Source organism: Schistocerca americana, chromosome 5 (assembly GCF_021461395.2).
Source record: "Schistocerca americana isolate TAMUIC-IGC-003095 chromosome 5, iqSchAmer2.1, whole genome shotgun sequence".
NCBI lineage: Eukaryota > Metazoa > Arthropoda > Insecta > Orthoptera > Acrididae > Schistocerca > Schistocerca americana.
The window spans coordinates 47478678-47550766 of NC_060123.1; the positions used below are offsets into that span (position 1 = coordinate 47478678).

The 72089-nt window shown below is 41.3% G+C and overlaps 1 protein-coding gene and 1 non-coding gene across 2 annotated transcripts; both read left to right on the plus strand.

Moving 5' to 3' along the window:
• The first annotated feature begins 20829 nt into the window (after positions 1-20829).
• On the plus strand, positions 20830-43439 carry LOC124615637 (craniofacial development protein 2-like). The gene is made up of 2 exons (XM_047143647.1): positions 20830-22150; positions 43369-43439. The coding sequence occupies exons 1-2, from the start codon at positions 20830-20832 to the stop codon at positions 43437-43439; spliced, it is 1392 nt and encodes a 463-aa protein (XP_046999603.1).
• Positions 29106-29180, plus strand: Trnat-ugu. Its single transcript has one exon. It is a non-coding gene; the product is annotated as a tRNA-Thr (tRNA).
• Positions 43440-72089: the final 28650 nt, after the last annotated feature.

Sequence of the window (72089 nt, forward strand, 5' to 3'; positions counted from 1 at the left end):
TGTCCTTTCTGTAATGTTTTTCCTGCTTGTGCTTTGTCATGTTTAGGTTAAGTTATTGCATTTGCTACTGTTATTTTTCAGGCATTGTCTTACTGAACTTTACGTTGTACTACTGTGTTAAGCCAAATTTACCACTGGTTTACCTTTCTTGGTTACTGCATATTGCTTGATATTGGTGGTAATGTCGAAACGTTCCCTTAGAGAAATTATACAAGACTGTGCTTTAACTGACACACAATATTTTTAGCGCAACGCAATCTGACTTTCAAAAAATCCCTACGAAAGAATGGCCCTGACTAACATTAACCTATGCGTTTCACAAATCGCTTACCCCACAAAAATCTTGGTTACTCGAACTACTGCAATACAGCAAGCGCCACTACTGCCACCTAAATAAAAGATTCAAACTATGGAAGGCACTAACTACTGATAGGGATAGTTAGCAAACGAAAGATATTAATGGAGAACAAACCATGTATTTACCTTAATAGTCATAATATATATAACAGTTCTTGTTAAATTACAAAACTCCCCCATCTCTCTCCCCACATCCACCACTGCTGGCGGCTCACCTCCAACTGCGCAACGCTACGCGCTGTTCACAGCCAGCTGCCTAACACTACAATGGCGAGTATTACAACAATGCAAAGCAGCCACAGACTGCACACAGCACAGCCAGTGATTTTCATGCAGAGGTGGCGTTACCAATAAAAAAACCTAAACAGCCTACTTACATAGCCCCCATGCTCCTTACAAGAAATTTTACAAATTGGATTGGGCAGTGGCCAATACAGATTTGAAAAAGTTTTTCATATTTACAATAACAAAGAAATCAAATGCACACACTTATTGATACTATGTTGGTCAAAAGCTCAAATTTTCTCACAGTCTATAAAGACAGTCCTGATCGTTCATCACGGTAAAATAGTAGTGTTCTTCTCAAATTCTGAGCAGTAGAAGAAAATGCACATGGAACGGAAGCAGTGGATTTCCATGCAATCTTGAAGAAGAAGTGTTGTCCTTCCAATGGAAAGACAATGCTGACTCTTGACATGCATACAGGTAATGGGCCACAACAGAGCAAACCCACTGCAGAGTCAGTCAAAATTTTGAAGAGTATTGGTAGGTAGGTCATCACAGAGCAGACCCACTGTAGTCCTGGTAGAGATTACGGTATTGGTGGGCCACCAGAGGTGCAGACCCACTGCAGTCCTTGTAGAAATAATGGTATTGATGGATCATCAAAGATGTAGACCCACTGTAGTCCTTGTAGAGATAATGGTACTGGTGGGTCATCAAAGATGCAGACCCGCTGTAGTCCTTGTAGAGACGCCAGCAGCCATCTGTTGCGACTGTGCAGGTGCACAATCACCATCAAAGAGTCTTGCGGACAATATAGCAAGTCCATAAACCACCATTTGTGCACTCACAATGTTTTTGAAATTGTCCTTAGAACGAGCAATGCTGTTATTCAGTCCTTGCTGAATTATTAACACACGTGGAAACACTAACAGTCCCAACTTCTCACATACTGTGCATATATTATGGCCAACAGAAACGTGTGTAGTGAAATGATACTTAATTTGAAGAACTGGTAACAATTACAATTTGATAACATAAAAATACAATAACAAAGGTACAAAATACATCATTAAAGAACATAACAATACAGAGAACATTTGTAGTACAGGCTTTACAAAAGAATCGAAATAAGATATACGTCAGTGTTCCAGGAATTATGACATGAGCATCAGAATAACTTTCGAAACACCACCTTCACACATGAACATTAAGACAGAACAGAATGAATAATGTATAAACATCTTTACAAAGAAAATAACATAGTATTGGAAAAATTCTACGACATAAATCTTATTAGCTAAACACATAAAGACAGGAAAAAGACAAATACACAAGGGTACATAAACATATAGCGAAATAATACAAAAGGAAAGGACAGGGTTTGTTGTACTGCAGTATTTTACAAACAAAACTTTCTTTACTTCTTGGAGATCTCCCTTCATTCATCATTATTCCCAAAAAGTCCTATCTATACCTCTTTTCTGTATTCTAACCATATTTCTTTCAAAATAATTTTGGCTCATTGTACAATACTCATTTTGGCCCAAATCGTTTTCATATAACTTCTCAATGCATTCTTTCCCTATTCTCCATAGTTAGGTTCTTATATAGTCTACCCCCTCTTAAGCTAACTTAAATCTACTGAGCTCAGATGCTAAACTAAGGGATGAGGCAATGCAGCAGCACAAAACAATTAATACAAACAGCAATGACAAAAAATTTAAATAGGCAAAGCAAGCAGCATAAATTACAACTAATATAAGGCAATGAGGAGCAAACAAGAAAAATAAATCAGTAGTAAACTGGCTTAACAGAGTAATGCAACGTGAAATTTCGTAGCACTACGCCTGGCAAACAGCAGCAGCATCTAAACATGACAAAGCTCAAGCAGAAAAAATATTACACTAAAAATGGCCATGTCTAATACCTATGTCACATCTTAACACTAGAGTGATGCATCACGAGAACTTACACTAGCAGATAAGTTACCAAATCGTAAAGAAATTATTTATGCAATTCCTGTGAAGAGAAATGTCTATTTATGTACCCTCGTTTTCTTGGAAGTAGATCATTAATTTCTTATTGACTGGATCTGTAGGCATAATATGACTATATTAGTACATATATTAAATTTTATTTTAACCAACGCTGCAGTGCAGCTAGGAACCAGATATTAAAGAAAATGAGCAAATATGTACAAAGGACGGCATGAAACATCATTCATTAACCATATGGCATTTCATAAGGCAGTAAAAATTCTCTCAATTCTCGAGAGAAACGCTTGTCATAATCAGGTGTGCAGATGTAAGTATCTTTCCAAGTAATGAGCGTGTCGTATTTGCAGTGCTTTCTACAAAGGAATGTCGATAGCGAGGATAATGGGCTCCCCTTTTTTTTCTTCCTGTGCTCTGAAAAGGCACGCGCTAATGGCTTTTTCTCCAGGTGTCTGACACAGCTGGGTGCCCACGACGCATTACGTGCATGTGGTCACTTAATTTTCTTACGGAAATATTTACGACAGCAGTTTCCGCTACAGTGACAGTCCCATATAAAAAAATTCACAGGTTAAGAATTTGCGTTACAAATCTGTAGAAACAAAATCCTGTAAATATAACAGAGTCCAAAAATTTTCGCCAGCATTGTGATACATTCACGCATTTACACACATTTCATAACTCTTAAAGTACGATTCTTGGTTTCCAACAACCTTTTCCACAAATCAGAGTCCCTAAACACTGCTCATTATTCCTTACCTCATTATACATATACATATTCATCGACACTTCTTCAATATTTCATCATGAGAAATACGTAGCATAATAAACATTCCTCAACAACATAATACACATCATCGTCGTAATAATAACATCATAACACCTCAGTCAAATCTCAAAAACGTCGTAGCTTTCTGCAATAATTTTAAACCCTAAAAAATATTCTCTGCTCATTTCAATAATGTCATCTACCTCAAACGTACTTTAAAAATCGTGATCTCATACCAAATACATCATTCAAAGCTCTCGTAGTCTGACAATGGTTCCAACAAATATGAACATTTCTCAAAGCACAGACAAAATACAATTTCGTAAGTGTGAAGTTATCCAACTGTGTAATTATGTAAACATCTGTCACTGATGTAGTAAAAAAAAAATGTTTATCTCTCAGTTAAATGATCAGATAGCTGTGTAATTCTGTGTTAGAGAAATATGGTACCGATGTGTTAAGTTGTATAAGCAAATACCATATTAGCTAGGGCTCCTTGTGCTTGCCAAACACATGATACACGAAGTAAGCGTGTACCCCCCTGAGGATTAATGTAATTATACCCTCAGGTGTTACAGATTACAGCAATGGAATGAAATGTGTAACGGAAAACCTTTCTATCATTGTACTTGAAATATCTTTAAAAATAAATGATTTAAGTGCAAAATTAATCACTCAAATACGTGTCCTGTAGCGCTAAATGTGCGTCTTGCTGTAAGATAATCTCTGTGGAAGTGTCGTAGTTATTGTCCTCCGAAAGCTAAGTTCTGCAGAAGTCAATGTACTTACCTCATGATAAACAAAAGTGAAATGCTTTGCGTATAGATATCGTAGTTATTACAAACCTTACCGTAATCAAGAAAGTACTATAATGTAACGTATTGTTGTGCTACGGAAAAGGCTGTCTCATTGTAGCTATACCACAAAAGTTACTACTAAAACATGTTTTACTTTCCAGAATAATACATAAAACTGTGCAGATATAAAACAGATACAGCGCAAAAGCAATAATATAAATTGTGTCACTCATTAGTAGCGTCGTGATATAATCGTGTAGCTGTCAAATAAACTAACCACTGTGTCATCTGGTATCTCACAGAAAGTACTTTAAATCCAGAATGTATTTTAAAGTAAACCAAAATGTTGCATTAAAATCTCATTAGCAGTACTGGCAAATGTTCTAAGTATGTGGGCCTTATAGTCGTTATGTAATCGTGCAACTAACAAGCAAGAATGTACAAATAACAACATTGTGTCGTGTGTTCACTATAACAATGCATTCATAATTTCTGTTGAAATAAGATCTCTTGGTTCTTGACTGGATATTTAACTTCAAACATTGTTGCATGTTAACAGTTTCTTAAGTCTGACAGAGCCTACTAGCAATGTAAAGTGAAAAGTTATATGGCAAAGACTAAGTTAAAAAGCAGATTATCTTTCTATAAGCGGTTTTACATGTGAAATGTGGTGTAACCTTTACTCGTCCTAGTGCACAGAGTTTCAACTTCAAAGCAATTATCAAGTTGTATACATCGGTAAAGAATGCTAAAATTTTTCTCAAGGCTAACGTCCTATGTTTTAATTTTCTCGGAGCTAGCGGGCGCACGCGGCTGCTTGCTGTGCGAGTGATTGTCTGTCTCTTTGTTGGCGCGCGCCTTTATTGGGATTAGGAGACCTAACTTCTACAAATTCACTCTGACGAGAAGGCCCTACCCTGTTTGAATCCCGCCAGTTCTGATGCATTTCAGGTCTGTCGTTACGATCATATCGTCTGTCGTCATGTCGGTAGATTCCATAGTTTCTTTCTTGTCGGTCACGTGGTGGAGAATTTCTCCCTGAATCGTAACTGCGCGCTGGACCGTTGCATCTGAAGTTATTTTGTCTCCCTTGATAATAATTATTTTGGTTCCCATATTGTCTGTGTCTCTGATTGTCTCTGTGATAGTCATTACTGCGGAGAGGTGATCTTTCCCTGTAATTATTACTACTCTGCCAACGGTTGTCGTATGGGTGGTGTCTATTTTGGTCACGATTTGCGTTGTAAGAACAGACCTGTCTTGTCCAGTTATTGTTTCTGTCATCACGGAATTGTGACGGATGTGACCTGTAGTGATTGTTTTCCTGTTTTCGCATCCCGTGACTGTCTGTGTCAATTTCTAATTCTTGTAAGAGTCCCTGAAAAGCTTCAATGTCGTCTTTGCAACGTTCTGGCAAAATTATATGCCGTAAATGTTCAGGTAATTTGATTAAGCAAATGCGGATGAGTTCTGAAGGGCTGTATGGGTTTGAAAGATATTGATTCTTATGCAACATGTCTTCAAAATATTTGACAAGACTGGAAAATTCAGATTGTTCAAAGTGTTTCATCATCATGATGCTATGTTTTACTCGGTCTTGTGTAGCTTGAGACCAATATGATGAGAGGAAGGCATGGTAAAACTCTCCTTCACTGTGGCAATCGTGAATGACCGATCGCATTCTTACAGCTGGTTCATTCTCTAAATAGCCACACATAAATTCTAATCTGTGTTCTAACGACCAGTTGGGAGGAAAACAATGAGAGAATTGATGGAGCCATGCTTGTGGATGGATGTCGTTGCCAGAATTCTTAAATGTTTTAAATTTACGTGTAGTAATGAACAGCTTATAGTCAAAGTCATCATGCCGGCGAGTCGCATATCGGTCATTGTTACGTCGTTTCGGCGGTTCCATTTCAAAATTCGGTGCACCTTGCCAATTTCTTTCATAATTTCCGAAATGCGCTGTGTTATTATTTTGTGGCTGTTCCGTATTTGTATGTCCCTCTTCCCGCATTGGGGCGCGAGTGTCCTCTGAAATACGTCATTCTTGTATTACCTGTGTCAGCTGATCTTGTACATCCCGGATTTCTCTTTGGTGTTGCGTATTAATTTGATTCTGGCTTTGTTTGAATTTCCTAATTTGTTTGCACTCTTCTGTGCCATTCAGATTATCATCTACCTTCGTAGATAAATTAGTGACCTGATCCGAAAGTTCGGCTACTTTCTCCGATAGTGAACACATTTCCTCAGTGTGTTTTTCTGAACCAAGTTTCAGAGTGTCCATTTGTGTTGAAATCGAATCTACTGTGTCCTTTAAGTTTTCTTGAGTTTTTGCAAGTTGCGTAACCGATTCGGTAGATGCAACTGTGTCAATTTTAGCTTGCAAGGTGTAGTGATTTTCATGAACAATAGTTTGCAGTTCTTTTATGGCTGCTTCGTGATTCTGTAATGCATTTTCATGACGCGAAAAAATAGGTTGGAAGTGCTCACAAATTTGTGTTTTTACGTCATTACAGACTTTTTGACATTTCGATTCGATGTTATGTAACTCAGTAGTTAAATCTTCACGTGTGTGTTCAAGCGTGGTGTCCAACTTTTGAAGATTTAGTTCCATTGTGTCTAACTTTTTAGGATTTTGTCCCATTGTGTCTAACTTTTGAAAATTTTGTTCCATTGTGTCTAACTGTTGCTGTGTTTGTCTCTGATTTTGTTTCATTTGCTGCATTAATTGCAATAATAATGTGTTAGTGTCTGAAATCGGTTCCTCTATGCTTTCGGCACTGCATTTGCACCGGCAACATTTACATTTTGACAAGCGGAAAATGTATCTTGACTCATTTGAGAAAACGGTGAGGACGCAAAACCTGGATCTACAGTATTTGCAAAATTGTGTCCTGTCATTTCGGATTCCTGAGGCGAGCTGTTGCCGAGCGATCAATCGATAATGCTTCCCTGTTCACTACCTGTTTCACTGTCTACGCCATTGTTTGCAGCCCTCTCCATTTCCCTATGCATAGTTACCAAATTACTACTTTGAACGTCTGTTAATTCATTACACAGTGGTGCTGGCAAGCTACGCTCGTCGTCACTATTACTTCTCAGTTTACTTTGGAGCCTAGTGTTACGTTCTTCACACGCCATTATTGTCACAATATTTCACACGATAACACAGAAAGCACAATTTGAAGAGCAAAAATAAGAGAACACATTAACATAGCACTGAAAATAATATGTAGTTAATTGCAAGCGCAGCTGCGAAACAATTGGAGCAAATCTACATGCATGCCACAACTGTTTTACTGTACAACAATGAAAGACTGAAACTACAAAGGAGTTTCTTTCTACAATTACGCGCTAGCAATAAACAAAAGCAACACTAATTACACAAACTACAAGAAAAAAATCAGAAGATTCCAGTGAGGTATCCTCGGCTAAGGGTTGACATATGAAACGTCCCCTCATAGAAATTATACAAGACTGTGCTTTAACTGACACACAATATTTTTAGCGCAACGCAATCTGACTTTCAAAAAATCCCTACGAAAGAATGGCCCTGACTAACATTAACCTATGCGTTTCACAAATCGCTTACCTCACATAAATCTTGGTTACTCGAACTACTGCAATACAGCTAGCGCCACTACTGCCACCTAATTAAAAGGTTCAAACTATGGAAGGCACTAACTACTGATAGGGATAGTTAGCAAATGAAAGATATTAATAGAGAACAAACAATGTATTTACCTTAATAGTCATAATATATATAGCAGTTCATGATAAATTACAAAACTCCGCCATCTCTCTCCCCACATCCACCACTGCTGGCGGCTCACCTCCAACTGCGCAACGCTACGCGCTGTTCACAGCCAGCTGCCTAACACTACAATGGCGAGTACTACAACAATGCAAAGCAGCCACAGACTGCACACAGCACAGCCAGTGATTTTCATACAGAGGTGGCGTTACCAATAAAAAAACCTAAACGGCCTACTTACAATGTTACATTGTCTTTGCTAATGTAGATATGCTACTTATTGCTTTGCCAATTTTATTTTTGTAATTATTGGTTGTTTTAATTATTTTGTGTTGCATTGCCTCGTTCTCTAATTTATATATCTGAGCTCAGTAGATTTAAGTTTGTTCGAGAGGGGGTATGCCATATAAGAAAATGAGTCGTGATGAGTTGGGAAGAAATCCATTGAGAAGCTTTAAGAAATAGGTTTGGTCAAAGAGTATTGTACAATGAGGAATAATTAGTTTGGAATTGGAAATGAACAGATATAAGTAGGGAATAGTGATAAGAGGTTTAGGTAGGATTTTGTAGGCAACAAATGATGTAAGAAATATAAATACAGATGGACAGACTTTTCTGTGGGAATAAATGTTGAAATAGGAAGAAAGGACTCTGGTAATTAAATGAAGTTTTGTTTCGACGGGAGTACCAAATGTTAAACTGAAACAGAACCTGTCTTTTAATTTTAAGTTATTCTGAAATGTGTCTGTGTGTACCTTTGTGTGTCTGTGTTCTTTCTGTCTCTGTGTGTTACCTGATAAGATAAATCTGGTAGAATTTTTCTCCTTCTAATACTAAGCTGCATTCACTATGATGAGTAATACTGTTATCCTCAAATCTAACTTGTTTTTGTTGCATATTCTACACTCCAGAAAGATTTTCAGACATTTAACGTGTTATGTTTTCTTTTAATGCTAATGTGTCAGTTTAATGTAGCTAAGGATATGATCATTCTTCATTTATTAACTTATGTCATAATGCCTGTAATACTCATGAATACGTTAATTTTTATTCTTTTTGTAAGGCCTGTGTTACTATAAATGTTAATATTATCATGTTCTATCCTGTAATGATGTTTTTTTTACCTTTGTAATTGTATTCGTATGCTGTAAAATTGTAATTGTATAGACACCAGCTCTGCTAGTTAAGTAATTCGTAGGGATTCATTTCATTGCCCAAATTTTTCTGTTTGTCATGCTATATTTATAAAGTCCCAGCGGTTATGTGACTCTGTTAGTAGGTGCAATATTAAATTTTCGATCTGAATTTAAAACAGAGATAGGAACAATTAAAACAGAGATGGGAACTTTGGGATCTGAATTAAAAACTGATATGGAAGCAATGGCAACACAATTAAGCTCACGAATAGGGACATGTTTCAACAACATGAAAGACGAATCAAAGAAAGAAATTAGAGAAGAAGTACAACCGATTTTGAATGCTCACAATAATAGTTTAATTTCAACAGAAATTAGACAAGAGGAACAGGACAGAGAACAGGAAAAAAAAGATCGCGTGATAGTACAGAAATTTTCAGAGTTAAATTTACAACGTGCACACGATAAGGAAGAAATATTTGAAAGAATCGAGGAATCAGTACCAAATGACAGGACAAATAACTTAATGCAACAATATGAACAGTTAACTACTAAATGTGTCAGCACTGAAACCCGAGTCGCGTCACTTACAGAAGACGTAAATAAACAGAAAGTGCAAATAGGTGATTTATCGGAAAGAGTAGAGGAGATTTCAGATAAATTGACGAGTCTTAGTTTGAATGGGGACAGAGATTCAGATGATACAGCTCCATTGCTATTATCAGAACCCGAAGAGTACCAGAACATAAATAAGCATGTTGAAAAACAGGGAAAATTTAATGAACGCATTGAAAGGGAATTTGAGGCGTTAGGAAAGCAAGTCAAACAAATTGAAAGCGAAATCGTAAGAAAAGACAGCAAAAGAAATTTGGAATCACAGATAGCAGAAGGGTTTGAAGAAAGTAATTTATTTCATTTACGAGAAGCAACAAGAGAGCGCCAGGCGCACGAACTTGACAATAATCGACGTTTGGACTGGGACAGACGCGGTAGGTCTTTGTCGCCACGAGGAGAAAACTTTGACTATAAACTCTTCTTAACTGTTCGGAAATTTAAGATCTTTCGCAATTCTAAGAATGACATACATCCATATGCATGGTTAGATCAACTTACGTACGCACTTCCGCCAAGTTTGCCACTAAGTCACAAACTGGAAATTATGTGTGGCTATTAATGTCCTCAGGGTATTCACTACACTAAGTGAATATGTGCCGTAGCGTGCATAGGGCCCCGAGCTGTAGTGGTGCTATTTCCCTTTTAGTTGTCTGCACCACAGCCTACTCTTTTACTATTCTTTGCATCTATTAAAACAACTCTTCGACTATCAGTCTATCTAGAGAGTCAGTAAAGAATAACCGGATATGACTATGTTACCCAAAAGTGATTTCGGAAATTACCGTTTGGACTTTATACTGTATCTTCAGCAGCGGTCATTCGTAGTTTAAACGAAATTTTACCTGTTTATCTTCGTGACAATATTACTTCATATGTTGCCAATATTCTTATTGCTAAACATTCTTGGAGTGAGCACAAAAAATTTTTGGATTCATTATTACGTATTTTTGCAAGAATTGGCATTACAGTGAACTTGGAAAAATCTGAATTTGGTCGTTCTCAGGTGAAATTTCTCGGTCACATTATTTCTACAGAAGGTATTCTTCCTGATCCAGAAAAACTAGACGCTATTCGTAATAATGCTGTTCCTACTACAAAACGTGATGTTCGTAGTTTCCTTGGTGTCAGTAATTTTCTTAGACGCCGTGTTAGATTGGACAATTTGGCCACACCTCGTTTTTGCAAACTATCTGGAAAGTTCTCTTTAATCGAAAATCGGTAGACAACTCTTTTTGGATAGTTTGTATTCCTGATGAGTGGGTTAATAAATTGATTTGGTACACACATTTCAGTTATGCACACTTTGGTCCCAGAAAATGCTTTCATAAATTACGAGAAAATTGCTACTTCAGTTATATGGAAAAACGTATTCGATCTGTTCTTGCCAATTGCAAATTATGTCAAAAGGCTAAGCCACCAAGTATTTCTCATAGAGCACCATTGTTTCCTATCATTCCAGCGGAATTAAAGGACATGGCTGCAGTTGATTTGTTCGGTTCAGTGGTTCGTTCTACTAATGGTTTCGCGTACATTTTCGTAGCAGTGGAATTGACATCAAAATATGTGTGTTTTACACCTTTACGCAAAGCAACAGCTCGTTCAGTATCTAATGCTTTCATCAAACATTTTCTTAAGGAAGTGGGTCAGTTGATAAGGTTTTATCAGATAATGGATCACAGTTTCGCTCTAAAATTTGGCTTCATACTGTACGGCGTCGTAAGATTAAACCAATTTTCATTTCACTTTTTCACCCTCAATCTAATGATTCAGAGAGATGGATGAAGGAAATCAATAAATTGTGTCGTCTTTATTGTCATCAGAATCACAGAACTTGGGGTCAGTATCCTCATATTTTTCTAAACATTCTGAATGAACTTCCTAATGACTCAACTTCTTTCAGCCTATACTGATATTAAAAAACAAAGCACCGACAAATCGAATTTCTGAAATCGTTCCTTTTCCGCCTGCACGGAAACTGCGGCATTCTGAAGTTGTGAACCTGGCTCTGCAAAATATTGCATCTGCGGCTGCTAGAAGAGAGAAATCAGCTAAACATTCTGGTCGTTTAAAAATCTTGTCAGTTGGTCAGAAGGTGTTAATTAAGTCTCATCGTTTGTCTCACAAAGGAAAGAGCTTGAGTCGCAAATTTTTTCTGCTTTATAACGGTCCATATAGAGTTCGCAAAATTATACTTGATAACACTGTTGAAGTAGAAACTCTTGAATCTCGGCGCTCTAAGGGAATACATCATATATCGAACGTTAAAATTTTTGTGGAATGACATACTTTCGAGAAACCAACAGTTATACGTAGACATGCAGAGAATACAAGGATACCGCGCTGTGTTTTCGCGGCGGCACAGACTCAAAGCCACAGTCAAGTCTGCGCGCCGCACAAGGCTGTTGTTGACCGCAAACAATTACTTCCTACGTCACGCGCCTACAGCTGATCGAGCGGTCTGTGCGAATGCACTGACAGCCGTAAACAAATACACAGTCTAAATTCTCCGAATAAATCCAGTATAAAGCTATAGTGACTTGATAAATTATGTTATTAACGTTCAGTATTTTTCAGGATACGGTTGTATAAAATATTTAAGAACTTCAGGTAAATTCTGTGTGTCTCCGACGTTAAGAGGACTTGCTATCGAGAAATTTTCAGGAAGAATGTAATTTCGAAGAAGAAACTAATAAACTAAAAAGGTAACTATTAATTGAGTTTATTTTTCAGGTAACATATTTCCACTTAGGTACGTACTTTAAGACGTAATTTGCTGCTCGCGATTATGTGATTCATACTTCGTCCTAAATTTCATGTTCTATGAATTTACTTGTGAAGCGACGTGCTTGCATACATTAACTGATTTTGACAATGATTGATTAATGAACAGGGTTGTTAATTATGTATATTATGCATCGCTTGGCTGCCATTCTTTTTCACTGATGTCACATTATTTTTTTATGTGCCTGCTGTGCTTATTTATTTAAATTACAATTGTCACCTGATTAATTGTGCTGACTATGGTTATGTGTGTAAGTTATACTTTGTGATTTATCTGCTTGCGCCTTCATGTTTACTAATTAAGATTACATATTAACATTTATTTGCTTATACTGATATGATGCTAATGACCTGTTTATTATGTTAGATAACATATTTGTTGCCTTGCTTATGGATTGCATTTTTACACATTTCTGTTTTGTTGTCATAACTACTCTTTAATTTGGTACATAGAAATGCTGATGTACTGTGTACGAACATAGAGTGTAAGTCACACTATTGTAATAATTATAGATTGTTCGCTTGGCAGAGTCTCGTTGTAAGAATTGTGCTGTATCCACTTGTCAACATTCTGTTCTCCACTGGTATATTTACTCACTATTGCATGTTTTGCTTACGCTCAGTGCCTTATATTTTTAAGATAAGAAAATGAACTGCTATAATTCGACGAACGACATTAGTACAAGAAACTTCATAGAAGTCACATGAGCTGAGGTTTTATGGAAGCTGTATAAATTTATGCTAATAGGAAGGAAGCTAACGACATGACATACCAACACTAGGGTTAGACCATTGACAGTTATTACACTGCATTCTTCGTGAGCAATTGAAATAGCAAGTGACACTTGACACAAAAAATACTCCACATGTTTGCTTCTGCCATGATTCTTGAAGTGGTGTACACACTGTGAAATATTATGATCATTCACACTCTGTAATCGTACTTAATTGCTGAGAGTTATTCGATCTAAAGGCTGTTAGAGGTCATGTATGCATTCCTTTTGTTTAATGATGGACAAGGTAACCAAAATGTATTTTATAATTCATAATGAGTAGAAGATTTGGCTCAGGTGGACTACACAGAGGTTGTGTGTGGACATTGTGTCTTCGGATTGTATGGGATGATGAACTGAAGTTTGCACTAGGATTTTATCTGTACTTGTTCGAGGAGACTGACTAGAGGAAGGAGTTGTTATGGAAGTGAAATGATATTGGTAATAAGGTTTATATGTATCGACGTATTGAAGAGGTATTATTGAGGTATTGAGATTATGTGAAGTTGATGATTATTGGAGTTTTGGTGGACAAGAGGTAAGGTAAATGATATTGATGATAAGGTTTATATGTATCGACGTAAGAGGTATTATGGAAGTATTAAGATTATGTAATGCTAAAGATTATTGGAGTTTTGGTGGATAATAGGTAAAGTAAGTGAGGTGCATATTTTTTTTGTTGGTCTATATGGAACAAGGAGGATGAAGATAGCAGACTAGAACACTAAAGTGGAAGGAAGATTGTCTACACACACTTTGTTAAATCAATAAGCCGTACATATCTTTTTTTTTTTTTTTTTTTTTTTTGGAGAGAGGAAGTATTTGCATATCTTAGCACACTGACAGTTGTTCAGCAACCGTACATTTGATTTGGCTTGGCAAACATTGGTCTTGACATGATGACTATGACGTTGACTAACTATTATTGACTGTTATACATTGCTGCCACTACTACTTGATACACATGATGAACATCAAATTCTGACAGAATTGCATTTACACAGTTAACACTATTCAATTACACAGTAGTACTTTATGTGGATGAAAGATGAGTGAGTGTGTTTTGTGTGTTTTCCCTTCCAAATCCCAGATAAGTGGTACCGACTTATCTCCTAAATATTATTTTACTTGCTTGTCGTGGCTTGCACTGACACCCATAAATATTATAGGTTTACTGATATTTGTGCATTTGTAATAGTTAATATGACAATTATCTGATATCATTTGTGTGTTTCTTATAATTTGTATGTTTAGTGTAAGAGCATTGATAATAATTTTGTAAAAGCAATTGTGTGTGCATTGAAACTGTTGTTCACACCTGCACCTGTTCAACATTGATGTGTGACACTTAGAAATGTTTAATTTCTGCTTATAAACTCTGATGAACGGTGTGATTAGTGATAGTGAATATTATGGACTGCTGTCTGGACCTGCTCATCATTGCTGGGTGCCACTAATGGAACTGCTTCTACTGAGATAATGTCACTTGTTGGTGTCTGCACCTGTTCAACATTGCTGGGTGCAACTGATGGAACTGCTTCTATTGAAATGATGTCACTTGTTGGTGTCTGCACCTGTTCAACATTGCTGGGTGCCACTAATGGACTGCTTCTACTGACATAATGTCACCTGTTGGTATTTGCACCTGTTGACCATTGATGGGTGCTACTGCTGGAACTAATCATTGAAAGCATTTTATGTGAACATTTGTATAAACTGATTTTTTGTGTATTGTGTAAACTATTATGTAAAGTCACATGTATGAAAGAATCTGTATTGCTTACTGTATTAAATATATTAGCTTATTGAAAGGTCAGTGCAAAGCCAAAATTTAATCTAATTATGTGATATTTACGTATTGATATTATCTTTTATTTTTGTCTCTATTTTTGTGGACGAATTTGGTGGTATTTTCACCTCCAAAGCTGGCAAAAATACCATCAAATTCTGGCCCGTGGAGGAGGGGCATATGAAAGGTGGGTACACTGAGCCACAGCGCCAGAGATTGCGCCAAAGAGTATTATTCCGCCGCCTCCACCGGCACTGCTTGTCGAGAACTCGTAGTAGTCGGTGCTTGCTGAGATGTCGTAGTGAAATGTTCTTGTCGAGAAGTCGTAGTGGAGAGTGCTTGTTCCATGTTTTATGCAGTTGTTTGATGGGCTAGTCAGCAGATGTTGTTCGAATGGAGATATTGTAATGATCAGAGTGCTTTTCGTCAATATACATGAAGGTAAAATATTCCCTGTCTTTTTCATTATTTCAGTGTCTTAAATAATGCGTCAACAAAGCATCTGGCTCGTGTTCTTGTATCAGAGTGTAATTCTGGTTTCCTTGCGCAATTATAGTATTTATATTTTTTTAATTACTTCAGTATAAATGATATTTAAAATTTCTTGTCTTATTGAAGAAGAACCGTGCCAGATGTGTACGTTGAATCACACTTTCACACACAGAACAGTTACACTTGTGCTTTGTTGTTGCGTTGGTTTTATAGCTGCTGGGGTCTTAATTAATTAATTGTGTTAACGGAAAATTTCATTCCATTCTTTGTTGTTATTCTATGCAGTCAGATTGCGTACTAAAACTAGTCAGGGCCAACCGTTTACGAGACTTCGTAATCGGACATACAGCGACTAAAAATTTAAAAAGTATTTGCATTTCATATTTATATAATTAAGCCCCCATGCAACTTCCAATGTAAATTTTCAACCTGTGAAACTTTATTTGTATTACAATATCATTGTAGCAAACTTTTGTTGCAAATATGTTGGTAAAAAGTGTTGTGACCATGACATAGTGCTCTGCTGCGGCCAGCTGCTCGCTAGCCGACTCGAAGAAGCCATTGTTGCCCTCCCTTTAAAATGCACAACTGTAGAAAAGAGAGACTGTTCACCTTGTTACTGATATTTCTTTGCAGAACAAACACGACAAACTATTACTTGGGAACATATGATTACACTTAGGACATCGCACTTTGTGCCCCTTACTGATATGTGTACAAGTGATGAGAAATATCCTTATGTCTACTCACCCGATACTGACAAGTGTCTTTCTACAAGAGTTCAGCGAATTTTTACTGAATTATGACATGCTATATAGCTGGTGAATGATGGTTTTATGCTTTGCTTTGCTCATATTTGCTAATTTTATTTGATATATAGTTTCTAGCTGCCCTGCAGCATTGCTTTTATAAAATAAAATTCAATACATATGCCAATATATGAACAATTTCGTTCAACAGATCTATTAAATAATAATTTTGTGATCCACATTCTTAAAAAAGGTGCATTTGGAAAGGAAAGAACAATAATAAGGAGAAGGGACTAGTAACTGCAATTGCATGCATAATTTTCTGTTCAAGGACATGGTAATTTTTTGACAGAATAAGTTGTTGTGGTGCACCACTCTAGTGTTAAGATGTGACGTTGATATTAAGACGAGAATAGACATTTCCCTTTCCAATATTGCTGTCCTTACTGTAATGTTTTTCCTGCTTGTGCTTTGTCATGTATAGGTTAAGTTATTGCATTTGCTACTGTTATTTTTCAGGCATTGTCCTACTGAATTTTACGTTGTACTACTGTGTTAAGCCAAATTTACCACTGGTTTACCTTTCTTGATTACTGCATATTGCTTGATATTGGTGGTAATGTTGAAACATCCCCTTAGAGAAATTATACAAGACTGTGCTTTAACTGACACACAATATTTTTAGCGCAACGCAATCTGACTTTCAAAAAATCCCTACGAAAGAATGGCCCTGACTAACATTAACCTATGCGTTTCACAAATCGCTTACCTCACATAAATCTTGGTTACTCGAACTACTGCAATACAGCAAGCGCCACTACTGCCACCTAAATAAAAGATTCAAACTATGGAAGGCACTAACTACTGATAGGGATAGTTAGCAAACGAAAGATATTAATGGAGAACAAACAATGTATTTACTTTAATAGTCATAATATATATAGCAGTTCATGATAAATTACAAAACTCTGCCATCTCTCTCCCCACATCCACCACTGCTGGCGGCTCACCTCCAACTGCGCAACGCTACGCGCTGTTCACAGCCAGCTGCCTAACACTACAATGGCGAGTATTACAACAATGCAAAGCAGCCACAGACTGCACACTGCACAGCCAGTGATTTTCATACAGAGGTGGCGTTACCAATAAAAAAACCTAAACAGCCTACTTACAATGTTACATTGTCTTTGCTAATGTAGATATGTTACTTCTTGCTTTGCCAATTTTATTTTTGTAATTATTGGTTGTTTTAATTATTTTGTGTTGCATTGCCTCGTTCTCTAATTTATATGTCTGAGCTCAGTAGATTTAAGTTAGTTCGAGAGGGGGTATGCCATATAAGAAAATGAGTCGTGATGAGTTGGGAAGAAATCCACTGAGAAGCTTTAAGATATAGGTTTGGTCAAAGAGTATTGTACAATGAGGAATAATTATTTTGGAATTGGAAATGAACAGATATAAGTAGGGAATAGTGATAAGAGGTTTAGGTAGGATTTTGTAGGCCACAATTGATGTAAGAAATATATGAAAATATAAATACAGATAGACAGACTTTTCTGTGGGAATAAATCTTGAAATAGGAAGAAAGGACTGTGCTAATTAAACGAAGTTTTGTTTCGACGGGAGTACCAAATGTTAAACTGAAACAGAACCTGTCTTCTAATTTTAAGTTATTCTGCAGTGTGTCTGTGTGTACCTTTGTGTGTCTGTGTTCTTTCTGTCTCTGTGTGTTACCTGATAAGATAAATCTGGTAGAATTTTTCTCCTTCTAATACTAAGCTGCATTCACTATGATGAGTAATACTGTTATCCTCAAATCTAACCTGTTTTTTTTTTGCCTATTCTACACTCCAGAAAGATGTTCAGACATTTAACGTGTTATGTTTTCTTTTAATGCTCATGTGTCAGCTTAATGTAGCTAAGGATATGATCATTCTTCATTTATTAACTTATGTCATAATGCCTGTAATACTCATGTATACGTTTACTTTTATTCTTTTTGTAAGGCCTGTATTACTACAAATGTTAATATTATCATGTTCTATCCTGTAATGATGTTTTTTTACCTTTGTAATTGTATTCTTATGCTGTAAGATTGTAATTGTATAGACACCAGCTCTTCAAGTTAAGTAATTCGTAGGGATTCATTTTACTGCACACATTTTTCTGTTTGTCATGCTATATTTATAAAGTCCCAGAGGTTATGTGACTCTGTTAGTAGGTGCACGTATGTTGATAATTCAGCAATAGACTGGTTAACAGTGTTGCTTATTTTAAGACTATCGCAAACAAATTAGTGAGTGCACAAGTGGTTGTTGATGGTGTTTCTACATTATCCTGAAGACTCTTCTGCTGTGATTTTGCACGCACACAGTCACAACGGATGGCTGCTGTCCATCTCTACAAGGACTACAGTGAGTCTGCTCCTTCGGTAGCCCATTACTACCGTAACTTCTAAAAGGAAAACTGTGGGTCTGCTCTGCGGTGACCTACAAATTCTATCAATATTCTTCAAGACTTCGACTGATTCTGCTGTGGGTCTGCTCTGTTGTGCCCCATTACCAATCATTATGTCAAGAGTCAGCTTCTTCAAGACTGCATGGAGGTCGACAACTTAGGTGTGTATTTTCTCTTACTGCCCAGACTTTGTGCATAAAACTGTCATAGACTACTCATCTGATGAATGATTTGGACAGTCTTTATGCACTGTGAGAACAATTTTTGCTTTATTGACCAACACTGTATTACGAATTGTGGGCATATGATCTATTTGATTTTGTAAATATGAAAAAAATTGTAACAAATTAGTATTGGCCACAGCCCAAAACACTTTGCACAACTTTTTGGGAGGAGCAGGAGGTCTATGTAAGTAGCCTGTTTATATGTTTTCATGCTGGCAGCCATTTAGACTACATTCATATCACTGACAGCGCCGTGCGTCCTCCATAAGAGACTGTGTGGCTAGTGGTAGTTGCTGATGGAAGTTAATAGGCATCAGTGATGAAGGTTAGAAGTTAATAGTTAGCAGTGTTTGAGGTCGGAAGTGATAGCACGAGTGGTCAGTCTGGACGTGTACCCTTCATGGAGATTTAGTATTGGTTGGACATGGATTGTAAAATATGGGTAAAGGAATGACTAACCATTTTATAATTTTTCTAACTGGACGTCAAATGTTTAAGGTAAAATCTGCTAAGTAGACTGTTTGCTCTCTAACAAAATCTTCCCATTGTTAACCACATGCCTGTTACAAGTTACAGCCTACAGTAGTTAGAATCTTTTTATTTAGCTGGCTGTATACTTGCCGTATTAGGTGTAATTCGTGTCATGAAGATTTTCTGTGAGGTAAGTGACTTATGAAATGTATGGGTTATTGTTACGATTTCCTCGAATTCAGGGTCATTCTTTTGTGTTAATTAATAGTCAGACTAAGTTATACTTGTGTATTGTGAGTAGTAAATGAATAGAATAAGTGTGAGCTGTAATTGTGAGGGAAAATTCTGTAGGTCCGTATTGAAATGATAAAGACAAGCAAAGTGACAGTACTTCAGTTGCATACAGGAGTTTTAGAAGGATCATTTGCATTAAGCAATTTAAGTCAAAAGGTGGAAGTTTCACCATCTCAATTATTTCAGTCCATGTTAAACAAATTTATTTAGAAGTTTCAATTGTAGTGCTAGAAAAATTGCCCATCTTGTGCATAGACTGCTAACAATTCCATAAAATGTACGTACTGCACCCCTATTTCATTTTTCGTAGTTTATGTAACATACATCCCGCAGGGGGCTCCCGTCTTGGGAGTATGTGGGTGGCAACCACACGAGCCCTTAGCTAAGCCTGGCATTACTTCCACTTACTTGTGTCAGGCTTCTCCTGTTTCCTTTCCTATCCGGCCCCCCTCGGCCAACTCTTGGTTTCTTCGACCCCAACGGTATTAGGTTTCCGAGGCCCAAGGGTGTCTTTCACTTTCCTCTCTAGTATCTATTATCTACCCTCCGACCCAACGGTGAAGCGAGCGGAAGAAGAATCTTATATCCCAGGTTCTCAAAGATCGTGGAGGCGGAAGAGGTCATGCCAGACGAACTGGCTGTAAAGGCGCCGCTCAGCCATCATTGAGCTCGCGGCAGTTCGTTGCAGTTCTGGTACCTGAAGTCACATGTCACATACATATGTGCCGTGATGAATTGTTCCAGAATTATAGTGTGTGGGTCACTTCCTCGCAAGCTGTAATCCACCTTAAAAAAATTCACGCAAATGGCAATTTCTCCTGTCATTTTCTCTGAAGACCAATGGCGATGGGATAAGGACGATGGTAGCAGGCTCCGAGTGAGGCTGGAAGCTACTAGTCTGGACCTGCACACTGGCGGCAGGTGTGTGATGGTCGCCTTCCTGAGAACCCGTGTGACTACTCGGGAATCCGGTCCTGCACCTGCGACTGGGCAGGCCTATTTAGGATGACCGCTGCCCACCCTGAATGGGGAAGGCCCTAGAAAATGTGGGCTAAACATCGGAAGTCACACTTGAACCGGGCTGGGAATCCGCACCCAGTAGGTCACTCCTTATACTGCGGACGTAAACAAAAGAAGAATGAAATGATTATGACAATAGGGACATGGAATGTCAGGACCCTCCTGGACGTGAACAATTACAGACCAGAGAGAAGAACCGCTCTTATCACCCAAGAACTAGCCCGTCTAGATATAGACATAGCTGCCTTGAGTGAGACAAGACTCTCAGGTGAGGGACACATTAGTGAGGCACGTTCAGGGTACACCATCTTCTGGAAGGGAAAGGATGCAGGAGAACCACGCATCCATGGTGCAGGATTTGCCGTAAAAACGAAAATAGTGAAAGATCTTCGACTTACACCTGTCTCAATTAATGAAAGACTGATGACTCTTAGAGTACCCATTGGTTCAGACAGATTCATCACCTTCGTCTCTGCATATGCTCCTACTTTAGACAGTGATGAAGACACAAAGAATCAGTTCTACCACCAACTGAACAGTACTCTCTCTAAAATACCCATTCAAGATAAATTAATTTTACTTGGTGATTTCAATGCCAGAGTGGGAAGGGACAACCGTTTTTGGAGAGATGTCATGGGTAAACAAGGGGTGGGAAACTGCAATGCAAATGGGTTGCTACTTCTTGGTCTATGTGCTGAGCACGAGCTTTTCATCTCCAATACCCAATTCCGTTTGCGTAACCGCTATAAGACCACATGGATGCACCCACGCTCCAAACATTGGCATCTTATAGACTACGTTATTACGCGACAGCGTGACAAGAAAGACATTCTCATCACAAAAGCAGCACTAAACATCGATGAGTGCTGGACGGACCATAGACTTTTAGTCAGCCGTTTGAGAGTACCAAAGTATCGCAAGCCACGATCCCACTTTTCAAACCCACCACGCAGAAAATTCAACATAAGCAACCTGAACTACAAAAATGTTCGCTCACACTTCCAAGACATACTGTCCGAACAACTTAACAAAGCTCCAGCAACCACAGATGACGTCGAACAAGAATGGACCACATTAAAGAACATCATCAAAGAAACTGCTGAGAATGTTGTTGGTTGTAGTGCACGGAAAAGAAGTGACTGGTTTGATGACAACCACGGAGAAATCCAAGCCATCATCAATGCAAAGCGGGATGCTTACCTATCCCTTGCTCAAGATCCATCCTGCGCAGAAAAGAAAGCACACTTTCTAGAACTCAAGCAGAAATGTCAAAGTGAAATACGAGTAATCAAGAACAAATGGTGGCAACAGAAAGCCACAGAACTCCAAAATCTTTCTGATGCAAGGAACCTGCGTGGCTTTTATGCTGGTATTAAAGAGCTGTATGGACCTATCCGCTCATCATCAGGAGCACTTAAAGCTGCTGACAACTCCACCATTCTTACTGAAAGTCAGGACATCTTAAATCGTTGGAAAGAGCACTTCAGCTCACTGTTAAACAGCCCTTCTACTGCCGCTGGAGATTTTCTCAAAAATGTCCCACAGCACCCTCCAAAACCCTGGCTGGCTGATCCTCCAACTTTTCAAGAATTTTGCAAGGCACTCAAGAGTGTGAAACCTGGGAAGGCTCCTGGACCTGACAGCATCCCGATGGAGCTTATTGAGGGTGGCGGCTTGCCTCTAAAAACTAGACTCTTCTCACTTATTATATTAATGTGGGAAACCCGCAAGGTACCACCTGACTTGAAGAACTCCACAATTGTCACCATCTTCAAAAAGGGCGACAGAAGCGTCTGTGGTAACTACCGGGGAATATCTCTACTCTCTGTCACTGGAAAAATTTTTGCAAGAATCCTTTTAAATCGCCTCCAGACACTTTCAGAGACTATACTACCTGAGTCTCAATACGGGTTTCGACCTTCAAGAGGGACAATTGACATGATCTTCTGTGCACGACAACTACAGGAGAAGTGCAGAGAACAGCAAAAGCCTTTACTACTTGTTTTCTACGATCTAGAAAAGGCCTTTGATACAGTTCCCAGAGAAGCCATGTGGATGGTCTTAAAACGCTTCGGCTGCCCTGAACATTTTGTTGATCTGATTGAAGCTCTCCACGTTGATATGACTGGACAGGTCCTCTGCCAGAATGAAATGACTGGTGAATTCCCAATAACAAGTGGGCTTAAACAAGGATGCGTTCTTGCACCTACATTATTTGCATTGTATCTGGCAGCTATGCTTTACGAGACAACCGTAAACAATGCAGGAATAGAACTAAAGTACAGGTTTGATGGAGGATTATTCAACCAGTCCAGACTCCATTCAAAAAGGTTCACCAGTACCACTCGTGTGACAGAGCTGCAGTATGCTGATGACAATGCCTCTCCAGCTCATTCACCTGCAGAGTTGCAGCTGTCAGTTGATTCCTTCAGCAGGGCGTACGAACGATTTGGTGTCTCCATCAATATTTCAAAGACAAAGGTGATGGCGCAGCCAACTCCTGGCTCCTCCGTTCCTGACTTCAGCATATCCATCTATGATACACTCCTGGAACAAGTGGACCATTTCCTCTACCTGGGAAGCATACTGTCATCCAACTGCTCATCTGGAAAAGAAGTGGAGAATAGAGTACGTGCTGCACATGTAGCATTTGGTCGTCTTACAAAGCGTGTCTTCTTGAATAAAGACCTAACACTGTACACCAAACTGATGGTGTACAAAGCTGTAGTCATTTCCACCCTGCTATATGGTTGCGAAACCTGGACGTTGTATCGCTGCGATCTGAAGAAACTAGAACGCTTCAACCAACAGAAGCTAAGATATATCATGAACCTAAAATGGGATGACTTCATATCCAACACGGCTGTTCTAGAGAAAGCAAAAATGCATAGCATGGAAGCTCTTATCATTGGGCATCAACTCAGATGGGTCGGACATGTCCAGCGGATGAAAAATGACAGACTTCCACGCCAAATGCTGTACAGCGAAGTGAGCACAGGTAAAAGGCCACGAGGTGCCCCTCTCAAACGTTATAAGGATCAGTACAAGAAAAATCTGAAAAACTTGAACATCGATCCGAGTAACTGGTCCACAATAGCAGAAGACCGAAGTCGCTGGCGCTCAGTTACCTCAAATGCTCTTCAAAACTTTGAGCTGGAACGTCGAAGAATGGAGAATGACAAACGCCAGAGACGTAAACTCCTCCAGGCTCAGCCACGTCCTCCACCTTCCATCAGCTGTAATGTATGTGGCCGCCTGTTCCACGCTAGGATTGGATTGCTAAGCCATCAACGACACTTCCACGCCTGAACCGTGACAAAGGAAATCTCAGGAGAGAAATGAAAACTCGGATACGAGTATCAGCCGACGACGTAACATACATATGTAATATGCATCAAAACTCTCCATTACATAATATATGTTTTCGGAATTTACCTTTGTATTTTAGTTTTTATGATTAAAAGTGCATTAATTATGTTTAAGTATGGATTAAAGGTAAACATTAAGCTTCATTGTAGGTCAGTCTGTTACCACAGCTTTTGCTTGGGACTCACATTCGTTGGCTTCGCTGACTTCTCCAACCTAACACAAACCATGGGCTACACTTCACAATAATCATTTCAGGGTAGTTGAAACATCACACACTACGCAACCATATGAGTGCTGCTGCCAAGAAAACCACCGAGTGCGAAAATTTTTGTAGGAGCAATTGAGCTTTTTTATTCATTTCTTCGACCATTGTTACGTTACACATCCATCACATAAGAGGTGACGTTATTAGAATGTAGTACGAATATCGGTAAACAGATGGCTTACATCTACATCTATACTCCGCGAGCCACCTTACGGTGTGTGGCGGAGGGTACTTATTGTACCACTATCTGATCCCCCCCTTCCCTGTTCCATTCACGAATTGTGCGTGGGAAGAACGACTGCTTGTAAGTCTCCGTATTTGCTCTAATTTCTCGGGTCTTTTCGTTGTGATCATTACGCGAGATATATGTGGGCGGTAGTAATATGTTGCCCATCTCTTCCCGGAATGTGCTCTCTCGTAATTTCGATAACAAACCTCTCCGTATTGCGTAACGCCTTTCTTGAAGTGTCCGCCACTGGAGCTTGTTCAGCATCTCCGTAACGCTCTCGCGCTGACTAAATGTCCCCATGACGAATCGCGCTGCTTTTCGCTGGATCATGTCTATCTCTTCTATTAATCCAACCTGGTAAGGGTCCCATACTGATGAGCAATACTCAAGAATCGGACGAACAAGCGTTTTGTAAGCTACTTCTTTCGTCGATGAGTCACATTTTCTTAGAATTCTTCCTATGAATCTCAACCTGGCGCCTGCTTTTCCCACTATTTGTTTTATGTGATCATTCCACTTCAGATCGCTCCGGATAGTAACTCCTAAGTATTTTACGGTCGTTACCGCTTCCAATGATTTACCACTATGGCATAATCGTACTGGAATGGATTTCTGCCCCTATGTATGCGCATTATATTACATTTATCTACGTTTAGGGAAAACTGTCAGCTGTCGCACCATGCATTAATCCTCTGCAGGTCCTCCTGGAGTACGTACGAGTCTTCTGATGTTGCTACTTTCTTGTAGACAACCGTGTCATCTGCAAATAGCCTCACGGAGCTACCGATGTTGTCAACTAAGTCATTTATGTATATTGTAAACAATAAAGGTCCTATCACGCTTCCCTGCGGTACTCCCGAAATTACCTCTACATCTGCAGATTTTGAACCGTTAAGAATGACATGTTGTGTTCTTTCTTCTAGGAAATCCTGAATCCAATCACAAACCTGGTCCGATATTCCGTAAGCTCGTATTTTTTTCACTAAACGTAAGTGCGGAACCGTATCAAATGCCTTCCGGAAGTCCAGGAATACGGCATCAATCTGCTCGCCAGTGTCTACGGCACTGTGAATTTCTTGGGCAAATAGGGCGAGCTGAGTTTCACATGATCTCTGTTTGCGGAATCCATGTTGGTTATGATGAAGGAGATTTGTATTATCTAAGAACGTCATAATACGAGAACACAAAACATGTTCCATTATTCTACAACAGATTGACGTAAGCGAAATAGGCCTATAATTATTCGCATCTGATTTATGACCCTTCTTGAAAATGGGAACGACCTGCGCTTTCTTCCAGTCGCTAGGTACTTTACGTTCTTCCAGCGATCTACGATAAATTGCTGATAGAAAGCGGGCAAGTTCTTTAGCATAATCACTGTAGAATCTTAAGGGTATCTCGTCTGGTCCGGATGCTTTTCCGCTACTAAGTGATAGCAGTTGTTTTTCAATTCCGATATCGTTTATTTCAATATTTTCCATTTTGGCGTCCGTGCGACGGCTGAAGTCAGGGACCGTGTTACGATTTTCCGCAGTGAAACAGTTTCGGAACACTGAATTCAGTATTTCTGTCTTTCTTCGGTCGTCCTCTGTTTCGGTGCCATCGTGGTCAACGAGTGACTGAATAGGGGATTTAGATCCGCTTACCGATTTTACATATGACCAAAACTTTTTAGGGTTCTTGTTTAGATTGTTTGCCAATGTTTTATGTTCGAATTCGTTGAATGCTTCTCTCATTGCTCTCTTTACGCTCTTTTTCGCTTCGTTCAGCTTTTCCTTATCAGCTATGATTCGACTACTCTTAAACCTATGATGAAGCTTTCTTTGTTTCCGTAGTACCTTTCGTACATGATTGTTATACCACGGTGGATCTTTCCCCTCGCTTTGGACCTTAGTCGGTACGAACTTATCTAAGGCGTACTGGACGATGTTTCTGAATTTTTTTCCATTTTTGTTCCACATCCTCTTCCTCAGAAATGAACGTTTGATGGTGGTCACTCAGATATTCTGCGATTTGTGCCCTATCACTCTTGTTAAGCAAATATATTTTCCTTCCTTTCTTGGCATTTCTTATTACACTTGTAGTCATTGATGCAACCACTGACTTATGATCACTGATACCCTCTTCTACATTCACGGAGTCGAAAAGTTCCGGTCTATTTGTTGCTATGAGGTCTAAAACGTTAGCTTCACGAGTTGGTTCTCTAACTATCTGCTCGAAGTAATTCTCGGACAAGGCAGTCAGGATAATGTCACAAGAGTCTCTGTCCCTGGCTCCAGTTCTGATTGTGTGACTATCCCATTCTATACCTGGTAGATTGAAGTCTCCCCCTATTACAATAGTATGATCACGAAACTTCTTCACGACGTTCTGCAGGTTCTCTCTGAGGCGCTCAACTACTACGGTTGCTGATGCAGGTGGTCTATAGAAGCATCCGACTATCATATCTGACCCACCTTTGATACTTAACTTAACCCAGATTATTTCACATTCGCATTCGCTAATAACTTCACTGGATATTATTGAATTCTCTACTGCTATAAATACTCCTCCATCATTGGCGTTTATCCTATCCTTGCGGTATATATTCCATTCTGTGTCTAGGATTTCGTTACTGTTCACTTCCGGTTTTAACCAACTTTCCGTTCCTAATACTATATGCGCACTATTTCCTTCAATAAGAGATACTAATTCAGGAACCTTGCCCTGGATACTCCTGCAGTTTACCAATATTGCGTTAACGTTTCCTGTTTTTGGTCTCTGAGGACGGACGTTCTTTATCAACGATGATAATGTCCTCTCTGGTAAGCCGTCAGGTATTTTATCGTTTCGCCCAAGGGGGGGTCCCTCTAACCTAAAAACCCCCGTGTGCACGCCACACGTACTCTGCTACCCTAGTAGCTGGTTCCGGTGTGTAGTGCACGCCTGACCTGTCTAGGGGGGCCCTACAGTTCTCCACCCAATAACGGAGGTCGATGAATTTGCAACCATTATAGTCGCAGAGTCGTCTGAGCCTCTGGTTTAGACCCTCCACACGGCTCCAAACCAGAGGACCGCGATCGACTCTGGGCACTATGCTGCAGATATTAAGCTCAGCTTGCACTCCGCGTGCGATGCTGGTTGTCTTCACTAAATCAGCCAGCCGCCGGAAGGAACCAAGGATGGCCTCAGAACCCAAGCGGCAGGCGTCATTCGTTCCGACATGTGCTACTATCTGCAGCCGGTCACACCCAGTGCGTTCAATAGCTGCCGGAAGGGCCTCCTCCACATTACGGACGAGAGCCCCCGGCAAGCACACCGAGTGCACACTGGCATTCTTCCCCGACCTACCCGCTATTTTCCTGAGGGGCTCCATAACCCGCCTAACGTTGGAGCTCCCTATAACTAATAGGCCCGCCCTCTGTGACTGTCGGGACCTTGCCGGAGTTAAGTAAAAATGCTACTTGTAGTTGTTACTAGCAATTTCTGACTTCAAGTGTGTACAAAGAGTTGGTACTGTTGCCACAGGGGGTCGAGCTCCCTTGAGAAGCGCTGTCGTAAGTGGCTCACGACACTCGAGGCCACCCATGGCCTTTGATGCGAAAGCTGACGAGATGTCAAGTAGCTCAGCCGGTAACGAAACTGCGTCTCGGATGAGACCCTCATCATAGACGTGGTCAAGCAGTCACTTGACATAAAGCCTCTCGAAGGTTTGGGAGGCGGATACCTGCGAGGTGATCGGCCGACAGTGCTGTGGCAGCCGAGGCAGGACGTTCATCAAATTGGAATCCCATTATAAATGTACGATTCACCATACACGTCTCAAGCTTACATTAGAGAACATGTTATGAGTCGGTAGCTCCTGAAAGCAAAGGGGTAACTATGAAAAAGAGTTTCTGTGGTTTGCATACATGAAATCTAATAAGGACGGCACTTCAATGTGAAAATAAAGTTGGTGCTAATCACCAAAGTTCGTCCACAGCACTGAGGCATGCTAGCAGAGCCGATGGCATAGCACGAGCCCAGCGGGCGATGGGGAGGAAGGTGAGCCTGTGTTGCCAGTCTGCCATTCAGGGCGTATTCAGGATTTTCAGTCTCTTCTCTACCGGCACATTAATGATATTATTTATTTTTCACTATTTGAAGCTGTGATCGGAAACAATAAAAAAATATTTGTGATTTCTTCGTGAAGAATTACCTAAAGATAGTTTTTCTTTTTACTACAAATTTCGACATCCTCCAGCACATCGAACAATTTCCTCTTAAGGTTAGTATGTTAAACACGACATTTTTCTGACAATTAAATGGACACCCTAGCAGCAACCAGGCGTAGATATAGTTCATTGGGGACGTGTTGAAAATGTGTGCCCCGACTGGGACTCGAACCCGGGATCTCCTGCTTACATGGCAGACGCTCTATACATCTGAGCGACCGAGGGCACAGAGAATAGTGCCCTTGGAGGGAGTTGTCCTTTGCACGCTCCCCGTCAGACGCACATTCCCAGCATGTCCCAACACGACCCCACGCAAGGGATAAGTCCCTGCAGGCTCTCTATTCTCTGTGCCCTCGGTGGCTCAGATGGATAGAGCGTCTGCCATGTAAGCAGGAGATCCCGGGTTCGAGTCCCAGTCGGGGCACACATTTTCAACATGTCCCCAATGAACTATATCAACGCCTAGTTGCAGCTAGGGTGTCCATTTAATTGTCATTTCATTCTAGCAAAGCTGTATGGTCATCAATAGTAACTGTTCTTTCGGGAACAGATACTACCGTCATATATAATGACATTTATCTGTTGTAATATGCTCACCGATAGTTCTTATTCTGGGAAGAGATGCACTCCTTGATCATGTTTCAAAGCAGCGTCCTCTGTTGCCAATCTAATTTTGGTCGCTGCCATTGCAACTATCTTTATACACTCCTAAACTAAGTAACTGGTGGCATTTGTGGCCACTTTTAAATCGATGACAAAATTTTTAATGTTCCTACTTTCAAAGCCTATATTTATGTTTGTTTTTCGAAACCATTGTTCACCTTTCTGTGATGATTGATATCAACGTATTCCAATCAACTGGGAAGCATATTTCTTAGCTACTGTTGATACTTATGGCCAGTTGGTGTCTCATCAGCAAAACACGGAGCAGTTATGTGATTCTTGAAGTGCCTGTACTACATGTAACAGATAGAAGCTGACTTATAACCTATACTGAAATCTACCTTCACTTGCACACGATGCTTCATCGGAAAACATAAACTTGGATTCAGTTAGAAATGCCCCATAAATTCAAAGTAAATCCTCTTCATCAACATGGTCATTGAGATAAGGGTTATGGATCTAATAGTGTTGGTTGTAGATGAATGTTTCGCTGGAGCAGTAACTGTAGATCACAAACTGCTTCTACTTGACTCGCCTTTGCTTTTTTTCTGCCTTTTTGAACTGATACAAGATGGCATACATTTCTTTTGGACAGTTCCACTATGTCCACGTACCAGTACTCATATATGGCACGAAAATATTGTTGTCGTATCAGACGCCACTTGTGGCGTATTTGACACAAAATGTAGTGGGTGGTTGCCAGGAGTTTCCACATTAAAACTCGGTGAAAACTTTCCAAATGATTTATTTGCTTCCACTACAGTGCTCTGTTCACCTCGGTCTGCGTCACAGGCTCCGCAATGGTGACAAAGCACCCCATTGGCCCGTGGTAGCGAGCTGAAGAGTGTCCTGCCCAGGCAGGCTGTGGACACCTCCTCGGCCTTAGAGGATCGAACCAACTGTCGCCCCATCTGTTGCTGCGTGTAGCCTGGAAATGTGACACACCCCTCCGTCCAGGAGAGCTGCCACACTTGAAAGCCATGCGTTGGCCTCAGAGGTTCGAACCAGTTATCTGCCGTGGACTGGAATGCTGTCGCCCCATCTGATGCTGCATGTAGCCCGGCGATGTGATTCGCCCCACCGTCCAGAAGAGCTGCCACACTCGAATGAATCTCTTTGGAAAACGACACCTATTTATAGTCAGATGTGCGCCCCTGTTTTGCTGACGTGCCGCTCCAAGTCACGTACACATAACACACTAAGCTGGCCAGTGGCCCCCTTCAGCCTGTGACTTGCGCCATTGAAACTGATGTGTGCGCCCTCTCCGGCAGTTCTCCACCCCTATGGCCTCTATTTGCCTTCACAACTGCTGGTATGCATAACTTACTGCAATCTGGCCCACACCTGGCTGTAAATCATGCTCCAAATATCGCACAAAACTAACTTTCCCTATCTTAAAGGGTGGTGCCGCTACAATATCGATTTCTTTCTCCTCTTTAGGATTAACTGGAAATGCAACTCTAAATTCCCTCGATATCTACGAATGAAGAAATGTGTTTTGACTGATTTCCTTTAACTGTTCATTACTAGTAGAACTGTTGTTGATTACAACGTTGGTATGGGTCTGTTGGGCTGTAGCCCACCTCGCTTAAAAAATTACATCCTTTCTTATGAAACTAAAATCAATGACGATGTTCCAATTTTGTATAGTCTTCAGCATTTGATGCTACTAACTCATATTATTTTCAAGATCTGAACACTGAAACCAGTTTGACGACTGAATTTTTTATCTTCACTACATGTTTTCTCGTGTTACCAATTGCCTCAAGTGTTTCTGAATTTACTTGAGCAATCCGACGCACTTCTTCTTCTGGCTAGATTAATTGAGACTGAAATCGTAGTCATATCACATGTCTTGTGTTCATACTGCTATGAAATCTACGTCAAATTGGAATGTATTACATCCCACTCTTCTCGAAACTCCATATTAAGACCAGCAAATAACTCTAATGATTGATAGCAGAAATTTCTCTCCATTTACACTGAGTTACACATGTATGCATTCCTTTTCTTATCCACAATATGTTTGAAGTATTTCTAAATTGACTCAGTGTCATCAACATCTCTAATGGCTGGTTAGTTCATTAAATGGGCGTGGTTCTACGAACTGGAAACTGAATATTCTTTCTCCTCTGCACTTGAGCCTAAGAATGGTTATTGTTTTTTACAATTCGAATTCCACAAGAATATAATCAGTGCTAACTTATTATGATAATCATCAACAACTTAATCACTGTTGTAATTATCTGTACACATTTTTGGATACGTTGTGTTTCAATATTCACAATACTGCTGAGAAATTAAAAATGTCCGTGCAGATCAGAGATAAAAATTAATTTCACATTTAGATCCTTTTCAGTATCGTTCATTTGACATTGTCAGCTATCACTGAACATTTTAATTTGCGCTCATCCTGTCTTTCTGTGAGCAGTCGGTCAATATACAGCTGATTTCCTGCAGAATCCCTGCCTTGGAGTCTGCATGACCATATGATAAACCTCGTGGGGATGTACAGTGCTCCTTTAACCTGACACTAAATAATTACCAAATGCAGAGTGGTTGGAAAATGTGTTCCTGACAATAAGCTCATAATACTACATTTCCGAAACACTGAACCTGATTATTCATGAAATATTCGTGTGAAAAGATTCTCTTAACAATGTAGATGTAGTGAAGCGTGTTGCCTCTAAAACACCGTTTCCAACCCATGCCGATAATAATAGACAATGGAGAGCGAAGTAGGTATACGTTTCCAATCTAGTTCCAGTGAATTACATGCCCGAAAGAACAGAACCCATGGTGGATCGTGATAGGCGTCAAGAATGAAATTTCAATGAATTACAAACATCAACTGCTTACATGACGTTGACCGGAATGAACAAGGAGAGCTGCAAACGTTTACGCAAGTGGGACTCGAACCCGGGATCGCCTGCTTACTAGGCAGGCGCTCTAACGCCCATCTCATCGAAGACACGGAAATTAGCGCGGCTGCGCTGTCTTATCCCAAGCACGCTCCCCCAACAGACCCACATTCTCAACTTACTCCACACACTACGAAAGTAGTGCTCCCTGCCCATTAATCTCAATGCTTGTGGCAAGTCCTATTCCATCATGAGTTCGAGCTTATGTGTGCATCTGCACAGATATGATCCTTGGCTTGTGATCGCCGTAATTATATGTGTGTGTGTGTTGTCTGCTGCTTCTGCCATGTCCAAAAGTACAGGCACCATACACGTATAATTACTGCGATCACAAGCCAAAAATCATTTCTGTGCGGACGCACACATACGCTCGAACTCATGTGAGAATAGGCCTTGCCACGAGCGTTGAGATTAATGGGCAGGTAACACTACTTTCATAGTGTGTGGCATAAGCTGAGAATGTTGGTCTTCTGGGGGGAGTGTGCTTGGTATAAGTCCGCGCAGCCGCACTAATTGCTGTGTCCTCGGAGGGTTCGAGAGCCTGCCTAGAAAGCAGGCGATCCTGTGCTCGAATCCCGGTCGGACACACACTTTTAACTCTCCCCTTTGATATCAGTTAACCTCCCATACACAGCTGATGTTTGTAATTCATTGAAATTTCATTCATAGAATTTTTGAGCAGTGTTCACTACTCTATGATGCTACATCTCGGCCACCTACGGACATTGTCCAGATTCTGGCGCCATACGCAGTGCTCACTGACAGATGATGAAATCATGAAAGTTGTCTGAACTCGTTTGACGTATCCTCGCTTAATTGTATCCTCAGTGATAACAAAGATTTACTAATGACTGCTAACGGACTGCAGTAGCTGCTGTAGCCTCCTGAAGAATATATACCGATGACCGAAAGCATCAATATCATTGCCCACCGCAAGATGGAGTGGCAGCTGGCGAAGTGATGGGCATATTATATGGTAAGGAAATAATGTCAGCGGAAGACAGACGAAAGGGGAAACATTTTAGGGGCTTTACAGGCCCAAGTGGGAAATCCATTGACATCATGTTGATGAAGAGGATATGGTTGCGCTCCAATATCTGGGGGACGAACATCTCGGAAATGGCAAGGATGATTCTCATGTTACTTTCGCGAGCATCTGGGGAAAGCGCTTCATGCATGGCAAAAAACGAGTAAGCGACTAAACGTTAGAAGTCTATGTCTTCCCACAGAAGTGGAACATAAACCTGGGCTTCCATGGGATCTTGCGTAGTAATCGAAGACATCATGACAGCTGTGGCCTATGTAAACGTCATTGTGGGCTACTGAATCGCTTCAGGAACGATGTCTCCCTCCACTGCGTAGACGTCTACCAGCTGAGAAGCTGTCCGGGTGTTGAGGCTGGAGTCGTGCCACAGTGTTTTGAGTAGATTGACAGCGAACTCAAGTGGATGTCATGGCCACCAGACTCATCTAATCTTAGCTCGATAGAGCACGTCTGAGGCGCTATGGGGCGCCAGCTCCTCGCCAAAAAAGCACCGAATAGGAATTTACAGGAGTCTCGTGACCTTTGTGAAGGCATATAGTGTCGCATACCTCTGTGAACCTACGAATGACTTGTTCAATCCATGCCGTGGGTAATCTCTGTTATATTTCGGTCCAAATGTGGACCATAGGCTATTATAAAGTGGTCCTAATGGTTTGGTTCGTCATTGTAGGTCCCTGCCAAAAAGACAATTTAAAGAAGAGTCTGAGCCATATGCCAAATCTTTACCTGCTGTAGGACGCATTACACAGCTACCAGCATAACAAATGATTCACAGTCGCAGTTGATAGTGAAAACTGGAAATATTTAAATTTTTGATCTTAAGATTCTTAAATGACGGCCACTCACAGTATTTCGCATAATCCACTTCTCATGGTGGCCAGGAAGGAATTCTTCACGTAACTGAGACCAATATCAATGGCGTACTGCATGTAACATCCGCATTTCCGTCTTTGTTTTGGAGGGAGTTACTTCCGAGGAATTGGTCGTTTTCCCTGGACGTTAATAACTGGATGCTTCGTTAAACGCCTTGTATTGGGTGTCTAGACTTGGTAATCAGGTTAGGTGCTTCTGCACTGTCACCAACCTGGCGAAAAGCATGTGTGGGACGTCCATCTGCCGGTTTCAGAAACATTGTAGTCGACGCATGTCCAACAATAAACGTACTCACGGCTTTCTATGGCGGCGTCAGGTGCTACATTTATTCAGCTACGCTCCAGAAAATGATAATTTCATTCTCTTTTGACTTCCACTTCTCCAAGCGTCCTCACGCCGAGTTTCGAGAACATAAGTGACAAATTGAAAATGTGTTGCACATGTAGACTCGAACGTGTGTCACTGTCTTACCTGGCGGAAACCAACGAATTTTTTTATCTGGGTACTCCTCAAAGATTGCATCGAAGCTTCATCCATAGGCTATGATACTATTTATTATATTACGATGGTGGTTCGATAATTCTGGTAAAAAGCATGAAAAAATGTTCTCTTCCTAAAAACTCACCATTGAGGGATATACACTTCGTCGAGCGATCCTCCAATTTTTCCATCCCATTGGAGAAGCAGGTTCTGATGAACTCCGGGAAATAGTTGCTAATGGCAACTATCACTTACTCGTTTGACGAAAATTTCTTCCCAGCAAGCCAAAGTTTCAAGTTAAGGAACAGGAAGAAGTAACTTGGGGCTAAATCTGGTGAATAGGGAGGATGAGGAGCCAGCTCAAAGTCCTTTTCACGCACTTTTGCCACTGTTGTCGCTATTGTGTGGGATGGTTCATTACCCTGGTGAAAAGCACTTTTTGCGTGCCAAACGTGGTCGTTTTCCAGCTAACGTCAAGTTTCAACCGATCCAACAATAAAGCATAACAGGGTCTAGTTATGGTTAAGCCATTTTACAAATAATCTATGAGGATTATTCTTTGGGAACCCCAAAAAATTGCCATGTCTCTACCAGCTGACAAAATGTCCTTGCCTTCTTCGATGCACTTTCATCAGCCTTTATCCACTGCCTTGACTGCCGTTTTGACTCTGGTGTGTAATGATGTACAAATAATGACGAATAAAAGTTTTATCAACAGTCACAAATCTGCGCCACAACCTTCAGATTGAGATAAAACGTAACCAGACTTGGTATTGAAGAGTTTTTTGTTCAAAAGTGAGAAATCGCGGCACCCATCTCCCATATAGCTTCTCCATAGCTAATTCTCAGTGCAGGGTAGTATGAACACTCTCAACTGAGATCTCACGAACTTTTGTTCGGTGGTCCTGCATTACCGAATCTTGGATTATGTTAATAGTTTCCTTTGTGCTGACCTCAACTGCCCCACTGCGTATTGTTGAAATCCTTTAAACGATCTTTGGAATAATTAAGCTTATCAACCATTTACCATTTCTGTTGGACCTCACGTCTAGTTGTCATGCAAATAAAAATTCGCACATTTATCCACATGGAAACCTAGCGCCACACCTAATTTAAAATCCACTTGGATTTGCACTGTTTAGAATATATCCGGCATATGCAAACAGGTGTGCTGTTGTATACCGTATTTGTATGAGGTAGCAAGCTTCTTTGAGCAATATGTGTATGGACATGGGCGTTTGCACAAGATACTTTATGATTTAAATATTTTATTGATGACCAAACCATTTCCAATGTGTTAACTTTTATCCACTTGCCATCTTGTGCGTGATGTTCAGCGTAAAATGAATATATTTTACTAAAAACATTTTTAAGACTTGAAGATTATAGCGAAGTCTATTGAAAGCAGTTGTCTTAAATAAAGAAGTATTTAATGCAGTCTGGGCTGTTGCATGGTTTTTACAATTTAATTTTCATTTGGATCTCACAAATTCGTTTCAGGACCATATCGCACTCACTCCAAGAACTCATTCTCACTGTGTAAAAACTTTACAATTATTCCACAGATTTTACACTTCCCGTTTCTCTTTAATTTTCACGCGTTTAGAGGATGGGCTAATTTTTTAACTATATTAATTGCTTTATTTCTTCAATTGATAGCAACCTACATTCACTCATTGTCCACGTTCACTCATTAACAAGTCAGTTTAATATGTTTTATCACATTCACAAACGTCCCAACAGTACTAGACAAGATAGGTGCTAACACAAATACAAGCACACTAATTCAAATAAATAAATAAGAAAAATATTAACTGACGCACAATTGCTTTTAAATGCCATAAAATATATCTTAATAATCAGTCACATCCGAAATACATAACATCAATTATAGATAAGAACAAATCTAGCACTTTATGACAAATGAAGTCAGGTAAAATAGGATTAAGAATCATGGCCATGTGTCTGGTATGCACGAACGTTAGCCATGCATAGTTATAAATTCTCAAACAAAACAAGTGTCGACGTATTGGATTTGAGTATAAAATATTAATACTGCGAACATTAAACGCAATAATAGGTATTCGTATACAGATCACACGTTTGTGACATGTCGTAGTTCGTTGTACGGATAAATTCTCATTGAGACTCGCTGCAATTCATGTTATTGCACGGAAGAGGCGAAAGGTGCGGCTATAATGCATGGGAGGGCGGCGAAACGATAATACAAACCTCTAAGTAACGCCTTTACCGTGAGAGATATCTCTCTCTCTAAGCGACAATGGTTTTCGTGAGGTTTTACATCAATTTCAAAAACTCAGGCATCAATTTCACTGACGTCGAAACAGCTTTTCACTTCACACTGTCTTTCGAATCAATCCCTTTTAGTCTTTCAGTCGAAGAATACGCTGTGCATCGGTTAAAAGGCAGGGAACTCGTGTAATAATCTCCTGCTTCCCCTCACAGCTTAGAGACGTCTATAAGCAGGCTGTTTAGGTTTTTATGTTGGTAACGTCACTTAGTGCTCTGTATGAAAATCACTGGCTGTGCTGTGTGCAGTCTGTTGCTGGTTTGCTGTGTTGGAATATTCGCTCCTGTAATGTTGGGCAGTTGGATGTGAACAGCGCGTAGTGTTGCGCAGTTGGAGCTGAGCCGCCAGCAGTGGTGGATGTGGGGAGAGAGTTAGCAGAATTTTAAGAGCGGACGATCTGGACGTGTGTCCGTCAGAAAAAAGAGTAAATTTGTGATAGTGGATATCATGGAGAAGATGTATGTTATGACTTTTTGACGCTATTAAGGTAAATACATTGTTGGTTCTCTATCAAAATCTTTCATTTGCTGACTATGCCTATCAGTAGTTACGGCATTCAGTAGTTAGAATATTTTATTTAGCTGGCAGTATTAGCGCTCGCTGTATTGCAGTTGTTCGAGTAACGAAGATTTTTGTGAGGTAAGTGATTTGTGAAAGGTATAGGTTAATGTTAGTCAGGGCCATTCTTTTGCAGGGATGTTTGAAAGTCAGATTGCGTTGCGCTAAAAATATTGTGTGTCAGTTTAGCGTTGATCAGATAAGTAAAGAGAGTAATGTCTGAGTACGTTCAGTTTTGCTCAGCTGTTTGAAAATCAAATAACGTAGAGGTTTATCAGCAAAGTAATTCATTAATTTTTCAAAGGGGATGTTTCACGTCATCAATAATTCTCTTAGTCACTCTTCAGAATTGCACTATGTTGTAGTTAGGCTGTAGACGCTTGACCTTAAAAAACTACTTATTACAGAACAAAATCCACAGTGAATAACTTCTGCACCATACAAAGAGTACCTTACACAGTACCACAGTCCCTTTTATTCATTTCATATATAAATTATTGAATTTTGAGTGGCTGATCAGGATCACAGAACGTAAGTGACATGGCAGAAATCGGCTGTGACAGAGCAGTCACTGTATGACACGAACGACGTAGTAAAATTCGCCGACACGGAAGTTCTGGCTGTGGAGAAGAACTATCACACCCACCTGTTCAGAGAAGCTGTAGAAATGCACCGACACGAGAATAGCTTCTACAAGAAAGAAGGGGACGTAAAACAATATGACCTTCCATAACTATGGTCATTTTAATTAGGCATACAAAGAAACGACAGTAATATGTACTTAGGTATCAATATTTCTCATTTGAACTCACTTTGTCAAGAACGCTATTTTTCTTGGAAATGATTTCGTGGTTTCTTTGACAGTATACTTGAAAAAAGAGACAGCATTGGTCGTATGTTTTTTACTATTGCAATCTTTTTTCAAGTATACCTGTTATCTGGTCGTAGTGCACAAGACAACACGGAGTCGCCAATCAATTTGACAGTATAGTTTTAAATTACACCACACCTAGAAAAACATTAGGTTTGCAATTGTGTCGGTTTGTAATTTATTGCGTTCCTTTGTCCCTTTCGACATTGACGTTATGGTCTAGAATCGCATTGTAATATTCTGCTAGTTTTATTAATTCCCAATGAAATTCTTCGTTACACATCTGAGTGTAATTACACGTGTAGGAGCGAAGTGGAAGCCTTGGATGGCGAATTCGGTTGACATCGGTTGATCGGTTCGCTCTGCACGTAGAATGGTTGTGACGTTTGTCAGGCCCGTTTGGCGTACGAAGTAAAACATTAGACAAATTGGAACGAAGTAAGACATAGGACAAAACTGGAACAGCACCTGCTGGCATACACAGACAATTACAATTTATCTCCTTACTCCTCAGCTTTGCGTCACTAGCTTGGAATGGGCCTTTGCTACACGTTCTCTAATTCATTGCTACAAGCGTAACAAAAGCCAAACAGGTCGGACTCATATGTATTTGGCCGGACTCGACATTAGCGGCTAAAGATGGATCGACGGCAAAACTACTTTATCAGTAATGAATATGAACTGTCCCCATGGAGACACATGAAAACCTAGATATTATTTTGCAGTGAACACATGGTGTGTTGGGGCGATCAGTCTGTTTTTAAAATAATTGAAAAGCCACGATCGCTTCAATCATTTGTTAGATGACCGGTTTCAGCAATCTGAAGGTGCCATCATTAGATCTGAAACGTGGATTAACATTTATAAAATCATATGGACATCAAGGCACATGATCTGCCTCATGTGCCATGATGTCCTTATGCTTCTATAAATGATAACCCACGTTTCAGATCTGATAATGGCACATTCAGAGTGCTGGAACCGGTCATCTCATAATTGATTGAAGCGATCGTGGCTTTTCAATTATTCTTAATATTATTAAAATGAAATTTATCACACCACATGGGCAACAAAGCTTGATAACTGTCGTGTTGCAGATTCCATGTGAACATCAGCAGCTCAACAGTAAAAGTTCCGTGCATTTTGACAACGTGACTGCTGGTGTTTGTCTTTCAACAGCCAGGCATGTGAACAGATGGTGCACCACAGGCAATGATGGGCTGACCCTGAAGCTTCCTCTGATGTGAACCGTTACCGACACTTCGCTATCAGCCACTGGTGGAGCAGGCGGAATGGAGTACCCGAAGCAGGTCGAATGACGTGTGCGCGGCCTGGTGTGGCTGACTGGGGTAAAGACCTAGCCAATGGTTGCGTGCTATCATAAGTACCGGTGCACTGCGTAGCTATGCGGCTCGCTTCACCACTCAAAGCCGAGGGCAGCGACCCCTGTTGTGCCAAGAGCGGGGTTGTCGCACCGCCGTTCGTCTTCGTGTGTCTCTCTCCGGTGCGTCGTTTCTACTGTTTCCTCAGAACAGGTTTTCACAAGCACAGATATAATCTACAATATTTACATAAGTTTACGAAGCTATCAAGCACAGAAATGCTAACTCGCTTTTATAGTAACATACAATACTCTCTTACAAATTTCTTCCCTTAAAAAGTTACTGTTTTAGTTACGTTTTCGTAGTGGACACTTAATGCAAAAAGGATCCAATTAACTTATTTTCAGACTGTGCTTTTACTTCTCCACATTTATTCAATGAAAATATGCTATTACTTACTTTACAATAACCCCTTTTTTTACTCTTTACACATTTAAATCGTTGGTAGATCAGGTAATATGGATTACAATGTAGTGTTTCATGTTTTCCTAGTGTTATTTATCCATTCACGGCTCTCTTCTACAATGTGCACCAAAGTAAATACTCCAAGACATCTGCAGATGCACCTGCAGTGTCCCTTTATACTAAACATCACGCAAGTGCAAAACTACTATGGATCCCGTCCACCACACGAATGTCTTCGTGACAAATGTGTAAACTACCTGCTTAAATGATCGGAAAAGTCACTCGAATGTTTATTGTCCTCCTGCTAAAATTTCAATGCCTTACTCTTCATCATCGGTCTCATATTCACTGAAACATCTGATCATAGTTTGCTCATCTGGCTGCAACATAACAAAAATACAGAAACAAAAACAACGTCATTGTCACAGTAACTCGACACAAAATTAAGCAGCCCAAATTTCTTCGAAGATGTTGTTTCACATATCATATATTACCAATGATTTACCTTGAAGTTATCCTTTATTGGAGCATACCTTTATGATTCTTCATCTTTAGTACTTGTCTAACAACATCACCCTCAATCACCTTCAAAATGAATCTTTTTTTAGTATTCTGCCTGTAGGGGATTCCTGTTCTCAAAGACACTTTTCCTGCTTACAATCATGGCTCGACATGAATCCAAACAACTGCTCCCACTGAGTTTGTTCACCTTCCAGTTTCAGTTACGTAACTGTGGAATACTTTGAAGTGGCTTTGATACGGGATCAGCGCTCCAACGCATCTGACTCTATAAACTCACCATTTCTCGTAAATCAAAACATGTGGATTCCAAATAACTTCCAGTATTCTTCTCACTATGTCATAATTAAATATTCAGTGCCACACTTCATCTCCGCTTTGGGTGTGTTAATCCAATGGCTGTCATCATAATTCTTCTTCATATTTTGTCTGTCTTTCATCCATGAATCACACCAACAATGACAGAGTGTCCCCAAAAAAAAAAAAATGACTGAAATAAAACACGACTAAAAATTAACACGATTAAAAATTAACACAATTAAAAAAATCTACATACCTTAACTAAATTTCGTCGTATATAGGCATGGATCACGAGACAAGTTGGTGGGCCTCTGGACCTTTTAGTATTTCAGATACTCCTTTACCTTCGTGAGATGGATTATGTGTTGCTATCCTCTCTCTTAATGACCTCCAATAGTTTCCAGTTCAACAATCTCGTCGTGAATTGTCATTCTCACCCATTAACTACCACTGTAAATGTAGAAAGATTTGTTGCAGAAAAAGTCTTCTTAAAACGTCCCCTTGATCTCAGCAATACGTCCTCTCCAACTGCAACCAGGATTCTCCTAATCGGTGCCATCTAGTTCGGATTTCTCTTTTCTCCTTCCTTCTCAATGCGTTCAAGAGCTAACTTAACAGTTTTTCTCTGCTGCCGAGGACCGGATTCTATGAAGTTTATTATTCCACGTACTTTATCGGCTGGAAGATGGTTCTTCACTGGCAGAAGAGCTGCTATCTCTGTCTCTTCATGAAGCAATCCATTCAATGACTAGAAAGTTTGTTAGATACTGATCCCACATACTTTATTGTTGGATCCAACGTAATGAACACAATTTCACAGTCCCTTTGATAATCTTAATTATTTAGGCTGTGTGGTTTCGTAAGATACAGTCCTGGAAATTGAAATAAGAGCACCGTGAATTCATTGTCCCAGGAAGGGGAAACTTCATTGACACATTCCTGGGGTCAGATACATCACATGATCACACTGACAGAACCACAGGCACATAGACACAGGCAACAGAGCATGCACAATGTCGGCACTAGTACAGTGTATATCCACCTTTCGCAGCAATGCAGGCTGCTATTCTCCCATGGAGACGATCGTAGAGATGCTGCATGTAGTCCTGTGGAACGGCTTGCCATGCCATTTCCACCTGGCGCCTCAGTTGGACCAGCGTTCGTGCTGGACGTGCAGACCGCGTGAGACAACGCTTCATCCAGTCCCAAACATGCTCAATGGGGGACAGATCCGGAGATCTTGCTGGCCAGGGTAGTTGACTTACACCTTCTAGAGCACGTTGGGTGGCACGGGATACATGCGGACGTGCATTGTCCTGTTGGAACAGCAAGTTCCCTTGCCGGTCTAGGAATTGTAGAACGATGGGTTCGATGACGGTTTGGATGTACCGTGCACTATTCAGTGTCCCCTCGACGATCACCAGTGGTGTACGGCCAGTGTAGGAGATCGCTCCCCACACCATGATGCCGGGTGTTGGCCCTGTGTGCCTCGGTCGTATGCAGTCCTAATTGTGGCGCTCACCTGCACGGCGCCAAACACGCATACGACCATCATTGGCACCAAGGCAGAAGCGACTCTCATCGCTGAAAACGACACGTCTCCATTCGTCCCTCCATTCACGCCTGTCGCGACACCACTGGAGGCGGGCTGCACGATGTTGGGGCGTGAGCGGAAGACGGCCTAACGGTGTGCGGGACCGTAGCCCAGCTTCGTGGAGACGGTTGCGAATGGTCCTCGCCGATACCCCAGGAGCAACAGTGTCCCTAATTTGCTGGGAAGTGGCGGTGCGGTCCCCTACGACACTGCGTAGGATCCTACGGTCTTGGCGTGCATCCGTGCGTCGCTGCGGTCCGGTCCCAGGTCGACGGGCACGTGCACCTTCCGCCGACCACTGGCGACAACATCGATGTACTGTGGAGACCTCACGCCCCACGTGTTGAGCAATTCGGCGGTACGTCCACCCGGCCTCCCGCATGCCCACTATACGCCCTCGCTCAAAGTCCGTCAACTGCACATACGGTTCATGTCCACGCTGTCGCGGCATGCTACCAGTGTTAAAGACTGCGATGGAGCTCCGTATGCCACGGCAAACTGGCTGACACTGACGGCGGCGGTGCACAAATGCTGCGCAGCTAGCCCCATTCGACGGCCAACACCGCGGTTCCTGGTGTGTCCGCTGTGCCGTGCGTGTGATCATTGCTTGTACAGCCCTCTCGCAGTGTCCGGAGCAAGTATGGTGGGTCTGACACACCGGTGTCAATGTGTTCTTTTTTCCACTTCCAGGAGTGTACATAGATAAATTTTATGCTCTTCTATCTCATGGGAGCCTGCCAACACCTTGTACGAAACTGTGAACTGCTGTCCAACATAATCTTGCTCAGCTTGCCAACTTCATGAAGGAAGTGGCCTGAAATTGCTTTTGTTAAAGATTTCCCAGTTGCATTTCAAAATAGTGTGAGAGCAACGTACTTTGACACAAGTTCAACACACACTAATATATACCAGAGCACTTTCTTGATCGTGGGATAGAACCAAAATCTTCCGTGGTCACAACATCACTTAATACTCTTGGAACAATTCGATAGAGGTTCACATTAGGTCGGTGTGGTTGGCTTTGCATTCTGACATGGATCACGTCTCCCAAGTATGACCTAAATCTGCTTCTCCACTATGCTGAACTGAAATCACTTAAGGTAGCACTTCCTCAGTTATTGCCTCCTGGGATCAACTATCTGAATAAAACATGGTCTATTATTATATAGTGATGCCTGATGTTACGTGAAGTATGATTTCGCAACTGACCTCATATCTGTAAGTACCTGGTTCTTGTCCTGTTCTTGATCGATATTTGTAAGTGTGGCACGCATCAAGTTGTCAAATGTTACGTTTTTAAACTGTATTAGCTTGTGTTTGGTTTCCTTCAAGTTGTTCTTACCTTCCCATTAGGCCAGAGGGAGCTCATGAAAATGTATCAGCTATAACATTTTCCTTTCCTGGTACATATAATATGTGAATCTAAGACTCTTGATGGAAAGGCACCAAGTGGATGAGACGCCCATGAATGAATATGGTATACATTCAGGAACTCCAGTTCTTGTGTTAATTGAATACTTTAGTTTATCTACTGTTCATAATGCACCTAAGCTTTGCACAAATCCAGGCGACTGGCAATGCTTCTAACAATTATCAAATAATTTCTTTGTGGCTTTGTTGAGTTTCGACTGCCAAACTCAATAGTTTCTCGAACGATATCTCCTCCTTATTTAATTTCTTCAAAAAATGTACCTCAAAACAAGTTAGTGAAGCTACTGTGGACATACAAAACACTTTAGTCTGGTCGAAGTCACTCTGGGCATTGCCTAATATAACCTCCACTGGCGAACTGGAACGCACACCTACCACTTCAACAACTGTGTTATCGAACTCATACAACAATAACATGAATTCTTTGACTTTTCAAGTACATGAAAGTAATTCCCCTCCAAAACAGAACAATTCAGGAAACAACGACAAATAATACAATGCAGTCAGTCCTGAGAAAGAAGCTCATTCATTAATTAGACAAACAAGAAACTTCATTTTAATTGTCCCATCACTTCCAACTGTTGTAAACTTGTATTCAGATCTCAACATTTGTCAGTATCCCAGGAGGGTCACCAATTATAAAAGAGGTAAGGTGATTTTTCTGTGCATTGGACATACATAACCACATGTAATTTAATTGAACTGTGGGGAATGTATTAATATTAATTAGAATAGGGTAGTGCTAATGAAACATGTGTCATTGATTGTGCATCTAGTAATAATATAATTAGTGCTAAGGATCACCTCATCGCTAATTGCAAGATGCTGCTAAATTAACTTAATATACTACAATTCGCTGTTAGGAAACATTAAAATGAATTTAATCACAATTTCTGTCAGAGGATCAGATACGGCAAGCTCAGAGTGATTGATTGTTTCACATGACAGGTAATAAAATCAAGGCAAAGACTCGAATACTAAAGATTGCGTGGGGTGGTCATCTCATACATCATCTGTGAAAACATTAACTCAGGGTGCCTGCTCAGTAACTGCGTGAGTACACCGAAAGTATGAGTAAGTAAAACATTCGTACTACATCAGAGAACGAAATGTAATATGCCCTCAAAACCTCCATGAAGTAAGACTCGAAACAGGCATTCGCTCCTATATTCGTGCCCACGCATAGCTTTCGAGTCTCTTCACCACTTAGCCTAATATTGCGTTACTCTCGCCAAATTCGGAAAGTCAATGAGCAGGAGCCATGCTGTGCTGGTAAAGGCAGCTGCCAGAAGTGAAGTCCGTACATGCCAAAGCTCAGTGAAGATGTCTGCTCCTGTTGGCTCGAGGGAACGAAATCTCTCATTGGTGTCTCCCAAGCAAGATGATAATTCTGCGTTGCCTGCTGGAGAAGAAGTGACTTTTGCTTGCTCTCCAGACAAACTCTCGCTTCTGTATCTCCAACAAGTTCCGTGTGCTAGTCAGACGAATGAATAACGCTATGCTGTATGGCATGGTCGCAAAAGAATCCACAATCTCCAAGTTCTCAACGTAAACTCCTAAAAGGTCTCAGTCGTAAACAAGAGTGCCTGATGTTCCTATTATGCTACTGAACTGCCTCTCCAGCCAATCCGGTGCCTCCAGCATCTGGAATTTTCTGGACGCCAGCAGGGTTCCCTCTGCTAAATTATTGCTGTTAACCAGTACCTTGTGGCATTCCAAACCTTGCACCAAGTAGCCAGGCTATTCCACTGGAAGAGCAGAGCCACTACGTTTCTCACGGTACTTCAAAGTGCCTGGTGTTCACACCACTCACTCCTGGGAAGTGCTTTTCTAACATGGAACCAAACTTCCTTGCTAAACAGTTACACTCTGCAACTCCGATTTGTTAAGCTCTCTGAATCAGCCAAACCCAATTGTTCTGCACCCGTGTTATCTAATTTTCTTAGGACGGCTGTCGGATAAGACATAGCGTGAAGTACAGCTCTGCTACTGCTATAAGTATAGTAGCAGGTTGATCGCAATCTCCTGAAAAATACTACAGGACAGGTAGCTTAGCCGCTCGGTCGCACAGGACTGTGTACTGTTTGGACCATAAGTTATAAGTGTGTTTATTCCTGAGTACTATATGCGACTTCAGTGTTCACAAACGAGGTTTCCAGGGTACGGTACATCCTGGGATTCACTACTGAAGAAAGTTACAGTAAGACTCGTGTGCGACTAGTAGCACTATAAAGAGAAAGAGGTAAGGTATCAAAGTGACATCCTAATCTCTGCAGTTACTGCAGGTTCCTTGCCATAAAGCTGAGTAATCTTCAACCACTAACTCAACCGGACAATCGGGAGTAAAAGAAAACGGGAAGGACCGGGCTTACAAATCAATCGGTTATTATTTCATGAAAGTAGCAATTTATCCATAAGTTAAAATTTAACTTAAAATCAAAGAGATAAATACTGAAATCTAAATGTTAAGGCCACATTTTAAAAGACAAATAACACGATTTTAATAATAATAATAATAATAATAAATATCTAGGATACAGACAAAAAATAGGAATAGATAATACAAATATTAAAGAAGAACTAAAAGAAAAATATAGACAAAGACTAACAAAAATACTGAAAACAGAATTGACAGCAAGGAACAAGACAAATGCTATAAATACTTATGCCATACCAATATTGACCTACTCATTTGGAGTAGTGAAATGGAGTAACACAGACCTAGAAGCACTCAATACACTTACACGATCACAATGCCACAAATATAGAATACATCACATACATTCAGCAACAGAAAGACTCACATTAAGCAGAAAGGAAGGAGGATTTATCGACATAAAAAACCTACATTATGGACAGGTAGACAATTTAAGAAAATTCTTTCTAGAACGAGCAGAAACTACCAAATTACACAAGACTATCACTCAGATAAATACATCGGCTGCACCACTACAATTTCATAACCACTTCTACAACCCTTTAGATCACATAACATCAACAGATACGAAGAAAGTAAATTGGAAAAAGAAAACACTTCATGGCAAGCACCCGTATCATCTAACACAGCCACACATCGATCAAAACACGTCCAACACATGGCTAAGAAAAGGCAATATATACAGTGAGACAGAAGGATTCATGATTGCAATACAGGATCAAACAATAAACACCAGGTATTACAGCAAGCATATTATTAAAGATCCCAATACCACAACGCATAAATGCAGACTTTGTAAACAACAAACAGAAACAGTAGATCACATCACAAGCGGATGTACAATACTAGCAAATACAGAATACTCCAGAAGACATGACAATGTCGCAAAAATAATACATCAACAGCTTGCCTTACAACATAAACTTTTAAAACAACACATTCCCACATTCCTACATACAAGTATACACCACAAAATGTACTGGAGAATGATGAATACAAATTATACTGGAACAGAACCATTATAACAGATAAAACAACGCCACATAATAAGCCTGACATCATACTCAAGAATAAAAAGAAGAAATTAACACAACTAATCGAAATATCCATACCCAATACAACAAATACACAAAAGAAAACAGGAGAAAAAATTGAAAAATACATCCAACTGGCTGAGGAAGTCAAAGACATGTGGCATCAGGATAAAGTTGACATCATACCAATTATACTATCAACTACAGGAGTCATACCACACAATATCCACCAGTACATCAACGCAATACAGCTACATCCAAACATATATATACAACTACAGAAATCCGTAATTATTGATACATGTTCAATTACCCGAAAGTTCCTAAATGCAATATAACATATACCGTACAGTTAAAAGGAAGTGACGCTTGATCAAGGTCCGCGTCACTCCATTTTTAACCGGACTTAACGTCTGAGAAAGTGAAGGAAATAATAAAAAATAGTCAGCTGGCGTATCCGGGTGAATCAGACGAATCAGGCTGCGAGCAACGTGAAGCAGCCATCCATACAACCCGGAAACTGCGGTGTCACTAACCAACGATCGGACAGCCACAGAGTTGCCGCTTTCCACAGCTGGAGGCGCTTACTAGCTAGCTGGCGGACGTGACGAAGGCAGACCTCACCAACCGTCCGACACGTCAACCACACCACAATTTCCTGTGTTGAACGGACGCGGCTTTCGCTGACTATCTTGGCTCAGCTCAACTCAGCTCTCACATAGGACACGGTATCACAAACAACTCGGCTCTCAGAGTGAAACTCAGCTGTCTCAGACCAACTGTCTTGCCGCCCAGAGATACACCACACAGTCAACACGTCCTCATAGGCCTACGTCTACCAAATATGCTTACTGAACAGATAGTAAATCGATAGCAAACTCGAGCCAATGGCGCCGGACAAGATCCAAGCGAAGTGAAATGTGGCGCCACCGCTCTGCCTCCCGCCCTTAAACACAAGCCAACCGGGGAGACAGCAAGCGGGCGAAATCAGCTGGTAGGCTTTGTAAGTAGGCTGTTTAGGTTTTTTTATTGGTAACGCCACCTGTGTGCAGTCTGTGGCTAGTTTGCATTGTTGTCTGCCATTGTAGTGTTGGGCAGCGGCAGATGGATGTGAACAGAGCGTAGCGTTGCGCAGTTGGAGGTTAGCCGCCAGCAGTGGTGCATGTGGAGAGAGACATGGCGGAGTTTTGTAATTTGTCATGAACTGCTACATATATTATGACTATTAAGGTAAATACATTGTTTGTACTCTATTAATATCTTTCATTTGCTAACTATCCCGATCAGTAGTTAGTACCTTCCGTAGTTTGTATCTTTTATTTAGCTGGCAGTAGTGGCGCTCGCTGTATTGCAGTAATTCGAGTAATGAAGATTTTTGCGAGGTAAGTGATTTCTGAAAGGTATAGTTTAATGTTAGTCAGGGCCATTCTTTTGTAGGGATTTTGAAAGTCAGATTGCGTTGCGCTAAAAATATTGTGTGTCAGGTTAAGGACAGTCGTGTATAATTCTTCAAAGGGGACGTTTCAGCTTGACTCAGCTGACGTGCATCTTAAAGGTTCTACCGGTGTTCGGACGTTTGACCAGCAGGTTGACCAGTCCCAAATCCCCCACAATCAGGCATGGTCCAACGAAACGTGGAACAAAACTACCCCGGACGCCCTGGAGTATGCCCGGCCAAATTTCTGAGGCAGAGCAGCTCACCCACTTTTCCGTGAAAGGGGCGCCTGTTTCGGTTATAACGCTGCGCTTTACTGCAATGGGCTATGTTAATGTTAGTTCGCGCACGCTGTCGAAGACAGTGCTGCCAAAGCAGAGTTACTGAACACAGCCGTCCGAAATGCCTTCACAACACAAGACGAAGTAAATATTTCAGAATTCGAATCGAGAACAGCTGCCAACATGAGTAACGTAGAAGACAATATCCTCGAAGTAGTGAAACAACTTAAATCACTCAATAAAAGCAAGTCTTGTGGTCCAGACTGTATGACAATTAAGTTCCTTTCGGAGTACGCTGATGCATTAGCTCCATACGTAACAATCGTATACAACCGTTTGCTTGACGAAATACTCGTACCCAAAGACTGAAAAGTTGCACAGGTCACACCAACATTGAAGAAAGGTAGGAGGAGTAATCCACTAAATTACAGACCTACATCTTTAACGTCGATATTCAGCAGGATTGTAGAACATATATTGTGTTCGAACATTATGAATTACCCCGAAGAAAACGGTGTATTGACACACAGTCAACATCGGTTTAGAAAACATCGTTCTTGTGAAAAAGAACTAGCCATTTATTCACATGAAGTGCTGAGTGCTACTGACAAGGGATTTTAGATCTATTCCGTATTTCTGGATTTCCAGAAGGCTATTGACACTGCACCACACAAGCGGCTCGTAGTAAAATTTCGTGCTTATGGAATATCGTTTCAGTTATATGACTGGATCTGTGGTTTCCTGTCAAAGAAGTCACAGTTCGTAGTAATTGACGGAAAGTCATCGAGCAGAACAGAAGTGATTTCTGGCGTTCCCCAAGGTAGTGTTACAGGCCCTTTGCTGTTCTTTATCTATATAAACAATTTGGGAGACAATGAGCAGCCGTCTTCGGTTGCTTGCAGATGATGCTGTCGTTTATCGACTAATAAAGTCATCAGAAGATCAAAACATATCTGAATGGTGTGAAAAGTGCCAGTTGACCCTAAATAACGAAAAGTGTGAGGTCATCCACATGAGTGCTAAAAGATACTCGTTAAACTTCGGTTAACGATAAATCAGTCTAATCTAAAAGCAGTAAATTCAACTAAATACCTAGGTATTAAAACTGAAGTTGGAAGGGACACACAGAAAATGTTGTGGGAAAGGCTAACCAAAGACTGCGTTTTATTGGCAGGACACTTAGAAAATGTAACAGACCTACCAAGGAGACTGCCTAGACTACGCTTGTCCGTCATCTTTTAGAATACTGCTGCGCGGTGTGGGATCCTTACCAGAGAGGACTGACGGAGTACATCGAAAAAGTTTGAAGAAAGGCAACACTTTTTGTATTATCGCGAAATATGGGAGAGAGTACCACAGAAATGACACAGGATTTCGGCTGGAAATCATTAAAAGAAAGTCGTTTTTCGTTGCGACGTAATCTTCTCACGAAATTCCAAACACCAACTTTCTCCTTCGAATGAGAAAATATTTTCTTGACACCGACCTACGTAAGGAGGATCGATCACCATGATAAAATAAGGAAAATCAGAGCTCGTACGGAAAGATATAGGTGTTCATTCTTTCCGCGCCCTTTACGAGACTGGAATAATTGAGAAATGTGACGGTAGTTCGATGAACACTCTGCCAGGCACTTGAATGTGATTTGCAGAGTATCCAAGTAGATCTAGACGCAGAAGCTACCAATTTTCTCTAAGGATCTCAGTCGTGATAGATAGTTGATAGGGTAAGCGAACAAGAGGACAGCAGGGGTTGCTAAGGAAGCCTCGTGTTTCACGGGATTAAAGGCCAACTTCAGCCACGGTAAGGTAGTATCCCTCTTACTGGAAGAGTTACGTACGTAAATGATTAATATAGACTTTGGACTGAGGTTAATCCTTTCAGCGAATTTTCCCTGACTCTAGTACGGGGTAGTGGTTATGTGTTTAATCCCACTGCCAAAACAAAACAGCCTAAATGTTCTGGAGGCAAATGCGGGAGCGTTATCATTAATCAATATCTGCGGGAGTTGAAACTGACAAAAAATATTCGTGAGGTAGGCAACAGTTATCACTGCTGACACATCCCCGTTTGGAATCAACCAAGCAAATCAGAAAAGGCATCTACGACAACTAGGATAGAGCTGTTTCCTTTCTTGGTGCGTAGAAGTGCCCCGACGTAATCGATAAAGACCTTATCGAGCGGATGCTCTTCTCTTTGAGATTGTAGCAAGCCCTTGGGAGGTGCGTTTTTGGGTTTACTCATCTTACAATCTTGGCACTCCCTAAATGTCTGAATTCCTCGTAAAGCGTCGGCCAAACAAGATGCTGTTTCACCTTTTTAAAGGTCTTATGTAGTCCAAAATATCCTCCCAGTAACGAATTATGGAAGTAACGAAAGACCGACAAAACCAAGCTTTGTGGGAGACAAATCCTGACCTCGTCAGCTCAGCCCATCTGTTTACAGAGCACGCCATTTCTAAGCAGATAGTTGCTGACTTCCTCACCGGCGAGAACTTGTTTCCTTAAGGGTCCCCCCAACGGGTCCTGATCCTGCTCAGCCTTCAGATTGTTAAATAATTGGGGAACCTCTGCTAATACAGAACACACGAGGGGGAGGACTTGACGACGGCAACGTCTTCATCAGGTTCATCCTCTTGGAACATCTGGCTACATGCATCGGTAACCTGATTGTCGCCGCCTCATACTTGCCATACCTTAAAGTGGAAGGCAGAAATTTGGAGAGCCCTTCTAGCAATCGGCCCAGTCTTCCTAGGACGGGCTAGCACCCAACTAAGCACCTAGTTATCAGTCTCCAATTCCAATCCTCTATGTTTGAGGTGGAACTGATGTTAAAAAAATTGTTCAAATGGCTCCAAGCACTATGGGACTTAACATCTGAGGTCATCAGTCCCCTAGATTTTGAACTACTTAATCGTAACTAACCTACAAATATCACACACATCCATGCCCGAGGCAGGATTCGAACGTGGGACCGCAGCAACAGCGCAGTTCTGGACTGAAGCGCCTAGAACCACTCGGCCCCAGCAGCCGGCAGAACTGAAGCTTTTCGATGGCACATAGTATTGGAAATGCCTCGCACTCATACACTGACTAGTTAAGTTTGGCGCCCGTCAGTCGCCTAGATGCGAATGGCAATGTGCATGTATGGTGGCGTGGTCTCCTGACCTTCATTTCTTACATATTCCGACCTCACCATCGTATTCTGCGTATAAAGATGTTTAATTCGAGCCCAAACTCGATAGGGTAGAGTCAATTTTACATATATCCATTTAATCTACGTGCAAATCTAATAAACAAATCGCAAGTGGGTACTGAGATTAAAAAGTTGAGGCTGGCATACACAAACACGCAAGAGGCAAAGGCCACAGGAGTTTTTGTTCTGTGGAGGGAACCACCCCTCTGTAAACTCCATAGGAGGGTGAGTTAGCATGCAGTTGCACTGGCCGGCTGACTGGCCACGGACCAAAACAATTTTTTGCCAGAGAAAAGGGATAATGGCCAGTATGTTCACTTTAAGAGCAAAAGCTGCTGTATTTTTCGGGAGAGCCGCAGCATACTCATTTTTTGATGGACCTAGTGCGCAGTTTGAGAGTTTTCACAGGTGGACATTAAATGCTTAACGCAGATGCTATATATTTCCGGATTGGTCGGCTTAGCCATTCTCCCATTTGTAAGAGTGACGCTGATTGGTGGACTATTTCTGATGCCACGAGCCGGAGGAGTGAGGAAGAGACAGCGGATGATATCAACTTTCGCTTTTTGCGTTGAGGAAAGTCGTTCCGGTTACGCTCTTGTAGCAGGAACACATAGCGGGAGTGAGGAACAAAGATTCTTCTCAGTACCGCACTGAGAGAGCACCTCCGTCGCTAGAGAATCGGAGTGATACACTATATTGAGTCGCTCGCGATTAAGCATTTGTTCACTGCTTTGGCCACGACAGTTAATGTGCGGTGTGAACACAGAGTATTTATTAGATAGTACCTGCGAGCCAACATTGAGTGACATTGCGGTGGACTGGTTATCCGACCGGTGTACCACGCCAATAGTTAGACTAGGGGCTGATAGGAGTCCTTGACTTCATCAAGGCGTAGTGAGTTCGATTGGCGAAGGTCAATCCAGATAGAAGGAGATAGTTTTGTTATTTTTCAGCGGCGAACGACGCAGGCTGCAGTCATCACAGCTCATGGTATTGTGCGCTACAGCGTAGGCGAGCCCCATCTTTCCTCCATTACAAATAACATACTTCATCCACTTCACTCCATTACATTTCTCACGCGATAGCCTCGACCGTACTTACAAGGGAACCTCCCCATCGCACCCCTCTCAGATTTAGTTATAAGTTGGCACAGTGGATAGGCCTTGAAAAACTGAACACAGATCAATCGAGAAAACAAGAAGAAGTTGTGTGGAACTATGAAAAAAAATAAGCAAAATATACAAACTGAGTAGTCCATCCATAAGATAGGCAACATCAAGGAGAGAATGTGCTCAGCAGCGCCGTGGTCCCGTTGTTAGCGTGAGCAGCTGCGGAACGAGAGGTCCCTGGTTCAAGTCTTCACTTGAGTGAAAATTTTACTGTCTTTATTTTCACAAAGTTATGATCTCTTCGTTCGTTCATTGATGTCTCTGTTCACTGTAATAAGTTTAGTGTCTGTGTTTTGCGACCGCACCGCAGAACCGTGCGATTGTTATTGAAGTCGCGAGCTATATTTGCTGGATTCATATTGCCCACGGAATACACCTCACGTATTTAATGCACTCTCGTCCTAAGTAGCGAACAGTCAACTGCCAGCCAGGGAGCCTCGTTAGCAGGAATACTGTCTCTACCGTGCGCTGTAGTCGAGTGACGTCGTGTGTTTCGATGTTTGTTTAGGTGTAGCGCCCCATACTACGGCGCAGTTACCTCGCATCGCACGGACGGAGAATAATTGTCTGAAAATAAAAATTTAAACTTTTCACACTCGAGAAGACTTGAATCAAGGACCTCTCATTCCGTAGTTGCTTACGCTAACCACGGGACTACGGTGCGCCTGAGCTCACGTTCTCCTCGATGTTGCCTATCTTTCGCATGGGCTACTCAGTTTGTATATTTTGCTTATTTTCTTCAGTTCCACACAACTTCTTCGTGTTTTCTCGATTGATCTGTGTTCAGTTTTTCAAGGCCTATCCACTGTGCCAACTTATAACTAAATCTGAGGGGGGTGCGATGGGGAGGTTCCCTTGTTAGAAAAATTCAGTCGTATAATTATTCAAATTGAGTAGGCGCTACGCTCAGCCGCTCTGCCGAGTAAATAACATTCTTAAAGAAAAGGGATAAAAGACCTTTCCCACACTTTGTATATAAATGTCATTAACAGGAATCCTGCCCATAAAAGGTAACCTCCTATTCCAAAAACAACCCGGAAATTTGTGTATCAGTTTATAAATGAAAGTTTAACTAGATTTTCATGAATTTTGCAGTAAATAACATTTTTCGTTCATTTGATGTTTTTCTTACACTAACTAGCCAACTAACTAACTAACCCAAGTATCCCACTAGTTACGTAAGAAAATAGAATATTTTTGTGTCTTTTCCATACACCGGACGACTCCAGAAGATATTTATTGCTGAAAAGTTTCCAGGCATTTCTTTTTGGTACGTTAGGAGCGTCTGTTTGACTTCTGTAGAAGTGTGGGGTGGAAATTGATTCTTGCAGGAGCCAAAGGGTACTTGTCAGATCAATCCGTTGCGCAACTCGTCGACATAACACCCACACACTGGCAGGTGGCTCACCCCTTCGTCCTCCTGGAGGAGTACGGCTGCAACACCCGTGTTACAAGCGTCGCATTGCACGGCGAACCGCTTGGTGAAGTCGGGAACTGCCAGGTTGGGCAGGTTCGCTATCGCTGTCTTAATTGCCCAGAAGGCGGCTTGTTGGCTTTCGCCCCATAAAAATTTCTCCTCCTTCCTGCCAGCTGGTTGAAGGGAGCCGCACGTTGCACAAAATTCGGAAATAAACACCTCACGTAGTTCGCCATACCAATAAAACGAATAATCTATCAATTAAGCGTCTGGGTAAATTTCTTTAAGGCGCGGGTGCGTTCTTGATCCACACTAATACCCTTTTCAGATGTCAAATGCACCAGGATGGGAACTTGCTTTCCAGTCAAAGTAGTCTTAGACTGTTTGGCAGTTAAACTCGCTTCCCGAAGTAGAGCCAGGATACGCTCCGAATGATCCTCAAAACAACGACTGTAAATAACTAAAAAAAATGTGTGTGAAATCTTATAGGACCCAACTGTTAAGGTCAACATTCCCTAAGCTTACACACTACTTAACCTAAATTATCCTAAGGACAAACACACACACCCATGCCCGAGGGAGGACTCGAACCTCCGACGGGATCAGCCGCACAGTCCATGACTGCAGCGGCTAAGACCGCTCGGCTAATCCCGCGCGGCTGTAAATAGCTAGATCATCCAAATAATTAAAACGCACTTGAATTTAATGTCGCTAAAAGTATGGTGTAACAAGCGCGATGGTACAGTAGTGTCAGTAGACAGACCAAAAGGTGCTCTATTAAATTCATATGTTCCATTCGGAGCAAAAGGCGGTCAGATGTTTCGACTCCTCAGTCAATGGTATGTGGTGGTATGCCTGATTCAGGTCAAGCAACACGCGCCGGAGAATCACGTAAAACAGTTGTGGAGGTCGGGTATGGGAACCGACTCTGATATTACTATCTTATTTAGTAACCGGTAGTCGACTACTGGGCGGAAATCCTGCCCCTGGGATTTGGGAACCAGGAAAATGGGTGAGGCGTAAGGGGGACGTCGATGGCCTGATGACACTACCCCTCAACAATCCGTCGAGTTTCTGCCTCAAATTCTTCATTTTCGGTGGTGAAAGTCGGTAGGGAGACTGTTGTGCCGGTACGTATTCACTCACAAGAATGTGATACATGAATTTAGTCATTTCTAATTTGTCACTAAGTACGTCAGGAAACTCTGGTAACAACCCCAACAACCCAACAACAACAATGATATTTTCATGGATATTAATAAATGGTTTAAAGCCAACTCACTGGCATTAAACTTCGAAAAGACTCACTATATGCAATTCAGAACCTGTAAGAGGTTTCCACCCAGCATATGCATAAAATACGAAGAAGAGCAGATAGAAGAGGTTGACAGTCTTAAATTCCTGGGATTACAACTTGATAATAAATTCAGTTGGGAAGAGCACACCACAGAACTGCAGAAACGCCTTAACAAATCTGTATTTGCAATTCGAGTTTTAGCAGACATAGGCGACATAAAAATGAAAAAGCTTGCATACTTTGCCTACTTTCATTCCATAATGTCATATGGTATAATATTTTGGGGTAACTCATCAAGTCAAACAAAAGTTTTCAGAGTCCAAAACCGTGTAATACGTATTATTTGTGCAGTAAATTCACGGACGTCCTGTAGAAACCTCTTCAAAGAACTGGGTATACTAACTACTGCCTCTCAGTATATTTACGCATTAATGAAATTTATCCTAAATTATATATCTCTTTTTCCAACAAACAGCTCAGTTCATACATACAATACCAGGAACAAAAATGATCTGCTCAAGGACTTAAAAGCACTTTAGTACAAAAAGGGGTCCACTACTCAGGAACACACGTCTTGAATAATTTGCCACTAAACATAAAAAATTTAGTTACAAATAAAGATCAGTTTAAAAGGAGCCAGAAAGACTTACTAGTGGCTAACTCCTTCTACTCCATTCACGAATTTTGTAATAGAAAGAAATGATGTATTGTATACATTCATACAATTAGTATTGTTATTTCAGCTTAAAAAAATGACATGTTCCACATCCACGAGGATCTCCTCAGCACGGATCTATGGAACGAAAAACTAATCTAATCTCTAATCTGTTCAGCGTGCTCATGAAGAAGGTGGTCAACCTCAAATTGACTACCGGTACTATTTAAGTGCCCTCTGATTTCGGCCTTCCGGCAGGAGCAGAACACTGATCTCTCAGCTGGGGCAAACTTGAAGGAAAGCATATGAGTACTGAATTCCAACGTCATTCCCGTCTTCTGAACAAAATCACACCCTAAAATAAGGTTAGGCATGAGTCCCCTGACAAGCAAGAAGGTAACCAGCCAGGAGAAACGGCATACACATAAACTCCCAGTAACCTCCCCGCACAGAGGCAACCTTTGCCCATTTAGCGACACGACGTCTCTGACACACTCGAGACACCACTCATAATTTAGGAGAGAAACAGAACCGCTCGAATCCAACGAGCCACACAGTTCTTCGTGGCCAACCCTGGCGCAGATAAACGGAGGAGTACAACCGGAAACGGCGCGAATTCGAATGCACCACGGGCCAAAGCGCGGGTGGCTGCGTGTTACCCACCTGGGAGCCTGGAGTCACTTGTCAGGGCGAGGAGGTCGAACGACCGGACACAGCCGTACTTTATGCAACATGGGCACCACATCTGAAACACATAGATTGCTCTGAATGAACAATTACGACGCAAAGAAGAAAATTATAGAGCGCCTTACGTCGAGAGCCATTATTGCGCGACATTGTGGTATATAATGACCTAGAAATCATCTCCACATATACATGGCGGCAAAGTACTACGTTCTTTGCTTTCACAGATGAACAAGTGTTTGCTGAAGTTCGTACAATATCACTGTTAAAGCTACAGCAGTAAATAATATCCTCATACCGACCTTCGTCCTGAGTCACTAACCTTGTCAGGCTCGTACTCTAATTCCATGAACAGTCCGAGAATTGGATCAAAGTGAAAGCGTTGAAAGAAGCAAAAAAAAATTTGTTTAAAGTACAGGGTGTTTCAAAAATGACCGGTATATTTGAAACGGCAATAAAAACTAAACGAGCAGCGATAGAAATACACCGTTTGTTGCAATATGCTTGGGACAACAGTACATTTTCAGGCGGACAAACTTTCGAAATTACAGTAGTTACAATTTTCAACAACAGATGGCGCTGCAAGTGATGTGAAAGATATAGAAGACAACGCAGTCTGTGGGTGCGCCATTCTGTACGTCGTCTTTCTGCTGTAAGCGTGTGCTGTTCACAACGTGCAAGTGTGCTGTGGACAACATGCTTTATTCCTTAGAACAGAGGATTTTTCTGGTGTTGGAATTCCACCGACTAGAACACAGTGTTGATGCAACAAGACGCAGTTTTCAACGGAGGTTTAATGTAACCAAAGGACCGAAAAGCGATACAATAAAGGATCTGTTTGAAAAATTTCAACGGACTGGGAACGTGACGGATGAACATGCTGGAAAGGTAGGGCGACCACGTACGGCAACCACAGAGGGCAACGCGCAGCTAGTGCAGCAGGTGATCCAACAGCGGCCTCGGGTTTCCGTTCGCCGTGTTGCAGCTGCGGTCCAAATGACGCCAACGTCCACGTATCGTCTCACGCGCCAGAGTTTACACCTCTATCCACACAAAATTCAAATGCGGCAACCCGTCAGCGCCGCTACCATTGCTGCACGAGAGACATTCGCTAACGATATAGTGCACAGGATTGATGACGGCGATATTCATGTGGGCAGCATTTGGTTTACTGACGAAGCTTATTTTTTCCTGGACGGCTTCGTCAATAAACAGAACTGGCGCATATGGGGAACCGAAAAGCCCCATGTTGCAGTCCCATCGTCCCTGCATCCTCAAAAAGTACTGGTCTGGGCCGCCATTCTTCCAAAGGAATCATTGGCCCATTTTTCAGATCCGAAACGATTACTGCATCACGCTATCTGGGCATTCTTCGTGAATTTGTGGCAGTACAAACTGCCTTAGACGACACTGCGAACACCTCGTGGTTTATGCAAGATGGTGCCCGGCCACATCGCACGGCCGACGTTTTTAATTTTCTGAATGAATATTTCGATGATCGTGTGATTGCTTTGGGCTATCCGAAACATACAGGAGGCGGCGTGGATTGGCTTCCCTATTCGCCAGACATGAACCCCTGTGACTTCTTTCTGTGGGGACACTTGAAAGACCAAGTGTACCGCCAGAATCCAGAAACAATTGAACAGCTGAAGCAGTACATCTCATCTGCATGTGAAGCCATTCCGCCAGACACGTTGACAAAGGTTTCGGGTAATTTCATTCAGAGACTACGCCATATTATTGCTACGCATGGTGGATATGTGGAAAATATCGTACTATAGAGTTTCCCAGACCACAGCGCCATCTGTTGTTGACAATTGTAACTACTGTAATTTCGAAAGTTTGTCCGCCTGAAAATGTACTGTTGTCCCAAGCATATTGCAACAAACAGTGTATTTCTATCGCTGCTCGTTTAGTTTTTATTACCGTTTCAAATATACCGGTCATTTTTGAAACACCCTGTAAATGAAAATATAAACAATAAATAAAAATAATAAAAGAAAATATTCAAGTAGCTTCATTAATTTTACTTGTTTCAGTATAGACCTTAATTTAAAGTGCTTCATTCGTTAGTTAAAGATTATCAGCTAACTCAATAGTAGTGCCAGTCTTAAAGTTCAGTAAAAAGAAGTGATACCAAAATTATTGCGCTGACTACAAGGTAGGTTACTTGTAAAAACAGATTCAGGGACTAATGCACGTAATAAACACGTACAAGGTTTGTGATCGGTGATGTCGTTTACTTTTTGTTGCTATGTATTTGCTAAAAGTGTTTATTCGCGAATGTCTGGTTGGAGACAAAACTATGGAATACAACAGAGAAAGCGTCTCCCCATCAGCCAGTCAATGAATCAATGAAAGTTTATTGGAAGTTCACGCAATCATTCATGAGGTTTATATGTACTTACAATCTTGAAATGAATTACCAGATATAGGTAACATCACATTCAGGGCTCCCTTGTGCAAATACTTAACTATGAAACGGTAAAGATTAGCATTATGCAATGACTATAGTTGTGTTAGTTGTAGGTGAAGTAATTGTTCTGTAACTAATTCAATAGAGCTGATTATCATGAGTAAAAGTTTCAGGCTCTCTACATTCTACATAACAGTGCTTGTTATCACTAAGTGTAATAGTGCACTTAACATTATCATTCCTTACAGAATGGTTTAGTTAATGTTAGTTTGACTTTGTTTGTAGCACTGATTTCTTCGCACTGTATATAAATTTATGTCTGATTCTATTGAAGGAGTCTGCTGGTGTGTGTTCGTATCTAATCACAAGCGTTTCCCTTCTTCAAGTGTGGTATAACTTGACAGTTGCTTACATCAGAAAATCGTTACTATAAATTTTGTTACAATTACTTTCATCCGGGACTGATGACCTTAGCAGTTAAGTCCCATAACATTTCACACACATTACTTTCATCCATTCTGGGCTGGTGGCTGTAATTAGTTTCTAAAACTACATACTTATACCTTTCGCTACAGACTGGTATAACTACTTCTCATCCTTGTAATATTTAGTTTATGCAGGATACAAAACCAAGTCAGACTTCCTTTCTACTAGCCACACGATCGCGGTCATCCAAAATCATGTCGAAGTGGTAGCATTTAGGATAGATTAGCTAATATTAAAGGAACAGTGTCCCCCTGTAGTATTATAGTAACACATTATAACTTACTGAGGCTTCCAGTTCTAAAAATGACACCAACAGCAGTAACAAAGCAAACCACTTGCAAGGATAAGAGTGTTGTGAACTGCATACAGTGACAAATAGTGGCAAGATGCTACGAGATAAACTTGAAGTAAGTTGTATGTGACTGAACCAATGGTACTACTCAGTTCCTTAGAAAATCAAAATTACAATCTCACCACAGTTATTTAAAGGAAATAGGAATCGTGGGATCACTGGTGATGGACAAGCTTGTAATTGTTTTACAATTTTAATTTGATTCAAAACAGACTCTATTATAAACTTCACTTCGGACATTTGCCCTCTTACTGATGCACTGTACAAATCTTCACTTTAACTGAATTACATAAACTCGAATAAGAATGATATTTTCCGGCCGCAACCAAAATCATAGATAGTAGGCACGATGAATAATCCATCACAAGCAATCGTTCTTGTTTAACCATATCTCAAAAGGCTAGTAACACTATACACTTCCAGCCCCAAGTTACACAGCCACATAATAACACAATTTAATAATAATAATAAAAAAACTACGATCTCAAAGCTTAATAAAACTGAACTGCCCACATGAATGGGCACAGTGAAACATGCTTACGCTGAAAATGCAAAGTGGGCCAAACAAGGTCACAAAACTGACACACAGGAAAAATAACAGGTTGCACTTTCGTTAAAGGTACATAAATAATAATTAACATAATTGTTAAAGAAGAATGGCTAGTAATAAGTCAACCAGCAAAATGACTTACAGAAACGCAAATATTAATTAAGTGGCCTCACATAACTAATGGACATAATGACTGAGAATAATTCCTAAATTGCACTTAAATTTAGAGAAGAGCGTTAAGGTTCAAAAATGGCTCTGAGCACTATGGGACTTAACTTCTGAGGTCATCAGTCCCCTAGAACTTAGAACTAGTTAAACCTAACTAACCTAAGGACATCACACACATCCATGCCCGAGACACGATTCGAACCTGCGACCGTAGCGGGCGCGCGGTTCGAGACTGTAGCGCCTAGAGCCGCTCGGCCACTCCGGCCGGCAATCGCGTTAAGGCCCACAGCAGTATTTGGAAGCAATGACGCTACGGTCGGCAGGCAATACGAGCGTTCACTCCCCACGGCTTGTGCACAGGCTTACAAGCAGGCGGTATGTATTTATATATATAGTCCGACCGGCCGCACAATGAGCTGTCCTGACAAGAATCCATAACCGCGCCGACGCCAGGAAACGAGCAGACTTAACAAATGGCCTGCAGCACATATAGATTGCAATCAAAAGAAGGTCAAATCCCAGCCACACTGGAATATATAATAACCGTACCCACAAATTCTCATGGAGCAAATCTATAAAATTACCCGTCTCCCAGTAAATTACCAGGAAAATTAGAGATCAGTTGCCTTAAGACACTTTCAACATTAAATAAACATATCTAATATTGCCCTGAAATATGATTAAACCATTAACTTTTCGGCTCCCGGGCGCGTAAACAACCGCAACAAGTCCCAAAGCGGTCAATATGTCCTAAAACAAGTTCAAATTTACATGAAAACCACTTAAAACGCACACACCACACATTATGAGAAACGAAATGAGGAACGTCAGCCTCTTTCAGCTACCCATGCCACAATAAGTTTCAACAATCTTCTTAGTTAAACACTTAGAACTAGCAATTTATGAGCTGGAAAGCTGTTCGGCGTGAGACGACGAACCCACCACTATTTTGCACATCAAGGCGCCGAATGTTCGGTACCGTACGTCCGGCGCGACAAAAGACAAGGGGGGCGACCACGGCGAGGCCCTTGCACCACGGTTAGGGACGCCAGCTTGTTTTCAACACAAGTTGACTCGTTGAACGCCGACCGGAGACACTCTCGTCACACGGTCCCCGGAAAACCTACCGGGGGGAGCAGTCAAAGATAGCAAGACAGCCGAATATCGATATCAGCGATGCAAGTAGAAAATCCCTAGCGCCATCCGCAGCGGTTCAGTGACTAACTAACATTTTCCAAATTTTTTCTAACTATGGAAAGTTGAAAAGTGCAACAGATATATGGAGAGAGGGGAAATAAGGAATTTTGTTCCGTTATTCACTACGCTTGATTCACATGGGAGTCATAACTACATTTCTCGTTACATAGAAACAAGTGATTGTGTCTAATTTCAAGTTGCAAAAACAATAAATAAAAATGGTAAAATTTTTGTGAATTTTACTTGACACGGAGACACATGAAACGGCTGAATGGAAATACTTTTCAAATTTAAAATTAAAAACTAATAATTTTCAGAGGCCGTACGAAAAAAAAAAATACTCTGGATTATAGCTGTTGCACCTAACTTTAAACTTACAGTAAGGCTTGGGACCTAGATCACACTATTGTAAAATAAAAAAACAAAACTTGGCGTTCCTATTCACTCCTCTCTGTGGGGTGAACTAAAAATATAACTTAATTTCATTATTTTTTCTATTTGTTGGTCTTTAGGGTTGAAATCCCTGGGCTATCAGGACAGAGCCGCTGAGGTTATATTTGTAGAAGGGGGCCTAAATAACTTACTGTAAGTTGCACTCAACATAAAAGCTTTATTTGTTAAAACACACAATCACACAAGCAACAATGAAAACTCTCAAGGCTTAAACGAATGACCTCCTTTGATTTAATTTAGATCGGCTGAAGGTCACATCGAAAATCTAAGGTACAAGGCCTAAGCAAGGAATTGAGGTTGAGTTCTTCTGGACGTTCCACTTCTTTAGAAAAAAAAATATCTTCAATATAAATAGGCTGAAAGCTTTAGCTTAATTTTTTCCCACAGAACTCAGCTGAGGGCCGCACATTGATAAAGAACATTGTTACGGCTTAAGGCCGAGACAAAGTTTTTCAGTTTTTAATCTGAATAGGCTAAGACTAGGCTGAAGGCCGCATATTAGCAAAACAAATTAACGGCTTAAGGCCTAGGAAGAAGAGCTTTCAATTTGAAAAGGCTGAAGGCCTCATAATATTTCGCGTAAAACTCGGCTGAAGGCCTCGTACTAAGGAATAACTATCTTATGACTTACGGGCAAGGCAAGGATTTTGAATTTTTAATTTAAGAGGAATTAAAACTCGGCTGAAGGCCACAGAGAGTACTTAAGTGTAAATAGGAAATCACTATGTAAAACACAAACGCACGTTTAGGTGAGACAGGCAGCCAGACCGACAACCTCTTAATCGGAAGGCAACCCAACCGTAAGCCAGCCGTCGAACCAACCAACAAGATCAGTTCTGCTCCACCCGACCAGCAAAACGACAACAACATGTCAATAGCACAACATTCTGGGTACTGGTGCCCAATCCTGCCAAGTCAGAATAAACGCCTACTAACAACACCTTAGCTGTCGAACTTCGCTGCTCTGCCCCAACCGACCGACTGCCACACACACGGAAATAATCAAAAGACCAAATACACGCCGGCAGATGAGAGCAGATGAGACTACCGACCGTACGACCAACCAACAGTCGTTCGCGCTCAAGCCTTCTTCCGTCGGACAGTGCATGTGTGTCCCCAGCTGTCGGCAAGTACTGTCTGTCAGCACTTCACTGACGCTCCGTCCCCGACTGCACTCCTGGTCAGCCTCCAACTGACTTCCCGACACACGGCGACCTGGAAATAGCATCGGTCGCTCCAGAGATGGTAGGACAGTGAACTTATCGATGAGCGCTGCTGCTGCCACTCACGGGCAAGTAAGGCAGAAGTTAGTGACGCCAGTAAACAGAATAAGAAAACGAGGAGGCAGTAGCGTAAAAGAAGATGACAGACAATAAATGGCATGAACACGAGCCGCGCATGGCTCAAGGGTGAAAAGCAACGGATCAAAGTACATAAATGAAAATAGTTTTGCATCACCTCGGTCCCGAGAGTTACGGACCTAGTACTGATAATTGGAATAGAGATCAATGTAAACATAATTTCTGCCCTTTTTTTGCTCATGAAAACACACGTTGCATGTTGTACCACCATACAGCGAGACCTTCGGGGGTGGTGGTCCAAATTGCTGTATACACCGGTACCTCTAATAAATAGTTGCACGTCCTCTTGCATTGATGCTTGCCTGTATTCGTCATGGCATACAATACACAAGTTCATCTAGGCACTATTGGTCCAGATTTTCCCACTCCTCAACGGCGATTCGGCGTAGATCTCTCAGAGTGGTTAGTGTGTCACGTCGTCCATAAACAGCCCCATTCATTCTATCCCAGGCATGTTCAACAGGGTTCACGTCTGGAGACCATGCTGGCCACTGGCCGAGCGATGCCGTTATCTTGAAGGAAGTCATTCACAAGATGTGCGCGTTGAGGGCGCGAATTGCGTCCATGAAGCCGAATGCCATGCCCATATGCTGCTGATATGGTAGCACTATCGGTCAGAGGATGGCATTCACGCATCGTACAGCCGTTACGGCGCCTTCCATGACCACCACGGCGTAAGTCAGCCCCGCATAATGCAACCCCAAAACTGCACTCGCTGGACAGTGTGACTAAGGCGTTCAGCCTGACTGGGTTGCTTCCAAACACGTCCCCGACGACTGCCTGGTTCAAAATAGCACTAAGCACTATGGGACTTAACACCTGAGGCCATCAATCCCCTAGACTTAGAACCACTTAATTCTAACTAACCTAAGGACATCACACATATCCATGCCGAAGGCAAGATTCGAACCAGCGACCGTAGCAGCCGCGTGGTTCCAGGCTGAAGCCCCTAGGACCGCTCGACCACAGCTGCCAGCAACGGTTGTCTGGTTGAAGGCATATGCGACACTCATCTGTGAAGAAAACGTCATGCCAATCCTAAGCGGTCCAATAGGCATGTTGTTGGGCTCATCTGTACCGCGCTGCATGGCTTCGCGCTTGCAAAGAAGGCCCTCACTATGGACGTCGGGAGTGAAATTGCGTATCATGCAGCCTTTTGCGCACAGTTTGAGTCGTAAGACGACGCCCTGTGCCTGGCCGAAAAGCATTATTCAAGATGGTGGCGTTGCTGTCAGGGTTCCTCCGAGCTATAATCCGTAGGTAGCGGTCATCCACTGCAGTAGTAGGTCTTGGGCATGTTGAGCGAGGCATGTCATCGGCAGTTCCTTTCTCACTGTATCTCCTCCATGTCCGAACAACATCGATTTGGTTCACTCTGAGGCGCCTGGCTATTTCCTTTGTTGAGAGCAATTCCTGGCACAAAGTAACGATGCGGACGTGATCGAACCGCGGTATTGACCGACTAGGCATGGTTGAACTGCAGGACAACACGAGCCGTGTACCTCCTTCCTGGAGGAAGGACAGGAACTGATCGGCTGTCGGGCCTCCTCCATCTAGTACGCGCTGCTCATGCATGGTTGTTTACATCTTTGTGCGGGTTTAGTGAAATCTCTAAACAGCTAAAGGTACAGTATCGGTGGTACAATATCCACAGTGAAGGTCTATCCTTAGGTGTTCTGGGAACCGGGCTGTTGCAATAGTTTTTGATGTGTATATAATTTATTGTTTACACATAGAATAGTGGAAAGCCTCGGAAAATGCTAAATTGCAATTTACCAAGGAAATGTTTATCTATCAGCAGTTTTATCAGACAGTGAGTGATATGTAGCACACTGACAGTGGGATGTTACCTAATACAGAAATAGCTACTACAGGAAAGCAACCTTAATATTAAAATAGAATTCTGGTAATATGATTCCGATTTGGATCCAACGACAGAATATACTACCTGGGGCTAGCTGGTATGCTATTAATGATTTCAAAGAATTCATCCTGCCGATGGTGTAACATCACAGCTATCAACGCTGCATTTGAGTTAAGAAATGACTTAACAGTTGAAAGGTCTCTGTTGGATTCCTTTCATGTTAATTTCTTAAATCTGTTGTCATTTACGGCATAAATTCCTCTTCTAAATTTACTGTGGCGTTTCTGACTATCTGGGAGGAGACTGAGTGGTGGAACGTGTTACTTTTACACATAAACAAGAACGATCTGTCACACTACTACACTTTAAAACACAGTTTATATGTAATTCATGTAACACAGTCTCCTACGGAACCTACATCCGCTTTCTTTTATATACTGTATATGATGAGATAATGTCATCCCCCTTCCCTTCTGTGTGAGAGGATGAATGAGCAAATTTATTTCCAGTAGCATGCTTGAGGGTAGCAGAAAAGCCTGCCTGCTACAGAACAGTAGGACCAACATCGGAACAGGTAGCTACGCTTTCTAAAAGCAAAGAGGTTTCTATCCTTAGTATGGTGCTGTCTGTCCCTTGTCATGTTGCTATAGGAAGCTGCCCCTCTGGAGTTACACTCTTTGTGTAAACCAAGTTGTGAGCCACCCTCAGGAAGGGACCAGGTCAGTCTGTCCGTGGCGACCGTCTGAAGTGGTAAGATCTCCGGCTAAGCGCGTGTCTGCTAAGTCTGTAGGACAATAGATTTCTTAAGTTCAGCCTAACTGAAAATTTAATCACCTTTATTTCAGGTTTAGCTCTAAAATATCTAATGTTATCTTAAATTACAACGCAGTGTAATTCGAGTGTGAAGTTCAGAATATATTCCGGTAGTTGTCTTTTCACTACTTTATGAGTAAAGTGGAACCACATGTTGATCAGTAACTCTAACTAGCATCATCAATCTTCAATGCGAATGTGTGTGAGATTATAACGTCTCGTGTTGACAATATTTTTCAATATAGCAACTTTTCTTTATGTTCAACCCACGTGGGGTGTACTTTGTGAGACCAGTACCACGTTCTTATACAATTGCTTGACCCATCAGGTTAATAGTAAGACGACAGTAACCAGTTCGAGGTTTTTCATTTGTAAATTTCTTTTCTAACTTATTTATTTTAATTATCAAAATTACTGTGGAGTTACACTCTTTGTGTAAACCAAGTTGACCACGTGAAGCATGTGGTCTAATCATCAAAGTAGCCTCCAGCTATTCTTTTCTGGAAGATTTCGCAGAGAGTTAGTATGAATTTAGTATACCAGTGTGTGGTATTTACATGATGGACGGGATTGTGCAACGAACTTAACTTCTTTGGGTGAAAACTGAATCGGTTGGTTGTGGTTAATTTCCTCTTGCATATGCTTCAACGTTCTTCGTGTGTTATTTTATGAATGCAGTGTTGTATGCAGATGTGTTCTGTAAGATTACAAACTCACATTTTCACAGTCCTAAATAAGGCACCAGCTTAGTTATGACTCACGTTTAATATGCTGAAATTTCAAAGTTCAATGTTAAAATAAATTTCCAAATATAAACTGATTGGTTAACTTCCCCAGACAGCTCACAGCTTTTAAACCGCTTTTATTGTCTATCAACACCGCTTTCAAAGAAAATTAAAGCAACAACGTTACACATGGCGACCCTGTTCTGCGATTCCGCTAGACTCTGGAATCTCTGAAACGTTAGATTGCGAGCGTTGTATAATCTTAATTTCTTTTCCCTGCAGCGCTCAAACAACTGCTGCGTTGTTTCTGAGCAGACTTTCCAAAGATTCACGGCGTTGTTGAGCGGCGTTGTGTTGTTTGTCTTGTTTTGTTTTCTATATTTCTGTGTTTTATATGTATGTGTTTTTCTTCTCGCTTGTAAATTGCACTGACTTCGATCGAAGATATAAATTTGTTTTGCGTGTGAAAAAGTGCGTACTAGGTTGGGTACCTTTCGTGTAACTGTCGTAATTTTTGGGGGCTACATATATTCTGATTAGTGTGTTGCGTACCGGGTATAAATTGAACTAATGAAGACACGTAACCAAGCTAAAAGTAGGCGGTCCAGTAACTTAAGCATCATGGACCAAGGGGATCATTTGATTTCGAATATTAATACGTCGGACGGTTCCGAAAATGCACTGGGGAATACTTCAGAGGAAATGCAAAACAGGACGAACGGGCTCACATCAGAGCCAGAAATTAATTTGCCTCCAACTAAACAAATTGATTTGGCAGTACTCATGAAAGCCTTATTGCAACAAAATAAAGAAAACGCAGAGAAATCTGAGAAATCGATCCGAGTGCTAGGCGATCAAATGACGCAATAATCTGAAAAATCGTTCCGAGAACAAAAAGAATCATCTCAAAAATCGATCCGTGAGCTAGGCGAACAAATAACAAATCTGAAAAATCGATCCGTGAGCTAGGCAAACAAATGACGCAGAAATCTGAAAAATCGATCCGTGAGGTAGGCCAACAAATAGACGAAAAACTAATCCAGCAGACAAATAAAGTCGACAAGTCGATGCAGAGAGTGTCTGATGATATCTCACAAAGAATAAACAATCTGGCGAGAGAAATAAAACGTGATATTATGAAAGAATTAGGCCGTACATTTGAACAAATCGATGACCGTCTGCAAGCCTTAGAACAGGGCAAGCGGAGTCGCGATCCGGAATCTAAATAGAGTGAAGAACAGCTACTTAGGAATTTCCAAGCGCTGAGAGAAGAATGCCAAAGAGAACACGCACTGGAACAGCAAGTAGAACAATTGAAGCAGACTGGGGCGGAGGACGACAAATACATGATAAGATTGCGGCATTAGCTGACATCGTAGGCACGATGAAGGTGACGGAAAGCGAGAACAATACTACACCGGTAGCGGCCGCAGAGACCAAAGAAGTGCGTTCGCTTCTTAGATTTCACAAGGGACAGTTCAAAGTGAACAGGCGGCACAAAGCTGTAACAGGCGAATTACAAGAACGCGTGGCGCATCTGGAAAACCACATGGCGTGTGATTACGAACTCGCCAATAGCACTAAAAATAGCCGCACGAACAGTGCAGAGAGGGACTCCGGCCACGAGGGAGATTTTGACGACAGGGAAGAATGTATTTTGAGGGGCAGACATGAGAAAAATAGTAACATTCAAGGGCCTCGCCGAGAGGATATGCGGGGATTTGATTTCAAACATTTCCTTACGCTGAGAAAGTTTGAGATATTTCGAAATTCACAAAAAGGAATACATCCACGAGCATGGCTTGTGCAATTTGAGTTCTGTCTTCCCCCCGACTGGGCAAGTTCACATAAGATAGAATATATGTGTGGCTATTTGGAAGGCGAACCGGCGATTCGCATGAGGTCGGCAGCGCGTCACTGCAACTCCACTCGGGAGTTTCGACAAGCCTTTCTCTCCGCCTATTGGTCGGAAGCGGCACAAGATAGGGTCAAGCATGGCATAATTATGCTGCCAAATTTGAACCAGTCTGGTTTCGGCAGCCCAGCACGCCTATTCGACAACATGCTGCAGGCGAATCAATTTCTATACGATCCATACGGACCTGCGGAACTAATTAGGACGTGCATCACCAAATTGCCGATGCACTTGCGCCACGTCATTCTTGCGGGACGATGCAAAGAGGACGTGGAAACGTTTAAGACACTTCTCCAAGAGTTAGAATATAATACAGCAGAATGCCAGCCTAATCAGGCACAAAGTTATTACGGGGCACAGCAGTGCGATCGCAGTCGTGGCCGTAGTACTAATCAACGGCGTGACTGGTCGTCGCGACGCGAACGGAACAATAATCGGGACCGGCCGTATAGAAACTGGGGTAACAGTCGCGGACACAGGTGGAACAACGGAAATGATCGAGGACGTGGACAGGATCGTGAACGCTACAGGTACGGAAATCAGAATCAATACTACGATGAACATGGTGGGAAAAGGACTGTAGGCGGAGCACCTCATGATGTTGAAAACCGGCCGGCTAGCCCTAGACTTAATCCAGCAAATGGAAATGAACAAAACCGGCAATGACAAACGATCAGCGCAGAAGGCGCCCAATCGGAACAAATGAGCGACATGGCAAATGAGTAGAAAGGACAGTGGGAAGTAGAGAGGACGGTGAGGAGAAAGAATTGATTAGTTTAAATTTGTGACGTATGTATTTTGAATAATATGTTGGTAAAAGTAATGATAAAGATGTTTCTATGTGATTGATTGAAGTGATGTTTTTAAATTTTTTTTTCTTTCCTTGTGCAGTTAGGATTTAGCTTGGTTCAAAGGTGAAGATAAAAAGTTTCTTTGTGTACGAGTGAAATGCTGTTTATGTTTTTTTTGTGTAAATAGATATGAATCGCTCCTGAGAGAAGCAAGATCCGTGTTGAATTAATGCAAAACTCAGGGGAATATCCGATCTGTGGGTATTATGGGTCTGGCAAACCCAGGTCCCCAGCTGTTAATAGCCGTGTTTCCGATTTTCTGCTTTCAGTGCTACTATCTATCTATTACTATTCTATATCTGTCAGTATAAATGAGGATCTCTTACTATAGTATGCGTGCTGTATGAATATTTTAAGATAGGAGAACTCTGAGAAAGGAATGAGTAAGTTTGGAATCTTGAAAACAGGATGCGATAATACGATTGTTGAACAAATGGCTTCCCAATATACGCTAATATGTTAATATTGATGATATATCTTTTTTTTGTTCTTTATAGCTGAGTATGTAAAGTGCTGTCTGTGGATTTCGTCAGTATATTGATTCCCTTCAAGGTGAAAGAAGAATTGTGGTTTGTGTAATTTACGCGGGCCTGAAATATTATTGTGGTAGTCAAATACGAGCAGTTTTTCAGCAAATGGAGACTGGAACAGAAATATGGATCCTTTCTGTAGTCTTGATTGATGTTGAGCCAGAGCCTGAAAAATTATTCTGCGTTAATACTTGTCCTAGAAAAGCGACGTTTATGTGTTTTGCTGATGCTGTGAGCATTACAGCTTACTGTTTTCGCTGGTGCGGGATGCACTGCAGCCTATATGATTTGTACTGAGGAAATTTCCCTCTTGAAGGTAGAGGAAGATCAAATAAATTTGATTTTGGGACCGAAGGAAAGCTTGGTTTAAGTTAATATGGATGAAGCAAAACATTTGTCATTTAAACTACAGGAGGATTCGGACCTTTTGTGTCTGTTGTAAGTTCAATATGTTAAGATGAAACTGTTTTACAGAATAGAGGTGACCACAATTTTGCAATTCATGAGAAATGAATCCAGAATGACCACCACAGGCGAAATAACTGATTTGGAAGCGAAAGGTAACTTAAAGAAAGAACGAAATGGGTAAAAAAATGTAGTATTACCTGTATAATGAAAATGTTTTTACCCTTCTCAGAGTCATCTATGTGATTAATTCTTGTGATAACGTAATTTTAGATGAAATTTTCTTA

What these genes read in the sequence shown, in the direction of transcription:
- LOC124615637 (XM_047143647.1), top strand. Translation starts at nt 20,830, where the DNA reads ATGACAATAGGGACATGGAATGTCAGGACCCTCCTGGACGTGAACAAT. An exon ending in CTCCACCATTCTTACTGAAA is followed by an intron (nt 22,151 to 43,368) that starts GTCAGGACATCT and finishes TTCCACTTCCAG; the next exon opens with GAGTGTACATAGATAAATTT.